This window comes from Schistocerca serialis, chromosome 9, assembly GCF_023864345.2.
Source record: "Schistocerca serialis cubense isolate TAMUIC-IGC-003099 chromosome 9, iqSchSeri2.2, whole genome shotgun sequence".
NCBI lineage: Eukaryota > Metazoa > Arthropoda > Insecta > Orthoptera > Acrididae > Schistocerca > Schistocerca serialis.
In genome coordinates this window covers 431,541,730-431,613,818 of record NC_064646.1, presented here as the reverse complement: position 1 = coordinate 431,613,818, position 72,089 = coordinate 431,541,730, and the positions used below count along the sequence as shown (strand labels likewise).

Genomic DNA, 72,089 nt, shown 5'->3' with positions numbered 1-72,089 from the left:
TCCAGTTTCCGAAAGAGATGATCGTCACATGGAGCCAGGTCAGGACTGTAAGGCAGGTGTTTCATTGTTGTCCATCCGAGTTTTGTGATCGCTTCAATGGTTTTTTGACTGACATGCGGCCTTGCATTGTCGTGCGACGGCAAAACCTTCTGCTTTTGCCGATGTGATAGAACACGACTCAGTCGAGCTTGAAGTTTCTTCAGTGTCATCACATATGCATCAGAATTTATGGTTGTTCCACTTGGCACGATGTCCACAAGCAAGAGTCCTTGGGAACTGAAAAACACCGTAGCCATAACTTTTCCAGCAGAGGGTGTGGTTTTGAATTTTTTTTTTCTTGGGTGAATTTGCATGATGCCACTCCACTGATTGCCTCTTCATCTCTGGCGAAAAATGATGGAGCCATGTTTCATCACCTGTCACAATTCTCCACTATTTTCGTACTGTTCCAAAAGTTCGCTGCATACCGTTTTTCTTGTTTCTTTGTGAGCCACTGTAAACATTCTGGGAACCCACCTGGAACAAACCTTTTTTATCGCCAATGCTTTCAGTATTCTTCAAACACTTCGTTCCCCTATCCCAACGCAGCGTGACAATTTGTTCACTGTGATGCGTCTGTCAGCAGTCACCAATTCGTTAACTCTCTGCACATCGTCTGGAATGTGCGCAATATGAGGCCTGCCCCTGTAAGGACAATCATCAATATTACCGTGCCCGCTTTCATGACGTAACCTGATTGCCCACCAACTAACTGTACTGCGATCGACAGCAGCATCTCCATACACCTTTTTCAACTTCTTTTGGATGTTTTTCACAGTCTCGTTTTCACAGCACAGGAATTCTATGACAGCACGTTACTTCTGACGAACATCAAGTCTAGAAGCCATCTTGAAGACATGCTGTGACGGCTCCACTTGCGGGAACAGGTTGAAATGAGTTTGAAAACAAGCGGGAAGGGTGTATCTACACACTGTAAAACTTTCACGCATGCAGAATGAAAACTGTATTTTTATAAAAATAGTGTGCATTTCTTTTGGAGTGACCCTCGTAATTTAGTGAATGAAACAAACTGAATCTTTGAAGGCGCAATTCTATTTAAGAAGGAAAAAAGAACAATGTACATAGGCTTTTGTAGCTATAAAGAATAGATAATTTACAAGTGCAGGTCAGTGGTACTACAATTGTTAAAAACTGAAAAGACCATTCCGTAAAGCATTAGAGAGAAAGATTTTTCTATGCTGAATCCTTCTGAATTCTGCGTATTCTGAACCTTTCTGGACGATCACTTCCGAGAATCTGTAGTGTCTTTGATCTGCAAGTGACACTGCTAGTCACTCGTAGCACCCGCCCTGCCCAGCGCAGATAACCCAACGCACGGAATCCAACGCTGTACTTAAGTAGCTGCACAAGAGCATTGTGTTGTTACACACGTTTTGGTCGAAATGCGTGAACCTGCGGTTTGGCGGTGACATAGACAATGATATCTAGCAGTGTATGAAAATCCTGTAATGAATAAAAATATCCAGATAAGGAAGAAAGGAGTTGGAACAAGTGCTCCCTCTTGCCTCTTCTGCCCCCGTCGCCACCCTCTTGTGGACACTCTTTTAGGACATCAGTACTTCACTCACAGGCACACGTACCTCTCTCCCTCCACGCCTAATGCTGCTAATGTTGTTCATTAACGAGTGTACTCAGCAATTACTCCTCAATTACCGCTTCTTGTTCCGCACGGTGTCTGCCTTCGAGTGCTCTTCACGTTTCATTTACAAACCAGTCGGGTGCTAACTCAAATTATCACTCACATTGCTCCCGTGATCTCCTCAATAATGACATTCTCCACTTGCGATCTCACAATGTCATAAGTGACTGGGTGTCACGCAAAGCTTTCTTTCTTCAGTCCACGTTGTCCCTCGTCTGGTGGTGACATAATTCTCTGGCAGTACTTGAAATTGCTAATTTTTTGTCTGTACAGATTTTTGTTGAAAATGTCTGATGGACTATCAGACCAGTTGTGTGATTGGATTGAAGAGTTCCTAGATAACAGAACGCAGCATGTCATTCTCAATGGAGAGAAGTCTTCCGAAGTAAGAGTGATTTCAGGTGTGCAGCAGGGGAGTGTCGTAGGACCGTTGTTATTCACAATATACATAAATGACCTTATGGATGACATCGGAAGTTCACTGAGGCTTTTTGCGGATGATGCTGTGGTATATCGAGAGGTTGTAACAATGGAAAATTGTACTGAAATGCGGGAGGATCTGCAGCGAATTGACGCATGCTGCAGGGAATGGCAATTGAATCTCAATGTAGACAAGTGTAATGTGCTGCGAATACATAGAAAGAAAGATCCCTTATCATTTAGCTACAATATAGCAGGTCAGCAACTGGAAGTAGTTAATTCCATAAATTATCTGGGAGTACGCATTAGGAACGACTTAAAATGGAATGATCATTTAAAGTTGATCGTCGGTAAAGCAGATGCCAGACTAAGATTCATTGGAAGAATCCTAAGGAAATGCAATCCGAAAACAAAGGAAGTAGGTTACAGTACACTTGTTCGCCCACTGCTAGAATACTGCTCTACAGTGTGGGATCCGTAGCAGATAGGGTTGATAGAAGAGAGAGAGAAGATCCAACGGAGAGCAGCGCGCTTCGTTACAGGATCATTTAGTAATCGCGAAAGCGTTACGGAGATGATAGATAAACTCCAGTGGAAGACACTGCAGGAGAGACATTCAGTAGTTCGGTACGGGCTTTTGTTGAAGTTTCGATAACATACTGTAACTAACCTGTTTCTACGGGTTATTACGTTTTTATTGGGAATGTAAATACTTATTGCTTGGGAAGTTAACGTGAGAAGATTAGGGTCGCCACCGACTCTAACCATACAACTAATCGAAGGTTTGGTCGAGTCGGAAAATAAATTAATTTGATCACAGACCAAAAACTCACAAAAGTGCATACGTTGTGATGTCGCTCATAGCGGACACAATGTAATTAATAGTATTGCCCGCGCACTGTTCACGACAATCAAACATTTAAAATAAAATAGAAAATGCATGAACACTGCATAAGATCAGCTCCCAGAACACACCTGAAAATAAGACTTAATCTAAAGCACTTGTTTTAAAATAAAAAAGGAAACTAATCACTGGAGCTGTGCGTAAGGAAACGCGTTGGATGTGCTAACGGGAAAGCTATGAGGTGAGTGGCTTGGGTGCAAAAACGTAACCTCGGAACACAAAAGAAAATTGTGGATAAAATCATTTATTCCTAAGACACTAAGGAAAAGCATCGGTACATTCACCGTTATAATCTACTCCTAAAATCATTGGCGTGAATCGTTCGTACCACTGCTGTTGCCTGATCGCAATAACTCGTAAAGCGGTACACGTTTCGCAGCACACCCGCGTGCCCATGTGGTTTGTGGAGACGCACTTCGTAGGTATCGTGTCCAAGTTGCAACAATATCGCATCACACAATCATGAACGGTTAAAGTTCTTTAAAACAAGCATGAGACCGGAAAGCTAGTGATGACGGTAGATCAACAAAACTTTAATGTTCAACCACGTGGTCGGCTCCCCACGGACGAAAGATACATTAAGCAAGGAAAATTTACGAGAAGGCAAAGCTATTAATATATAGAAACATGAAAGCTTATACAGGCACAGCTGAAGGCAAACAGACATTCATACAGAAGCGAGTGCTCACTTCTTATCGACACCTTTGTGTGGCGCTTTTCCGGTGGATCCAAGTCTGCTATAGAAATTTACTAAGTGAAACATCTGCCAAAGTTTTACATTCCTTGGTGCGACAAGGCAAAGCAATCTTTCAGAGTTGAAAAGCGAGACCAAAAGCTAACAGCTCTCCCCTCGCCAAGTAACAACGTGCCACGCGGTCAGTCTAACTCACCCTTCTTCGACTGGAGCACAGCTGTGGACGCTTCCCGTACCGGCGGCAAACTGCCTCCCGCTTCTTCTCCAGCCTTTTCCACGCTCCGCGTGACCCGGAAAACCCAAAGATGCTATTTCCGCCACCAAACTAACGCAGGTGGATTTCTCACAAGTAGCGAAAACCTCTTTGCCTACTTGACCACTACGAGAGTTGGCTATTCTGTACAACTGCTGCTGAATCTGTACGACTATCGCAGACTTTCTGCAGCAGACTACGCCACCGTCTAGCAACGTGACACACAACCACATTCATTCAATCACACCACTATGATAATTATGAGAAAAGAGAAACAAAGAAAAGAAAGAGAATTGGTAATGAAAATGGGCTACCGGACTAATGAAAGCTGGCTACAAGGAACCTTTCATCACCCCAAACATCCCGGAGAAGACTGTGCTGTTTATTTTCTCGCCATGCTAGGAGATACGTCAACAGTCTTCGAAACAAACATACCCTAACGAGCAACAATTGCAACAGGCAAACAACAGCACAAAAGAATTGATTGATATATCCGAATGAGTTTTATCTGACCTTAGTCAATAATTGTGACCTTATGTGGTCCGCAAGGCAAACAGAACAAAATAAATTAAGCGTGATATTGTACACTAACATCATGTCATCTGACCTACTACGACAACAAACGTGAGATATTATTTTAAAATTGCTTTAACCAATTATCAGAGTTAACATGGAGACATAGATGAACAGGTACACAAAATATGTACATATATAAACAAATACAATGATGCAGAATCATTACCAGGAGCCAAAGGAGTGTCAGCTGGTGCTGACATATATAAAAGCTTCTACGTGAAAGTGCAAAACTCAATGTGCATAACAAATACAGTGACACAAAATAATTAATGAAACCAATGTACCAATGGAATGACAGCTGGTAAATAACCAATTATGGAAAATAAGACATGAGTACAAAAACACATCCAGAAACCAGCTTGTTTACACGCTGTCGTTTTGCAGTTTCGTCACATGGTATTTTCACTGGGTATTCTCTCTAGGTGCTGGGGTGGGCGTCTCCTCTAAAGGCGACTTGGAGGATAAGCTACTAGGGGACCACAACACTGAACTGGGGAGTTCGCAGCGGCGTTGATTGTAACGTCCGTTGTAATCCAGATTGTTAATCCTAGACAGCACCCCGCGACGTTGCCTCGGTTTCCACCCTCTGCGTCCATACTGTGGGATGGTTCTGCGTTACAGATTTGCAGGACATCGCCACTTGTGGGCCCTGCCTCATCATCGAGAAGGCGGCTTGGCGGTCGTCGCCCGTGTGTTGCGGAGGAATGTGTTTTACGACACACGCCCCTGTCTCCTGTCGTGTCAATGGTCAGACACGTGCTCTTCTCCGTCGCATCGAGGTCGACGTAAACTCGTGCGGGTGTCGGGCTTGAGACCCGCTTATCGCCTCTTTGCACCGCCTCAGCTGATGCGTCAGTAGTGGGACCCGTGTCCCTCCGGGCAGTGGGCGTTACCTCAGCGCAGCGGCCGTCTGGACTAGCGGCGCTCAGAGATCGGCGGCCTCGCCTGGCGTGCATCGTACTTTCCCCTTCGCTTGTCAGATGACTAGCGCATGGAGTGGAACGCCGGCCATCAGCTGGCGCTGCCGTGGTGACACGCCTGCGGGCTCCGGTGTGAGCCTGCGCCTGGGGGAAGACCAGCATCCCCTCCCCTCTGATGGGGAAACAGCTGTGACCACTCGCCGCACCACTGCTTCGCCGTTGATACCAGGGTTCTGCAACGCCTGCCGGTGGACCAAGCCCTGTGCTTTCTGACGCGGAGGCTCCCTAGGCGGCCTCGGACCCACTTAAGAACTGCGCTCACAGAGATCGTTACAAAATATCATGTGTACCGATTACCACAAAATCAGCGGAGTTTCTTACTCTTGATCAATACGAGGAATATTGCCCAAAATTAACTTGGCAAGAAGGGCCTTGTTAACAATACTAATAAAAAAAGCAATGAGGAAAATTACATAACCAATATTCAAACAAACAAAAAACCCTTTTTATAAACTATAGTTCCAGCATTACATCTGCTGTCAATCATTCAGGGTAGATCTTGTACAAGGTTTGGTCAGGATTTGGATAGGATTTGGCGCCGCTGCTAACTACAGACACAAAACTATACCTACTCCTAACTACGCCCTCACACACAATCTACAGAGCTCGTACTACTCACCATCACCATATAGCCCGACTACAATTCCCATATATAAACAAAATATTCCTTTCAACACCAATACCCATATCGTTGTTCATTGGCTGCTGCTCCAAGGTTTGCAGCACACGTTTGCTGATCTGTGAAACATTTCTGAGACTTCTTATCTATGGACATTGCGTAATATAAGTTATGATTAATGAGACACAGAAGGTTCATTCATGTTGTGGTGTCACCGCCAGACACCACACTTGCTAGGTGGTAGCTTAAATCGGCCGCGGTCCATTTAGTACATGTCGGACCTGCGTGTCGCCACTGTGTGATCGCAGACCGAGCGCCACCACAAGGCAGGTCTCGAGATACGGGCTAGCACTCGCCCCAGTTGTACGACGACTTTGCTAGCGACTACATTGACGAAGCCTTTCTCTCATTTGCCGAGAGACAGTTGGAATAGCCCAGCTAAGTCCATGACTACGACCTAGCAAGGCGCCATTAGCCGTATCTGAAGATAGTCTTATTTGTATTATCAAGAGCGATGTACCACAAGGATCGAATAAAGTGAAGTATTCGAGGAGCTGCATACTTTTCTTATTAGCATTCACTAATTATCCTGTTCCAGAATACACGCCCGTCTGCGTTAGATAGCGTGCATTTTAGGCTTCCTCTATCTACAAGGTGTTGGCACATTTACCAACACATCACATGCCACATCTGGAATGGTAAATGTTTCAACATCTATTCATCAGACTAATGCAAAAGGTCAGTGGGCATAAAAATGGAAATAAAAATCATTCCATCCTATCAGCAAACACATAAACACTTCGTCCTATAAGTACATAAAAAAAGACTGTCAAAAGAAATCCATTGTCCAGGGCCATGAGTACCCAACTTACTGCTGTCATAAGATACTCATAATGATTACACAATTACTCACCACATGTCCCTAGGGGTCCTCATCTACCGTCATGTTATTTCAGCTTGGAGGTAGTCGCACTGATTCTCTATTAAATATCAAGTTGCTTGAGTTAATAAGCTGTTTCCATATACGTCTTCTGGGGTTTCACATTCTGGTGCCCTCAACCGTACCTAGTAGTATGTGGTAGCAAGTTACACTTTCCAAATATCTTATAAGATGGCAACTCTGAAAATCAAACACTATTGATCTCCCTTCATACACAAATGCTTCACCTACAAGTCACCACGTCGCTTCATCAACATCGCAGTACATTTGAAAAATCTCACTGAATCATGCTCACCTAAGGGGAATAAGAACATTACAACTGCAATTTATCATCAAGAATTACCTTACGTCCAATGACTCGCCACGCCAACACACCCGATACCTTCTTAGTCACCAAGAAACAGAAGCCCTCTTACTGTAATAGGGAACACTTCATCTGAGCCTCATAATCATTCACATTCATACGTTGGCTGCACAACACTACTCTTTTCTGCTCAGAAGAAGAAGTAACTACACACATATTGGGGGGAACCATTACAATTCGTAGAAAATATACAGTTTAATTGTAATGACACCAGAGTGAATCGCCTGATCGCAGTAACTCGTAAAGCGGTACACGTTTCGCAGCACACCCACGTGCCCATGTAGTTTGTGGAGACGCACTTCGTAGGTATCGTGTCCAAGTTGCAACAATATCACATCACACAATCATGAGCGGTTAAAGTTCTTTAAAACAAGCATGAGACTGGACAGTTAGTGATGACAGTAGCCCAACAAAACTTTAATGTTCAACCACGTGGTCGGCTCCCCACGGACGAAAGATTCATTAAGCAAGGAAAATTTACGAGAAGGCAAAGCTATTAATATATAGAAACATGAAAGCTTATACAGGCACAGCTGAAGGCAAACAGACATTCATACAGAAGCGAGTGCTCACTTCTTATCGACACCTTTGTGTGGCGCTTTTCCGGTGGATCCAAGTCTGCTATAGAAATTTACTAAGTGAAACATCTGCCAAAGTTTTACATTCCTTGGTGCGACAAGGCAAAGCAATCTTTCAGAGTTGGAAAGCGAAACCAAAAGCTAACAGCTCTCCCCTCGCCAAGTAACAACGCGCCACGCGGTCAGTCTAACTCACCCTTCTTCGACTGGAGTACAGCTGTGGACGCTTCCCGTACCGGCGGCAGACTGCCTCCCGCTTCTTCTCTAGCCTCTTCCACGCTCCGCGTGGCCCGGAAAACACAAAGATGCTATTTCCGCCACCAACCTAACGCAGGAGGATTTCTCACAAGTAGCGAAAACCTCTTTGCCTACTTGACTACTACGAGAGTTGGCTATTCTGTACAACTGCTGCTGAATCTGTACGACTATCGCAGACTTTCTGCAGCAGACTACGCCACTGTCTAGCAACGTGACACACAACCACATTCATTCAATCACACCACTATGATAATTATGAGAAAAGAGAAACAAAGAAAAGAAAGAGAATTGGTAATGAAAATGGGCTACCGGACTGATGAAAGCTGGCTACAGGTCCCTTTCATCACCTTCACCGAGGAGTCAAGCAGTATATTGCTCGCTCCTACGTATGTCTCGCGAAGAGACCATGAGGATAAAATCAGAGAGATTAGAGGCCACACAGAGGCATACCGACAATCCTTCTTTCCACGAACAATACAAGGCTGGAATAGAAGGGAGAACCGATAGAGGTACTCAAGGTACCCTCCGCCACACACCGTCAGGTGGCTTGCGAAGTATGGATGTAGATGTAGATGTAGACTTATATGAGCCTTTTCTAAGTCATTTTGACCTGCTGGATCCAGAGTACTGTTATGAATTGTTCTATGTACGTCGTAATGTTGTGAGTGAGTTGTTATGAGGAATCCGTGAATATCTCCATAAAATTTCAATCTTCTTTCTCTGATACCTGCCGCGAGATTTTCGGTTATTTTTCGAAATTCCGTTTGTATCCATCTTCTGTTGTTCTGGAGCCAAGTATCTTTCATAGAATTTTGCGTTCTTCTTTAAAGAAATCTTCAGGTCACCTATTTTTATACAAGCAAATTGTCACTCTACAGTAGACATAAGCACTAATGTGTCCATTCTTTATAGAGCCGAAAAAGCAAGTTACATGAACAACGTAGAGGAAATGGAAATCTATTCACATTTAGCAAAATAGGGTCCCAAGTTATATCCGATAGTGAAAAAGTTGTTTAGTCAACAATAGTAAATCGTTTCAAATGCCAAAGAAAATCCGCTGCGTGTCTGTATCGAATTGTATATGAACGGCAGAGAGATCGCGTAGTAATATTACGAGGGATATTCGGAAAGTAAGTTCCGATCGGTCAAGAAATGGAAACCACTGTGAAAACCTAATAAAGCTCTGCACATATGTGTTCGACGGTGTCTCTGGTATGCCTGTCGGTTACATCACTTCGCTGTTTTCAGTTCTCAGAGCATGGTGAACACATGAAGATGCGTAGAAAATAGTGTCTCCCGCCAAGTATGAGGTCCTTGTGAGATATTTCGCCTGATGTTACGCAGCCCACATTACAGAACTGTCATACGGCTTCTACTTTGTGACAATTCTCGGTCGCAATGTGCAGGGGCAAATAAAATGCTCCTGCAGCGTTTTCAATGGGAAGTGTTTGATCACCCTTACTACAGCCCGTAATTGGCTCCCTCTGTGTTTCATCTCTGCTCACATTAACTACTGCTTATGAAGACAACATCTGCGCACAGACAACGAGCTATAGATGAGCGTAGAGAATTGGCGGAAAGCACAGGCGGCTTCCTTCTATGACGAGGGCATTGGAAAGCTGCTACAACGCTACGACAAATGTCTAAGTCGGAGTGGTGACTATGTAGAGCAGTGGCGGTAAGCTGTAGGTAACTGTTGCAGATAAAATATTTCTAATTTTCAAAGTGATTTCCATTTCGCGATCAGTCGGAACTTACTTTACAAAAAGCTCTAATATATACACTGAAATGCCAAGAAGACTGGTATAGGCAGGCGTATTCAAATACAGAGATATGTAAACAGGTAGAATACGGTGTTGTGGTCGGCAACACCTATATAACACACACAAATGTCTGGCGCAGTTGTAAGGTCGGTTACTGCTGCTACAATGGCAGGTTATCAAGATGTGAGTTTGAACGTGGTGTTATTGTCGTCGCACAATCGATGGGAGTCAGCATCTCCGAGGTAGTGATGAAGTGGGAATTCTCCCGTACGACCATTTCACGAGTGCACCGTGAATATCAGGAATCCGATAAAACATCAAATCTCGGACGTAGCTGCGGCTGAAAAAAGATCCTGCTAGAACGAGACCAACGACGAGTGAGGAGAATTGTTCAACGTGACAGAAGTACAGCCCTTCCACAAAATTGTAGCAGATTTCAGTGTCAGCGTGCGAACCATTCAACGAAAAATCATCGATATGGACTTTCTGAGCCGAAGACCCACTCGTGTACCCTTGATGACTGCACGACACAAAGCCTTACGGCTCACCTGACCCCTATTGGACTGTTGATGACTGGAAACATGTTGCCCAGTCAAACGAGTCTCGTTTCAAATTGTATCGAGTGGATGGACGTGTACGGGTATGGAGACAACTTCATGAATTCATGTCAGCAGGGGACTGTTGAAGCTGGTGGAGTCTCTCCAATGGTGTGGAGCGTGTGCAGTTGGAGTAATATGGGACAACTGCTCTGACAGGTAACACATACGTAAGCATCCTGTCTGATCACCTGCATCCGTTCATGTCCATTGTGCTTTCCGACGGACTTGGGCAATTCCAGCTTGACAACTAGACATTCCACAGGTCCAGAGTTACTAAGACTGGCTCCAAGAACACTATTCTGAGTTTAAACACTTCCGCTGGCCACCAAACTCCCCTGTCATGAATATTAATTAACATATCTGGGATGCCTAGCAACGTACTGTTCAGAAGAGATCTGTACTCTTACGGATTTATGTACAGCGCTGCAGGATTCATGGTGTCAGTTCCCTCCAGCACTACTTTAGACATTAGTAGAGTCCATGCAATGTCGTGCTCCTTCACTTCTGCGTGTTCGCGGAGGCTCTATAGGGTATTAGGCGGGTGTACCAGTTTCTTTGGCTCTTCAGCGTATTTAGGCTTTATTCACTTAGTAAAGAGGTCATCATTTATTAGGGTAATTTTGGGTTGCTACTGCAAGCAACGAACTTTGTAGACAATTTACAAGCTCTGTTGTATTTAAATTACGACAGTATGAATTTGATATAATATGTTGAGATTGCAGAACGGCAAACACAAGAGAAATTTTCAGAAATGCTATTGTACTACTGGAGATTTATAATTTCAGAGCGTGATGGGAAATACTGTGACTATAGAAATCACTACATAACTCGGATTTGTTCGGTTGTCCCGCTGTTCAAGGAATATTACGCCATTTTTAGCGCTGTCCAGCAACCAAGGCAGATTCGAACCTCAAAAGCGGTCGTGGTAGAGTACTCAACGTTTACTCTGATATTTCAGTATCGGAATACAGCAAAAGGTTGATTCGGGACGCGGGTGCTGTAATAGTTTACCTTCCTAAGCAGGCACAAACAAGACCTGTGGAGACTTTCTGAAGTTACATTCAGTTTTACACGGTAGAGTTGACTCCGAAGAACATAGGCATCCTGTACTCTATATATGTGTGTTTCACTCATGGACTTAATGGTGTCAGTCGGAAAGATAAAATACTAATTTTTGGGCTGGAGAAGAGTAAAAAAATATTGACTATAGTCAAATCCGAAAAATAATCTCTCGAGAATTTGTCATTTCTCTATTTCTGCGACAAAGGACACATGTAGTCACAGACAAAGTTTCGAACTGCGGAAACAAGGACCAATGTGCTTCAGCCCTAGGCTACTCAAATTCAACTGAACCTACCAACTTGAGAGGCAGTTATAATAGTAATGTTATAAATGCTTCATATATGTGGATATAATCCGCCCTGCCTCGGTACCACTTTACACAAGCAATCCAAGTAATGGAACATTCAAAATACTTATGTTTGACTTTTATCATTTCAGTCAACATTCAAAATGGAAGACATAAAACTAATGCTACATAATCATTGAAATGATAAGAAATTAAATGGTCCTAGCAAACGAAGTTTGTTGTAAAAGTTGAGGAAGCGTTCTTTTTAAAGTTTATTTTATATTTCACAGAGTTTAAAGAGTATTACTGTAACGAAGTTTTTGCTGATTATTTTTGTTAATATGCATCATTATTCAGTCGTTCGCATTTTTGCTGTTTCCGATAGCAGTATTGGTATAAAAATAATATACGCGTACATTTTCGAATATATGTAACTTCATTTTCTAGTTCGTTCGCTATAGGATGTTCAGTCAGATATATAATTTTAGCACTTAACAAACACAAGAAAGGAGTTTCCTTACTCATACACTGCCTAGCAAAAAATGAATCACATTCTTAGATGTCAACGGAACCTTGTGTACAAACGCACTGTCGGAGGGTACGTAAATATTTATAGAGTTGCAATTCTCTGTGACAGGCAGAATGACCACCAGAGTGCACTAGTGTTGTTACCAGGCCTGGTTGGATGTACCAGAGGCGTGAACAGCGTCAGACCTTGCCTGATCATTGTGAAGCACATGGAGCTTCCATGTACTGATGTGAGACAGCGTCATCAGCATTTGACGACATTTGAGGGGCCTTCAGTTTTGACAGTGCCCCATGTTGGGCGCGTGGAAAGGTAAGGGCAGGGTTCCGGTCGACCACAACATGGGAGGTTTACTATATTGTAAGCGAAGCACATCGTAACCCCTTCAGATCTGCGGCTTCCATCCGATAACAAGTGATGGACTCGAAATTGGAACATTCTCTATCATCCCGCACTGTAGGTCGGAGATTAGCAGCAGTCGGACTTGGCAATTACTGTGCGATGTGTGGGCCGCCATTAGGACCACAACACAGAGTACTGCATTTGGAATGGTGCCTTGAATGGTAAACAAGGACTTCTGACGAATAGCGTTGCATTATGTTCGATGAATCACCGTTTTGCACTATCCCATAGGTAAGTATGGTTCAAATGGCTCTAAGCACTATGGGGCTTAACATCTGAGGTCATCAGTCCCCTAGACTTAGAACTACTTAAACCTAACTAACCTAAGGACATCACACACATCAATGCCAGAGGCAGGATTCGAACCTACGACCGTAGCAGCAGCGTGGTTCCGGACTGAAGCACCCAGAACCGCTCGGCCACGGCGGCCGGCTAAGTGAGTATGGCTACTATGTATTGTTGCCTGACGCTGAGGCACTCCTGAGGAAAGCGAGATCCCCAGGTAAGTCCCTGATAGAACATGTGTGGAACCAGCTTAAACATCAGCGCCATACCAGAGCCAGAACCCAGTGTATCAAAGACCAGTTACAACATTCTAGATGAGCTTTGACCGAGAGAGGATACAATGGCCTTACCTCATCCTTCCCAAAAGAATAAGCGTACACATCCAGGTCATAGGAGACACAGCGTCATACTAATAAGTGGGCTTATACTGCCAAATTATTTTTAAATTTCACTCTGTATTGTACTCACTGAAATAACGTCACATACCCTCTCTGCTTCATTTAGTTCCCTCCTTCCTTTGTGGGTGTTCCAGTTATTTCGTCGGGTAGTGCACTAAAGAAGTTCGCTTACCTTTTAAATATTAAAGTAATCGCTTCTGTCGAGATGCAACACGTTTTGTGCGCCGCCTGTCATACCTGATTCTTGTACTACGCAAGATCTTCAAATTCATAGAACCATTTATAAAAATAACTATCTTTTTAAAATCGTGTCATGTCTTTAATAAAATTCTGCTTAAGCATATGTGCAGTAGTCTCACAAGTTATATGTTGCTGTTGCATTTTCTGTGATCATTGACACATCATTCAAAAAATCTTTGTGCTGACGTTTTCTTATCTCTTCAAATATAGCAACAAACTTCCATAGACCATCTACCAAGCCATTTCGTTAGCTATCTATCCCCAATTCATTTACATTATACTCATAATTACGTTGGCCCCTCCGTTCTGTTCCTTGACCCAAGGGTTTCTTTTCCAGTTCTGGTAATTCCCAAAGTGCAACTCTCCATTGCTCACATTAAAAGTCAATGACCTACCGCCATATATCAAAACTGGTAATACACATTACCTCATAACAATGGACTCACACTAGCAAATTATACAACAGGAATATAATTAAAGGTTCAGTGCTTGGCATCCTCCTGTTCTTTGTCTAGATAAATGATTTACGCGGCACAGAGGAAGACTCTTCATTAAGTGCAGTGTTTGCTGACGACACAAATATTTTGATAAATGATGCAGACTCAACTATATTAGACGCAGTCAGGAGAATAATCGAACAGGCTTAACAACTGGTTCACAAGTAACAGCTTACAAAAATTCAAATTATGCAATTCCAGATAAATAAAAACAATTTACATGTATCAGAAATAGAGATCAAGTCATACATTGGATGGCGCTCGGAGTGTGAAGTTCTTGGGCATCCAGGTATACTCAGGTGGCACCAGTGTGTGGATGAGTCGACTGGAAAGCCCGGATTTGCCTTCTTCGGACTGAGAAATCTGTCACAGAAGAGTAACATACTACGCATAGTTTCACTCATTTCGATCCTATGGCATAATCCTCTGGGATGCTGCAGCTAACATGAAAAAAGTGTTCTATAGAGGTGCGCAATAAGAATATTATGTAAAATTGAAAACCAAACTTATTACAGAGGCCTCTTCAGAACTTCTTACATTTCCGTACCCGAACACAAATTTCCTAATTGTGTTTGTGATGAAGATAATTCAAAAAATCCAACATGGAAAACAGTCATATTGGTGGAAAATCCAAAATGGTTGACCTGGAGATACGAGCACTGCCTGGTGACATCACAATCGAGTTGGTAGTCAAAGATGGCTGACCTGTAACATGGCGTACACTACGTGCTTGCCAGATCACTTGTGCTAAGTATAGAATCCAAGATGGTGGACTTGTATGTTTGAGCATAGGCTACTGGTTGATAACTCACTTGTGATAAGTACAGGATTGAAAATGAATGTGGAGATACGAGCTCAGCTCTATGGTGTCAGAATCCAAGATGCGGATCCAAGATGGCTGACCTGAAGATATGAGCACAGACCTAAGATGTCACAATCCTAGATGACTGACTGGAGCATATGAGCCAATCCTGCAGGCCTGAAAGGGTTCATGTCTTCTAAGTACAGACTGCAATATAGCCATTGGATTATTATCTGATGTCACACGTCACTTGTGCTTTGTTTAGAAACGTGTCCCAAATTCAAAACGGTAGAAAATTAAGAAATCCCACTGGATTTTTTAATGCCAGACTGTCCTCAATTTGAAACTTTGTCGCCGACTTTTGCTGCTAAAAATTAGCCCCACCAAGTTTAGAATCAGAAGAACTGAATTGCTTTAAGTTTAAAACTGTTTGCTGTTTAAGCATTAACAGTTCATGTGTAGTAGGATAGGATGGGGACGTCTTCATCTATATTTGACATGCCAGAGAGGGTTCCACAATCCACATGTTACCTGCTGTGCGCAGTCTGCACTGACAGACTCCTCATCTCCCTTCCACAAAGCACCAATGTGACATGGGCATTTTGTTAGAATTTTTGCTGAAACGTAGGGCAATTTGTCAGTTTCACTGTAACAGGGGCATTTTGTTGCAATTTCGTCTGTAATTTGGGATAAATTTCTTACAGTTTCTTTGTAATGGGAGCATTTTGTTATAATTTTTGCTGTAACATGGAGGCAATTTGTTACAATGTCATTTCTTACGATTTTTGCTGCAACAGGGTGTTTTGTTAAATTTTGTATAAATGGACCACTTTGTTACAATTTCTGTTGTAACATGGAACCAGTGGTCAAAACCAAGAGAAGCTATACTAGAAAATCAGTCTCTTATGCATTTTGTTTCATGGATATACATTTTGTACTCTCAGTTTTGTAGAATAAGAGCACTATTTCCATTAAGTCAGGATATATCTAATACATTTATAAGAGCTACAAAAAACTTGAAGATCCAGTGATTATTCGCATCACTTCTTACTTTAACCAACCTATTCCATTTGCGTATTGAACGAGGAAAAAATTCCTGTACCATAATCACTCTCATGATTATTATGAGGTATACATGATATCCTGTAGAACTTCATGTGCTGAATACACAACTTGTGTGATTAGACAAGCATGCAGTACCTGTTGGGAATAAATAATATAAAAGAACGCCAGGTTTGCAGAATCTAATGTTTTCAAAAACTTTGAACTTTTCCAATCATTTGCCGAAATGTAAACTGCAATTTTATTACGACTAATTAGATAAGAAAATCAATGGACAAATTAAAAACTCAATGAGTAAGAAATACAGAGACATTATTAGAACAGAGATAGATGGTAAACATGACAGCAGCGTTATTGATATTTCGCAGAAAAAAAGGGACTGTTGCCCTCTGCAACGTGTATATTATGATGAATCCAATGAAATTTTAAGACAATTGAAACTGTTGAAAGTATTGACTGGTACAGGAAATGCTACTCATACATAAGTTATTTTAGAATTCAGAGAAAGACACATTATCGAATAATGGAGTTGGTTGTTCAAGAACTCCACAAAATGGCAAGCGAAACATTCCCATGAAGATATGTTATAAAACAGGGTTTATATGACTTACGACACGCAGATCTTGTAGAAATGAAGCAATATATAAAGAAAAATTTTAAATATATTTAATTGGTCATTGATATATATTCCAAATTTTCTTGGGCATTACCTCTGACAATAAAGATGAGAACAGCACTTGCACAGGTGAAGGACCATTTGCTGTACATAGGCATGAATTTCTACCCACTAAACCCGCAATAGATCATGATGGTGAGTTTGTAATAGATGTTTAAGGCAGTACTAAAGTGATATGGAATACACCACTATTCAATATTCCTGCAGATGAAACAAAATATTTTGGAACTTTTGATCAGAACAATAAAAATCCATACGCGAATGTGTTTTAATGTTTGCAGATCACACAAATGGATAGATGATCTTTCATAAATGATTGAACAGTATAACCAAAATGAACATCAAATAATAAACATGAAACAAAATGAAATTCATGATAAATAGCTCATAAATGCAGTACAGTCATGTTACAATGGTGGGTCCACGCAAACAGAAATTTAATATAGGTGATTTACTACTTATTTCAAAATACAGCAATGTCTTCAAGAAATGATACCGACCAAATCGGTCAGAAAATGTATGTACAGTGTACAAGGTGCAAAGGACAAATCCAAGAAATTATGTTTTTAAGAAGAGCAGAGGAAACGAAGTAACAGGAAACTTTTACGCTGAAGAATTGCAGGGGAACATTGAACCCAATGTGCTTTGCATAGATAACAACAAAAGATGTCGAGGGAACAATGTGCTGGTTTATTGGGTTGACTCCCCTTCGTCGCACATTAGCTGAGGTGGGATCTCAAAGATCTCAAAGACGTGGATAAAACGAGACACTCAAACACTGAAACACACAGTGGCATAGTATGCATGGTAGGAAGCACATCAAATATTGTTTACTTGATGGTTAGCATCTGGCAATAAAAGAGTTACTCTGTTGGACGAAGCTTGTGAAAGCCATGATATCACATGCGCTGCTTATAAAGATTATCACGCTGCAGATCGAATATTAGCTGATAAATGTGAGTACGTTCAGAATGAGATATTGGTGTAGGACAACATTATGCTGCATATACAGTTGAAAAAAGCCATGCATGAAAAACTTAAATTGGATGTCAGGTTAAATTTTCTTCCAACTATAAATGGTCTACATTGTTCACTGAAGAAAACCAGAGTGTTTAAAAAACATATTCAGGCATCGTTGTCAGCGGATAAAGGTGTACTGAAGCAGAAAAGCAGAAGACTGATTAAAATGCCTTGGGTTCTGCGATTACCTCTGACATCATCATCATCACTGGATGGAGTTCTTCCATTCTTTTCAGCACTGACAGAATTTTCAGTTTCGGAATCAGCAGCTGGAAGAGTGTCAGCCATAGCCCGAGGTGTGAAAAATGCAGAAAACGCCACGGAACAGCTGTATGAAGTGAAAAGGCGCAATAATTGATGTAATCTATTACTATTGTGAAAGGAATATGTTTAAAACCATATCGACATGTAGAGGAGTTGACCATAGAAAAGCTATTAGTGTAATGCTCAACAGGCTGCTTGCAAATAATGAACCGATTAAATTACTCAAAAATGTCAACATTCCAATATTTCAGGGTGTGTTTATGTGAAATACATTACCGAAGATTATGTGAAAATTTACAGAATTGCAAATTTAGATGCTGTTGGAGGATCCAAGACTCACTGGATGGCATATGGTTAAGAAATCGAAATAACGTCTACCAGTTTCATTTGTTCAAAGACGTACATCTGCCTGAAGAATTACTCACTATTTTCCAAACAACCATATGTTCTACAATTTTTAATGCTGTCAAAATTTCAATACGTACATTTGTAGAAAATTATGTCTAATGTTCCTACTGGTGGTTGCAAAGAAACTTGCAAATAAAAACAATCGTTACATGTCTATTCGTCAGGTGTGATGTGTACACTCTTGACTTTAAAAACGCGATACTCAGTTCTAGAAACCGATTACTTTCCATCTGTTGATTTAAACAATGGATATTGGAGTATCACTTTCTTAATGTCACAGTGTCAAATTTCAAACTATATCTACAATTTGGTAGAGTCGTGCAGATACCATGTGGTGCATATTATATTCATGATTTAAACACATATTTAATGCATTTTGTACCAGCGTTTGAGTTACATGCAAACATCAGTAAACTTAACGATGAAATATGAACAACAAAAGGGGCAATAGACTTTGGACAGAAATGTTCTGTAGGATTCCTGTTAGGTTTCAGAAACTGTCATGGTGCAGAAATCATAGTACAATATGTTTAAACTTGTGGCTGCAACTTGGCGATACGGTACAAAACATATGCAGCTATCATCTACCAGTGGTGTTATTTTGGTGTAATATGAGGGGGAATGTGCTCAGCACAACACTTTCGCAGCGAACCTTGCAGCACTTGATTTTTATGTCTGAAATCGAATCTTGATTCAGATCAAGCAGCCGAGATACTGTAAAAGTCGACAGCTTTGTGACTAATTTATTACTTTGTGGCAACAGTGAGCTCCAGCTTTTTATTCTTAGAAGTTGCAGTTCGGGTCATCATTCAGCATATAGGTCTCCTGCAGTGTGTTCTTGCAAAGTACTGTGATTGGTGATGTAAGCTACTAGTACGTCCATTACACCTCAACTGTCGTAAAGCCACTTTGTTGTAAGGGGAAAAACATGTTCGTAGATTTCTTGGAACTTTCTGCTGCTGTTGATGACTTTTAAGAGCTGTTCAACTGAAGGTAAGCTGATAAAAATGAGCTATACTAGTATGTGCAGATCATTCTGGACAGTAGTTAAAGGTTACAAAAAATTCCTTCAGTCATTGGAAAAGGAAAAGCGTTATTTCCATAGATTATTGGGATAAATTTGACAGAACACTTACCTGTAGAACCAAGAGAGGCAACTGAAATCGTAAATAAAAGACAAGTCTGATTAATGAAATTAGGGTCATTTATAAATGGTTTATTGAAAAAGACAAAGTTTTATTTCTCATTATAAGGCTGTTTCTAAATAAGAGATTGGGTTGACCAGAACATTGTTTTGAGTTTGTAATGATTTTGTCTTTTATCATATCACTGAACTTGTGAGTAAGTGTTTGACAGTTTCAAGTAGTTGCATTGCTTAGAGGCTTTCGTGTTAAACGTGTTATGACCTGCTTTTTTCTCATGCTGTTCTGCTGAACAAATGTTTAAATAACGGTATGAAATTTTTGTTTTATAACCTTGCTTAGTGCAACATACTTTTTACCATTCTTATTCTGTTTCAACGAATATTTTTAGGATTTTAAGAAATATAAGTATTACTAAGTTGGCAAATTTTGTGAAAAATGTTTTTCTATATATGGCTAAAACAAAAAGGAAACACAAGCTCAGCCCTTTGTTATCACAGACGAATTTAATTCTACTTTCCCTGTCCTACATTTCATGTCTCCTGAGGTGAAGGTAAGTTTGTGACATTTAATATTCCATATTCTGGATATCTCATTGGATATAAAAACTTTATTTCTGTCAAAATTAAAGGATAAAGGTTATAAAATTCCGTATATGTGGGGATTACGTGTCACAGTAAATGTTTTTATAAGGTATGATAGAAAAAGTGCAAACAGTGTCTCAAAATTGTCCAGTTTTACTGTATTGACGATTAACGAAATTAATATCGAGTACAGTATTGAAACGAAAGTATATCTCAATGACATATTGGTTCACGCAGTCTACGGATTGTTCCCCATGGTTGGTCCAGGATATAAAAGTGATGAGCCTCCAGCCAACGCCATTTCCCTTCCAGTGACTGTCCAGACATTAGACCATTATGAGTGAAATATTGTGGACCAAGAGGGACATATCGTCGACTTTCGTGGTGTAGAAATCATAAAGTGTTTGGAAGTGAGACAGGAGCATGGCGGTATGGTATAAAAACAACACATGCAGTGATCCTCTTCTAGTGGAGTCATTCTGGTGCAGTATGAAGTGTAATATACTCACCACAACAGTTTCGCAGCTGATGTCTACGTTCTGAACATTGGAGCGTCTACTTTCCGTCAGGCAGGATCTCACTCACCTCGTGAGGCTGACTGCAATCTGTCTTATGGCAACGCAGCTAGAACAAGCTCCTAGTAGTACCGGGAATCGAAAGTTGATCGTCGGTAGAGCAGATGCCAGACTGAGATTCATTGGAAGAATCCTAAGGAAATACAATCCGAAAACAAAGGAAGTAGGTTACAGTACGCTTGTTCGCCCACTGCTTGGATACTGCTCAGCAGTGTGGGATCCGTACCAGATAGGGTTGATAGAAGAGAGAGAGAAGATCCAACGGAGAGCAGCGCGCTTCGTTACGGGATCATTTAGTAATCGCGAAAGCGTACGGAGATAATAGATAAACTCCAGTGGAAGACTGCAGGAGAGACGCTCAGTAGCTCGGTACGGGCTTTTGTTGAAGTTTCGAGAACATAACTTCACCGAGGAGTCAATCAGTATATTGCTCCCTCCTACGTATAACTCGCGAAGAGACCATGAGGATAAAATCAGAGAGATTAGAGCCCACACAGAGGCATACCGACAATCTTTCTTTCCACGAACAATACGAGACTGGAATAGAAGGGAGAACAGATAGAGGTACTCAGGGTACCCTCCGCCACACACCGTCAGGTGGCTTGCGGAGTATGGATGTAGATGTATATGTAGATATGCAAATGATTAGCTTTTCAGAGCATTCACACAAGGTTGGCGCCGGTGGCGACACTTACAACGTGCTGACATGAGGAAAGTTTCCAATCGATTTCTCATACACAAACAGCAGTTGACCGGCGTTGCCTGGTGAAAAGTTGTTATGATGCCTCGTGTAAGGAGGAGAAATGTGTACCATCACGTTTCCGACTTTGATAAAGATCGGATTGTAGCCTATCGCGATTGCGGTTTATCGTATCGAGACATTGCTGCTCGCGTTGGTCGAGATCCAGTTGTTAGCGGAATATGGAATCGGTGGGTTCACGAGGGTGATACGGAACGCCGTACTGCATCCCAGCGGCCTCGTATCACTAGCAGTCGAGATGACAGGCATCTTATCCGCATGGCTGTAACGGCCACGTCTCGATCCCTAAGTCAACAGATGGGGACGTTTGCAAGACAACAACCATCTGCACGAACAGTCCGACGACGTTTGCAGCAGCATGGACTATCACCTCGGAGAACATGGGTGCGGTTACCCTTGACGCTGCATCACAGACAGGAGCGCCTGCGATGGTGTACTCGACGACGAACCTGGGTGTACGATTCATCATCGCCATACTGGCGTATCACACGGCGTGATGGTACTGGGTGCCATTGGTTAAACCTCTCGGTCACTTCTTGTTCGCATTGACGACACTTTGAACAATGGACGTTACATTTCAGATGTGTTACGACCCGTGGCTCTACCCTTCATTCGATCCCTGCGAAAACCTACATTTCAGCAGGATAATGCACGACCGCATGTTGCAGGTCCTGTACGGGCGTTTCTGGATACAGAAAATGTTCGACTGCTGGCCTGGCCAGCACATTCTCCAGATCTCTCACCAACTGAAAACGTCTGGTCAATGGTGGCCGAGCAACTGGCTCGTCACAATACGCCAGTCACTACTCTTGATGAACTGTGGTATGGTGTTGAAGCTGCAGGGGCAGCTGTACCTGTACACGCCATCCAAGCTCTGTTTGACTCAATGCTCAGGCGTATCAAGGCCGTTATTACGGCCAGAGGCGGTTGTTCTGGATACTGATGTCTCAGAATTTATGCACCCAAATTGCGTGAAAGTGTAATCACATGTCAGTTCTAGTATAATATGTTTGTCCAATGAATACCCGTTTATCATCTGCATTTCTTCTTGGTGTAGCAATTTTAATGGCCAGTGGTGTATTTGAGTATACTGTGGGAATTCTGTAGCACCATGGCTGGATGGAGTCATGAACTGTCGTCGTTCCAGATGGGTGTCAGTGTCTCGACCACAGTGCAACACCTCGTTAGCTGAAAATGGGTCAGCAAGTAGCTAATATTAGCAAAAACTATCCCTGACATCCATTGTACAGAGGCTTTCGAAGTGTGCTCGTAGACATAGTAGATTCGGAAAATACGAGACTAACGAAAAACTAATTCGTCAAAATAGTTCAAAGTAGTAACAATACCGTCTGATGCATTTAAAACAGCAAAACCACGTCTTCATTCCTACTGAGTGGTCACAAAAAACTTTAAAAAGATGTTACTGCAACCATATCTGTATTATGCAGCTAACTACACAGCGTATATGACTCTGAATTTCTGCACTTTCGGCGTGGGTGCTAGAAACTATGAATATTCTCGATACGTAATACCTTAATATACACTGAAGAACCAAAGAAACACAGGCCTAATATTGTGTGAGGCCCCAGAGAGCACGCACAAGTGGCGCAACACCACGTGGCATGAACTCGATTAATCTCTGAAGTACTGCTGGCGGGACCTGACACCATGAATCCTGCAGGGCTGTCCATAAATCCATAAGAGTACGAGGGGATGGAGATCTCTTTTGAACAGCACGTTGCAAGACATGCCAGATATGCGCAATAATGTTCGTGTCAGGGGACTTTGGTGGCCAGTGGAAGTGTTTAAACTCAGAAGAGTGCTCCTGGAGCCACTCTATAGAAATTCTGGACGTGTGGGATGTCGCATTGTCCTGCTGGAATTGCCCAAGTCCGTCTGAAAGCGCAATGGACATGAATAGATGCAGGTGATCAGAGAGGGTGCTTACGTACGTATCACCTGTCAGAGTTGTATCTAGACGTGTGAATGGCGTTCACCAGTTGAACAGTCCCCTGCTGAAATGCAGGGTCCATGGACTCATGAGGTTGCCTCCATGTCCGTACACGTCTATTCACTTGATACAATTTGAATCGAGACTCGGCCAAGCAGGCAACATGTTTCCAGCCATCAACAGTCCAATGTAGGTGTTGACAGGTCCAGGCGAGGCGTAAAGCTTTCTGTCGTGCAGTCATAAAAAGTACGCAGGTGGGTCTTCAGCTCCGAAAGCCCATATAGATGATGTTTCGTTGAATGGTTCGCACTCTGACACTTCTTGGTTGCCCACACTGATATCTGCAGCAGTTTGCGGAAGGGTTGCACTTACGTCACATTGAATGCTTTTCTTGAGTCGTCGTTGGGCCCGTTCTTGCACGATCTTTCTCCTGTCCCAGCGATGTTGGAGACTTGATGTTTCATCGGATTCGTGATATTCACGTTACATTCGTGAAATGGTCGTACGGGAAAATCCCCACTTCATCGCTACCTCGGATATGCTGTGTCCCATCGCTCGTGAACCGACTGTAACACAAAGTTGAAGCTCACTTATATCTGATAAGGTGCCATTGTAGCAATAGTAACCTATCTAACAACTGCGCCAGATACTTCTTGTCTTCCATAGGCGTTGTCGACCACAGCGCCGTATTCTGCCTGTTTACATACCTCTGTATTTGAATACGCATGTCTACGCCAATTTCTTAGACGCTTCACGGTATACTAGTTTCGAACTACGCAGATTGCCTTCCGAGGCAACCAAAAAGGAGCACACAGTAGGCAGTGAACAGTGAATACAAAAGAGGTATTACAACAAAAAGTTCAGATTTGATAGAAATTAATTATTTCAATACAAACAAATCTGCAATAGCAATACCTGATCTTAATAATAAATATGCAAGTGGAAACATATTGTAAATGTTTGCAGAATGAATGCCACAATCCACATATGGCCTTACCAAGTCAGAATCAAACTGGAGGTCAACACAGCCAACAACACCAGGAAACAAGCGATCGTCCACACAATGGGAATGTCATGTTTTAAAATGGGGATACGTCTAAGCACCTTTATTTCACCCCACACCATTACAGTGAATGACAACAGAAAATGTACAGGTATTACACCAATACAAATACTAGTGTTGCATGTACTCGTTACCCATTGGAACATAAGATAAGCATTTCTGGTTTAAGTGGGCGTCCTCGGCCAGTGGAAGAATCCAATTAAAATGATGGGCATCACAGCTCCTTTATCAACCAGTCACATACCATATAAAGTACAATGAAACAAATCACATTCATTGCTCCATTACAAATTTTGAGTTTGGCATACAGATGGCTCTGTTCCAAAAGTCTACATAGGGGAAGGTTGGGCGAAGTGGTCATGTTAAGAAATATTTTTTTGTTGTTGAAGAAAATAAATAAGAAATAAACTATACATTAACATACGATATCCTACATATTTAGCTACATAAGGCAATTTTTATTTTAACTTTATCTCGGTAAATTTTTTATATATGTATTTTTTACTCTATCCCTACCAAATGGCCACCTCGGACTGGGGCAAAGTGGCCATGAGGTGGCCACTTTGCCCGATATAAAATACAAAATTTAAACTGAATTCGTATACTAAATGAAAGCGTATTTTCGAAATAAAAACATTATTACCATCGTAGAGAAAGAAAGTTTCACACTGAGTTTATTTACAAGCGTCACAAATAAAGTCATTGTCTTCTTCTTCACACCCGGCATAAGTCTCATGTGCCCATCGTAAACAGCCCGAACACCCTACCCATCCTTCATTTTCCCTTGACTTGGAATATAAGCCCCCGCAGAAAAAGCAATCAGTATCACTCAAGTCACTTTCCGAGTCATTAAACAAAGCACGCTTCGCTGATTTCGATTTCTGCTTCCCTTTAACTTTTACTTTACTTCCTTCATTCCTTTTCTTACTCTGTTTTCCTTTTTTCAGTTCCAACTTCATTTTCTTAAGTCTTTCCTTTTCTTCTGTTTCTGCTTTTGCGGCTACTAGTTTCATCTTGAAAGGGCTTGACGTTAAAACTGCAGCTGTTCCTTTTCTTCGTTTATTTTCTCGTTTGATAATATTTGCTTTAGGGATTGGAACAGTATCCTGTGGGCTTACAGCAAAAGTATAGGGCCTATTGGTCTTGGAGATGCTGATTAAATAACATGAAGTACTGCAATGAGGCAGTGGGCTGCGTTGGCTGTTTGAAACCCTCAATAGTTTTGTAAACAACATACAATACTATTATTTTTCAATTGAAATATATTTTACTCTATGTCCGGCAAAGTGGCCACGGTCGGGCATAGTGGCCACAGACGTGGCTACTTTGCCCTCTTCGCCGTCATTACATAAATGCCACACTACCGGCTAAACGAATCGAGCAACGCGTTGCACAGACACATCATTGTGTAGCCTAAATACACCCCTTTTAAGATGTTACTATCAGTTGCCTGTATTATGAATGAAAGGTTGGTTATAGTAGTTAATTAAATACACTTACCTTACATCAGGACATTGAAAAACACGAAAATATTCAATATCTTTTAAACACATCTGAGATGGCGTACCAATGGAATAGTTGACGCGTCCGCCTCTGTGTAGCAGCACCGTACAGTGCAGTAACGGGGCAGGTAAGAATAAGGGGAGATGGCGCTACGTATCCCAGCCGTACTACGTTTTGAAGCCATGGAGGCGTGGCTCGCTGCCATGACACTCTGACCAAAACATTGCCAGTGTGCTATAGCGCTGCATCTATTAAAGTCGCTAATTGCACCATATACGCATGTAACGTCATCAGATTGGTTATTTCAAAGTTTTTGTTTAAAATAAAATCTCGTAAAGGCGAAATTCCGCGTTTCTTCTGATTAAAAATAGTTTTTAATGTAATGTTACGAATAGCTAGCCTTCAATGTAAACGATACAATTTTGATAATTCAGTAATAAACGTGTATCACAAACTAAACAACAGAAACTGAAAACTAAGTTAGCTACACCCTCCCTCCAAAGCCCTATAAATACATCTTGTTTGTAATACGTACTGGGACATTTCAGTTACGTTACACTACTGGGAAACACTGTTCATTACCACCAATATTTACTGAAATACGGTACATAGAATGGCAAATCTACACAGTGTCCTGTTTAGGCCTATACTTTACGCCAGTTAATGTAGTGTTAGCTTTTAATTTGGTACATGATGAAGACAAAGTGAGTTACTCAACACTTCGATTATCGACGATACGTACGTATTATACTGAAACGTGAACTTGAAAACTAAGAATTTAATTCTTTGAATTAACATACCTTTTGCAAATGTTTTGGGTGCGTAGGGAAAACTGATGGTACAGCATTTTCTCGGAGCCTTACTGTTGAAAGGGAAGTTCGGTCTATGTCCTCTTCTCGGAAGTGCTGAGAACATATAGTGCTCCATTTAGACGCACGCCAATTCTTCCTCCTCACGCCATTCTCCCACAGAGCTTTCCGACTTTCATTTTTAGGAAATCAAAAATCATACAGGAGAAAAACTCGCTACAGTACAAGTACCGATGTAGCACACGTTCATTCACAATGAAGTTGTAAAATCACACTTAACGAGACAACTTACACATGAAATGTTATTCCCTTCGATTTCGCATCACAATCAGAACGATTCCTACATCCGAACACCACACAAGTCACCATAATAGCGCAAAATCCTTCCAAAAGCGAGCGACAAGCCTAGGCACACACGCTTACAGCAGCAATGTTTTGGTCGGATTGAGATGGCTACCCTCGGCTTCACATAGCTTCACAGCTGTGACGTCACGGCGTCTCCCTCTATTCTTACCTCCATGGCAGTAACAGCCAGTGGCCACTATGCCCGCAGTGGCTATGACGGTACTCACGACTCTAGAGAGTACTGCACTACGATCGATAAGCTGTGCTCGGAACTCTCATAGCACAGCTTATGAATGGGTCGGCGATATGAAGTATACCGAGGTCTGCCAGGGGCCGCAGCTGCCTACCCATACACATGTGTGTGGGTAGCGACTGGTCGATGCTTCGTTAAATACCAGCGGACTATTTTCTTCAGTGTACCGCGTCGTGTATGCAGTGTCCAGTTATCGCCGGGTCTACAGGCTGCAGTGTTCGTCTTCGAGACTTTGGCTCTGTAGGCATCGTAGGCCAGCTCTCGACTCTGCTTGGCCATCACTCAGCGACACAGCAAGAGGACCTTAATATTTTAGGGGACCTGTAACAGTTTCAGAGTTTAATTGTGCTGGACATTTCGTAAGAAGAAGCATAATTGAAGTTGAGTATTTCTTCATATTTAATAAACATCAGTTTATTACTGCTCGTTGGGAATCTTTCTGATTGAAGATAACTTACGCCGTTTTCTTGCGTTTCCAACATAAACCATTTAAAAACAATATATATCGTTTCTTTAGAGAATACATTTTGTACATAGTGCTAATGAAATAGCGTCTCATGGCACAGAATCATTACAACTTCTCGTCATGCGGAATCAGCTTGAAATCGCCTTGTCCTGTACTCAAAAGTACGTATCCGTTCAAGAGAATCCAGTTGTGAATTACAGAGGACGAATACTGAAATACGGATACTCAAGCATTTTACGTAATTCCAAATAATTCTTCGTTACTGTTCATGCATGCTACATGAACAACCTTTTTCATATAGTGGCTCTATGATTACGCCACCAGTCAGATACAGACGTCATGACCTGACATAATTTACTAACTAGACACGTTAATGCAGATGCACTTAAATGCCCTCCCACGAAACATAATTTACATTTATGACAAGTCAGCACATACGTCTAACATAAATTCTGTAACTGTTGTCAGAATCGTTAATAAACACCTTAAAGAATTTAAAACAGTCGCTGGTTGCCTGTTGACAAAATGTTGAAACTGAAGAACAGATTTAAGCTGATCATAATGTAAAGCAGTCTCTCATGAAAAACATTGCACACAGCCGGTCTCGTCTGAATTCCGTTGTGGGCGTGCTCACGCTATCTTCTCTCATATGGTGTGCTGTGGTGTCTACCTAGGGGCCATTTCCTATTACATTCTCCTGTGGGTGTTTTAGGCTCACGTTCTTACTTGTCACCTTGATTGCAGTATTTTTACTTCACACAGTTATTTTCTTCATACAGCTTCACAATAGCTGTAGCAGGGACACGAGCCGTTAGTGGCGGCCTGTCCTCACAAAGGGTGCCTATGCTCCAACGAGTGGTTTCTCAGACTGCTCTGCTTTCTAATATAATGTTCTGGTCATTTTCATAAAACGATCTACGCCTTCTGATTCTTCTGCCGCTTTGTGCAAATACGAGTGCTTGTCGCAAAAGTTTATTAGGCGTTATACACTCTTCAGAGAGTGTGTCTTCTCTGCAGGTAGTCCCCCACACCGAAATTCTGTGGTCAGAAATTGTTCATAAGGAAAACCTGTACTTAACGGGTTCATTCTGAGCGAAGAGTTAGGAATATTCTCTTATTGTGAACTATAATGCACCCAATCTTTGATTTATCTTCTGGCGGACTTCTGCTGATTTCCTCTGGCACGTTAATTTGCTGTCCATGACGACTCCCAAACACTTGGCGGACGTTGTCTAAGTGATATGACCAAACAGCTGTATCTGCGGGCCGTGCGTTGTTCTTCTCCTAGCCAATATTACAGCTTGTCTTTTGGACACATTTAAGCCTATTCTCCATTTGTAAGACGTTGTTCCCGAGACTTGACAGTCATCCTTGAGTCGTCTGTGCATTGTTTGTGGCCATCTTCTTCCAGTCAGTGTGGTGACATCTTCAGCAAATACGACTGTTTCTAGTATTATTGACGATTTGTGGCAGGTGTGAAGCGCCGGTGGAACAGAGAGTCGGGCCGAGAGTGGATCCCTGCGGCACTGTGTGTGTCGACCCGTACACATGCCTTCTTCGATACAGAACTGATTGAGAAGTTCTGTCCGCCAGGTATCATGCCAGCAGCTTCACTTCCATAGCAGACGAGCGCGGAGGCTTAAGCCGCTTTGCGTAGCGTCACGTGGCCTCCCCCTCCCAGCCTCCAGCCATGCCTACGCCCACGCCATCTCTACATACACCACGGGAACTACGAACGCCAAGGACATTAGTCTGTAAGCGTGTGTACTCCTGAACATCGGTTGTCGCAGTTTTCACGCGTTTCCAGCGAAGTTTTAGCGTCATGTCGGTGGACGAATTTGTTGGCCGCAAATACAAGCTCGACAAGAGCGAGAATTTTGATGAATTTTTGAAAGCGCTTGGTAAGTGATTCTTTGGTCTTTGTAACTCCTGCTTTTTGACTAGACCCACGTACTTACCGTAGAGTGTTAGGTTTCAGATCTGCGTGTGTAACATGTTACGTAGAAATTCTGATACATTCTTTCCAGTAATTCCTGAGTGGTTAATTTTACCAACAAAAAAAAAACCCAATGGATTAATACGTGACTCTTAGTTGTCCTATTTTCATTCACGTAAGAGAGTCCGGCTTGTATGCGTTTGTGCGATCTGTTATTAAATGTAATTCTCTCTCTGCGGGCGTCACACTTAGTGAGCTGAATAAATCTCCGAACTCTCTTCTAGAAAAAAGAAAAAAGGTTGTTGTTCGTGAGTTATGGGGCAGTCTTTCTTCTAATAACTGCTTGTTAATCTTGTCATTCCACATTCTGAATAGTGCAATAAGCGTATAGTGCAATAAGCCTATCATTATTTGTGTACGTTAGAGGTACCCTGTTATTATAGTCTTCGAATCGGAAAATATTGTGGCATAGGCTGCGTAAAGGTGTCTGTTGTAGGCGTACTGGTGTTTTCCGATGAATGTATACAAGCATCCAGTTTCAGGAAAAAGTGTGTGTGTGTGTGTGTGTGTGTGTGTGTCTGTGTGTGTGCTTGTTTTTCCGTAACACACTTACTTATACACGTGATTCTCGCAAGCTATCATGTGTTTAATAGTGTGCTCATAAGATAATCCATAATTACCTGTCAGTCGGAAAGCTGTGAAACTTGTCTTTGGAATTGAGTTGCTGGTAATCTAACTCTCCTAACTTTTCATTTTAATCGCGAGGTTTCGGTGGAGTGATGAGGGTGGTACAGATCAGTAACCTACATCTACATCTACGTGATTACTCTGCCACTCACAATAAAGCGCTTGACAAAGGGTTCAATGAACCACCTTCAAGCTGTCTCTCTACCATTCCACTCTCGAACGGCACGCGGGAAAAACGAGCACTTAAATTTTTTTGTGCGAGCCCTGATTTCTCTTATTTTATCGTGATGATCATTTCTCCCTATGTAGGTGGGTGCCAACAGAATGTTTTCGCAATCGGAGGAGAAAACTGGTGATTTAAATTTCATGAGAAGATCCCGTCGCAACGAAAAACGTGTTTTAATGATTGCCACTCCAATTCATGTATCATGTCTGTGACACTCTCCCCTATTTCGCGATAATACAAAACAAGCTTCCTTCTTTGTACTTTTACGATGTCATCCGTCAGTCCCACCTGATACGGATCCACACCACACAGCAATACTCCAGAATAGGGCGGACAAGCGAGGTGTAAGAAGTCTCTTTAGTAGAACTGTTGCACCTTCCAAGTGTTCTGCCAATGAATCGCAGTCTTTGGTTTGCTCTACCCACAATATTATATATGTGATCGTTCCAATTTAGGTTATTTGTAATTGTAATCCCTAAATATTTAGCTGAATTTACAGCCTTCAGATTTCGCGTAATCGAAATTTAGCTGATTTCCTTTACTACTCAAGTGAGTAACTTCACACTTTTCTTTATTCAAGGTCAATTGCCACTTTTCGCACCATACAGATATTTAAATTATTTTTCAAGTCGTTAATCTGATGTAGTTTCCTGTAATTGCTTGCTATATTGTGCGGTCATGGCCAGTTTGCGGTCATTTATTTAGCTGCGAGGTTTCTGTTCTCCAGCGGTGTCACTTTAGAATAGGTGATGTTTACTAGTGAGTCGAGCTTGATAACAACGGGTAGTGGTGCTTTTATAGTAGCACGAGCGTCACTCCATTGTTTCCCCTTAAAGAGCTTACCGAAATTACTCTCATTTTTCGTGGTGGAGGAACATACTTAGTAGATGATCTTATTCCTCCTAAACACAAAAGTGATGAGTATAAGCAAAAAGGCAGCTCCGATTAATATACGAAAAAAAAGATAGAGCAAGGAAAATTCTTTCTGTACCTGAGAAATTTAGTGATGTAGAATGAATGCCGTACAGAAGAATTAAGAAGGAGGAATCTACGGGAAAGAGAGCATGTACAAAATGGTGAAGAATATCTAGAAGAATTCCAATGGAGCTGAGGAAAAAACCTGCTACATTTTATGCCTGGAGTGTAGTGTTATACAGCAAAGAATCATGGACAGTTAAAAAGAAAGAACAAAAATATCTAGAAAGTTTTGAAATGTGGCTGTGGAGAAGAATGCTGAAGATGAAGTGGACGGACAGACATAAAAATGAAGAAGTAATGAAGAAAATAATAGATGAAAAAATATTATTGGAAGTGACCTGAGAGAGGAAAAACTTCGGCTGGGACACATACTGCTTAGGAATCGTCTGCAACAAAGAGTTATATAGCGAAAAAGTGGAAGGAATGAGAAGAAAAAGTATGAAGAGAATTGCAATGTGGGATGACATTAGACGAGAACGGACACATAAAGAGATGAAGGAAGATGCTCAGGAAAGGGCGCGATGGAGAGCCTCCTGCGATAAGGCAGATACACTAAAGAAAGAATTCCTGATAACGGGAAGGGCAACTTGCCAATTGGAATCTTATTCACACAGACATGAATTCGTTTTTTCCGAAATGTGCTGCTGGTTGGAATCAATTTTAAGTGTCCCAACGTGTGACATTAGAAAACTGTTAAGTAAATGCCAGCTTATAGGCACGTAAATTGTCCAGGATTTTACTATTAAGACTAGCATTGTTTACAAATTTTTGTGTCAGGTAGTTTCGCACTGAATAAACTTGTCAATCAGTGACTGGATTCCAGAATAATGGCAAACAGTTCCATACTTTATTACCGCCGATAAATGGTTCTAGTTACAAGGTTTGTTGCCGCAACCATGATCAGAGCGTCTACACATTGAAAAACAAACACCTATTCTCACCTTCCTAAAGGTCCAACCGGTTATCGTTAACCTCACCAATAATCGCCATTAAATTCTGGTTTAGTTAATACATTATGCTGTTACTGTTAATAAGTTCAGTAAGCATTATCTAACACTACAGAGATTCCATGCTTCAGAAGTGAACAGGCAGTTTTTCAGTTGATATCGAACAGGTTTTACTAGTGCAGTTTTATTTTAATTCCGTTTGGAAATGCTGTAAACACTAACAAAACAACCTTTAAAATATCATGTCTTCGCATAGAAAATTAAGCTAGGTTCTCATGTCATGCAAACGTTATATGATTTACAGTAATTTCGCGTGGATCCATCTCCAGGATTGCGATTAAGAAGGCAGTATCCCCAGATTGTCAATTCTCCTGGTTAACAAACCAGTAATGGATTCAGTGCATTGTATGAATGGATTCGTGTGTCAGTATTCACCAGGTGCCAGCGGCCTCTGTGTTAAGCAGATACGCGGCTGAAGCTCTAGGGCATTCCCTTCTCCCTGAAGTAAGAAGTTAATGAGTCAGTAGCCGGTCAACAGCAGGGAATGGAGAAGGCCAGGGGTAAGCAATCCATTAAACGTCATAATGACTATTCTTAGCATTAGCGTCATGGTGAAGCACAAAGTTAGAGATATTTTAATAAAATCTTTTAATATTTACGAACGCTAGTAAGTAGCATTAAGTGATGACTAATTTCAGCTGATTATGCAGCTATTTTCAGATTTTGAATAATATTCGAAAATTGCACTAAGGACGAGTAGCAGAAAAGATTACATAAACCTTCATAATACAAGCAAAAGCTCAACTACACACCATTTATAAAAACATACCTAGTGTCGGTTCGTAAAATGAGGCTAAGACACAACGTCTGTGCCAATTGGCGTTGTCAATGTTATCATTTACTGCTGTACTTCAAACGTACTTTCAACGTAAATTTAAGTACGGTAGTGCAGCCAGTTTAATCTTGAGAGCTGTCAGCCAACTTTAAATACAATCTTCAGTGCTTTCAGCCAAACTGGAAATTCTGAGGGCGTTATTTTTCATCTGAAAAGCGAAACGAAAAATAAAAAATACGAAGTGCGACTTGTAGCTGTTTTCAAGAACTTAGCTTATGTAAGACATGAATTTCAGTAAAATACACCACTGAGATAAAATATTAGGTATGAAACTTCCTGGCAGATTAAAACTGTGTGCCGGACCGAGACTCGAACTCAGGACCTTTGCCTTTCGCGGGCAAGTGCTCTACCATCTGAGCTACCCAAGCACGACTCACCCCCTGTCCTCACAGCTTTATGTCTGGCAGTACCTCGTCTCCTACCTTCCAAACTTCACAGAAGCTCTCCTGCAAGACCCAAGAAATCAACAGAGACGTCACTACAAAATACACTCCTGGAAATGGAAAAAAGAACACATTGACACCGGTGTGTCAGACCCACCATACTTGCTCCGGACACTGCGAGAGGGCTGTACAAGCAATGATCACACGCACGGCACAGCGGACACACCAGGAACCGCGGTGTTGGCCGTCGAATGGCGCTAGCTGCGCAGCATTTGTGCACCGCCGCCATCAGTCTCAGCCAGTTTGCCGTGGCATACGGAGCTCCATCGCAGTCTTTAACACTAGTAGCATGCCGCGACAGCGTGGACGTGAACCGTATGTGCAGTTGACGGACTTTGAGCGAGGGCGTATAGTGGGCATGCGGGAGGCCGGGTGGACGTACCGCCGAATTGCTCAACACGTGGGGCGTGAGGTCTCCACAGTACATCGATGTTGTCGCCAGTGGTCGGCGGAAGGTGCACGTGCCCGTCGACCTGGGACCGGACCGCAGCGACGCACGGATGCACGCCAAGACCGTAGGATCCTACGCAGTGCCATAGGGGACCGCACCGCCACTTCCCAGCAAATTACGGACACTGTTGCTCCTGGGGTATCGGCGAGGACCATTCGCAACCGTCTCCATGAAGCTGGGCTACGGTCCCGCACACCGTTAGGCCGTCTTCCGCTCATGCCCCAACATCGTGCAGCCCGCCTCCAGTGGTGTCGCGACAGGCGTGAATGGAGGGACGAATGGAGACGTGTCGTCTTCAGCGATGAGAGTCGCTTCTGCCTTGGTGCCAATGATGGTCGTATGCGTGTTTGGCGCCGTGCAGGTGAGCGCCACAATCAGGACTGCATACGACCGAGGCACACAGGGCCAACACCCGGCATCATGGTGTGGGGAGCGATCTCCTACACTGGCCGTACACCACTGGTGATCGTCGAGGGGACACTGAATAGTGCACGGTACATCCAAACCGTCATCGAACCCATCGTTCTACCATTCCTAGACCGGCAAGGGAACTTGCTGTTCCAACAGGACAATGCACGTCCGCATGTATCCCGTGCCACCCAACGTGCTCTAGAAGGTGTAAGTCAACTACCCTGGCCAGCAAGATCTCCGGATCTGTCCCCCATTGAGCATGTTTGGGACTGGATGAAGCGTCGTCTCACGCGGTCTGCACGTCCAGCACGAACGCTGGTCCAACTGAGGCGCCAGGTGGAAATGGCATGGCAAGCCGTTCCACAGGACTACATCCAGCATCTCTACGACCGTCTCCATGAGAGAATAGCAGCCTGCATTGCTGCGAAAGGTGGATATACACTGTACTAGTACCGACATTGTGCATGCTCTGTTGCCTGTGTCTATGTGCCTGTGGTTCTGTCAGTGTGATCATGTGATGTATCTGACCCCAGGAATGTGTCAATAAAGTTTCCCCTTCCTGGGACAATGAATTCACGGTGTTCTTATTTCAATTTCCAGGAGTGTATTAAACAAAATGCAATAAATCAACCACAAATACGCAGAGTACAAACCAGTCTTACAAGTGTGCAGTCATATACAATATTTTGCATACCGTATAGTTACACCAGTAACTTTTCAACAAAACCATGTTATATACGGAAATGCTAGTGGATCGAAAAGTACGTGGCGTGTATGCAGACTAATCGGTTATGTGTTTTCACGCAGACCCACGAGAAAGGCAACATACCGATAGTGGCGGAGTAGAACAAATTGTTACAAAAATTGTAGCATGTACTATATCAATTAAAATACCACAAGAAAACAGTGGATAAAAGGCTTGTTTGATAATGCGCAAGAACACATAGCCGATTAGTCTGCTTACAACTCTGAATGGGCCACATACCACTAGACCATCTACCATTTCCGCACATAATGTGGTTTTGTTGAAAAGTTACTGTTGTAACGATACTCTATGCAAAACATTGTATATCAGTGCCGACCGTAAGACAGTTCGTATTCTGCGTACTTGTGCTTGGTTTACTGCATTTTGTGTTCTATTTTGTGTTGACGTCTCTGTTTGTTTCTTAGGCCTTAAGTACCTGATATTTTTTCTCAGCGCTATAAGTGGAGTTATTTTATTGAGATACGACTCTTATATGACCTGACACCAATCATTTTTTTATGATGGGTATGTAATTGGCCTTTCGCTTGCATTATGAAAATGTATGTAATCTTTTTTGGTACTTTTCCTTAGTGCAATTTTCTGTTTTTACTCCAAATCTGAAGACGGCTGTACAATCAACTGAAAATAGTCATCACTTAATGTTACATACTTACGTTATAGATAGTTGAAAAATTTTATTTAATTTTGTAACTTTATATAAAACTCTTCGGTCGCTTATCTCCATCTTGCCTATCTCAAGAATTAACATCATGGTTGTGAATGCGCTTAAAGCAAAACATTTTCTATATAGTCCTGTGCTAGGTGTCTATGTGCAGGAATGACCGATGGAAACGGAAACATTTCGAATCACATCAAGAATATATTACTCAGATTGAACAACAATGGTGTTAATGGTAATACAATAGGTAACAAAATATATATAAAGTACAGATAATTTAAATTAAATTCATTCTTAATTAGGGGGGTCTTAGATTAAGTCCATAAGACAATATTATCCATACAAACAGAATAAATTTGAAAAACATTTGAATGAAGTGCACATAAAAAAAGTAAACGTTATTTTTATAAGCGGAATATATATTCTAAGATTGTAACTGATAGGAAAGGCCATTAAACATTTGCAGCCAATTGGTTGCAGTGGATATCTGAAGTTTCCATCCAGGAGGCTTCATCCTCATAGACCTCATGTATACTGGACTTAGTTACAGCATACATCCACAGAGGATATTCTGTGACTATGTGGCATCTTCCGTGTTCGATGCCTATACACTACTGGCCATTAAAATTGATACACCAAGAAGAAATGCAGATGATAAACGGGTATTCATTGGACAAATGTATTATACTAGAACTCGCATGTGATTACATTTTCACGCAATTTGGATGCATAGATCCTGAGAAATCAGTACCCAGAACAACCACCTAAGGCTGTAATAACGGCCTTGATACGCCTGGGCATTGGGTCAGACAGAGCTTGGATGGCGTGTACAGGTACAGCTGCCCACGCAGCTTCAACACGATATCACACTTCATCAAGAGTAGTGACTGGCGTATTGTGACGAGCCAGTTGCTCGGCCACCATTGACCAGACGTTTTCAATTGGTGAGAGATCTGGAGAATGTTCTGCCCAGGGCAGCAGTCGAACATTTTCTTTATCCAGAAAGGCCCGTACAGGACCTCCAAAATGCGGTCGTGCATTATCCTACTGAAATGTAGGGTTTCGACGGGATCGAATGAAGGGTAGAGCCACGGATCGTAACACATCTGAAATGTAACGTCCACTGTTCAAAGTGGCGTCAATGCGAACAAGAGGTGACCGAGACGTGTAACCAATGGCACCCCATACCATCACGCCGGGTGATACCCAGTATGGCGATGACGAATATACGCTTCCAATGTGCGTTCACCGCGATGTGGCCAAACACGGATGCGACCATCATGATGCTGTAAACAGAACCTGGATTCGTCCGAAAAAATGACGTTTTACGCATTCGTGCACCCAGGTTCGTCGTTGAGTACACAATCGCAGGCGCTCCTGTCTGTGATGCGGCGTCAAGGGTAACCGCAGCCATGGCCTCCGAGCTGATAGTCCATGCTGCTGCAAACGTCGTCGAACTGTTCGTGCAAATGGTTGTTGTCTTGTAAACGTCCCCGTCTGTTGACTCAGGGATCGTGACGTGCTGCACGATCCGTTAGAGCCATGCGGATAAGATGCCTGTCATCTCGACTGCTAGTGATACGAGGCCTTTGGGATCCAGCACTGCGTTCCGTATTACTCTCCTGAACCCATCGATTCCATATTCTGCTGACAGTCATTGGACGTCGACCAACGCGAGCGGAAATGTCGCGATACGATAAACCGCAATCGCGACAGGCTACAATCCGACCTTTATCAAAGTCTGAAACGTGATGGTACGCGTTTCGCCTCCTTACACGAGGCATCACAACAACGTTTCATCAGGCAACGCCGGTCAACTGCTGTTTGTGTATGAGAAATCGGTTGGAAACTTTCCTCATGTCAGCATGTTGTAGGTGTCGCCACCGGCGCCAACCTTGTGTGAATCCTGAAAAGCTAATCATTTGCATATCACAGCAACATCTCCCTGTCGGTTAAATTTCGTGTCTGTAGCACGTCATCTTGGTGGTGCAGCAATTTTAATGGCCAGTAGTGTACTATTTACGATAGTCCACAGTCTCCTAGGTAGGTGAAAGCCAGGAGCGGCTTTTGTAGGATCGATAATGACACATTCAGAGTCAGGACTGCCTGAGAACCACTCATCCCGCCATGTTGTTTCTGGCTGGAATGCTTCAGAAGTGAGCCTTTTGCCAAGTCTCCAAGAGAATAATCTAGACAATAGTACACTAGTAAACTAGCCTGCAGCTGTGTACCCCGGGCAAAGTAACTAAGTTGCGGTTAAACAGTCAACAGATACGAGCTGATGGACCTCTGGTGATCCATAATCACCTCAGGATATCCCAGCTGTTAGAAAGTACATAGGAATCTAGACAGTAGGATTTCGCAATGAATGCACAGTCAATGCCAGAAAGTTGGAAAAATACGCAGTGGCAACCAAGAAATTAAAAGGATGAAGAACATTTCGATAAGTGAGATGAGATGCTTGGCTCCAACTGTTGTGACTTTGCTGAACACAGACTTTGCTACTCGGGAACGCTCGAGGGATAATTTCGTCATAGAGTAGGAGCGATAGGGGATAAATCGGTGTAAAAATGCGTCACTAATTTCGAACCAGTGTCAGAGAGGATGTTGTTCCTTGAAGTAAGTCTACTTATTGGCAATGAAGCATTTTGCGACCTTCAGGTTAATCTAGGGGTGTGAAATCACGTTGTTAGGCGTAGATACAGTAAAAAAGGGGGGATGGGAGTAGTTTGAGGCAAAGTGCCACGCTTTGTAGTCATCTCCACAACTATCAATAACTGTGAGTTTATGTAAGAAGTAATGTGGTGAGCAAACATCCGTTCTTTTATGCCAGCATACGGCATTAAAATAAAAAGTGTAAGGAAATATCGTCCTATCGTCATTAGGCAGATAAAAGCATAAGCTACCCGAATCAGAAATAAAATGCCAAAGAATAACTACTATATTTACTGAAAAGAGCAACTATGGCCAACAAAGAGAAATACTTAAATGAGGTTACATAACACGGAGTCAACCGCTTTCCGGCGCACACAGCATGGAGCGCTGTGTACAGCGGGTGAAATGTAAATATAATGCGGTCGAGAACACGAGATACGTCAGACCGCGCGACCGACCACACAAACGTCGGGCCGTAAAGGCAAGATTACACAACTGTTGTGACAGACATTAAGAAAACTGGTTGCACAACTAAATTACATGCGCGGAAAACAATAAATGAGGACAACAATAACATTATGAAAATTAAATTAGTGGAGTCATAGTGATAAAATGAGTTCAAAATGGTTCAAATGGCTCTGAGCACTGTGGGGCTTAACTTCTGAGGCCATCAGTCCCCTAGAACTGAGAACTACTTATACCTAACGAACCTAAGGACACCACACACATCCATGCCACAGGCAGGATTCGAACCTGCGACCGTAGCAGCAGCGCGGTTTCGGACTGAAGCGCCTAGAACCGCTCGGCTACAGCGGCCGGCGATAAAATGAGTGCAAACATAAAAGCTGTGTAGGAGTATAATGGCCTCTATAAAGTATGAAATTGTTAAAACTTGCCTAACAACTAAAGTTAAAACGAGAGAGATTCAGTAATCTACTTTTCACTGCACCAGAGTGCTTAAAAATTTCTATAGCCTGTAAAAGATTTATCTTCTTACCTTTTGTGGGTGCTACAGAATACATGTAAATTCTTCAGTGTCGGGGGGCCGGTGGCTACTAGATTTTAGGTAGTTGTTTAATCTGTTCTTTGTTGTTAAGTAAATGCTCACTAAATCGTGTTCGGAATTTCCCACCTGTGTGGTCCACATGTGAAGCTTTACAGTCGACGCTCTCAATTGTATAAACCCCGAAGGTACCATATTTGTCTTTGGTCGTTGATCATTGCGGATGTACCGGTACTGGTCTTTATTTGTCGTTGAAAAGGCGATGTCCACCACATATTTTCTAAATAGCTTTGCGAGACCACAGGACAGGCTGCCTACAAAAGGGATTTTGACAAATCTAGTATTAGCAGGTGACAGGCCTAGAGGAAATTTAGATTCTTCAAGTTTCTTTTTTGTTGATATAGATCATCTATAATATTGGGCTTGTATTCGTTGCTGATTGCAATTCATCTTAGTTATGCTAATTCTTTCTAAAAACAAAAATGGTTCAAATGGCTCTGAGCACTATGGGACTCAACTGCTGTGGTCATAAGTTCCCTAGAACTTAGAACTACTTAAACCTAACTAACCTAAGGACATCACACACATCCATGCCCGAGGCAGGATTCGAACCTGCGACCGTAGCGGTCGTGCGGTTCCAGACTGTAGCGCCTTTAACCGTTCGGCCACTGCGGCCGGCCAATTCTTTCTCGACGAAAGACTGACGTAGGGGAAATTCTGTGTTATGATGAATCATTCATTTGAAAAAACTCGTCTTGTGAAAATATGAATGGCCGGAAGAGGAAAGAATGATTGAATCTCTTGTTGGTTTGCCAAAATGTCAAATCTGTCACTGCCTCCCACTGGTCGTAATTGCTGATGAAAATAATTTATTGAGAACCTTGTTGCTATCCATTAACTTATGAGTGAAGGCCATCTGAGGGTGTAGCGAATTAAAATTTTCAACTAGCCCCTACAGCTCTTCCACAGTACCATCAAAGATAATACAAATGACGTTGCAGTAACGCCTACAGAAAAGATTCTGCTTGGATTCATCTGTGCCGTTCTTAAAATAACCTCATTCTAAATTATTAACAAAAGCACAACCAATGAAAGCAATGAAACCCGCCACACGGCTACCCATGACTAGGCCCTTGCGTTGCTTATAAATCTGATTATTGAATGAAAAATAATTGTATGAAGTTAGTAATTTATGAAGTCAACTGGTGTCAGCTGCCCCGTCTGCAGTGAGCCGCCGACCGGGGTGACTGAGCGGTTCTAGGCGCTTCAGTCTGGAACCGCGCGACTGCTACGATCGCAGGTTCGAATCCTGCCTCCGGCAAGGATGTATGTGATGTCCTTAGGTTAGTTAGGTTTAAGTAGTTCTAAGTTCTGGGGGACTGATGACCTCAGATGTTAAGTCTCATAGTGCTCAGAGCCATTTGAACCATTCTTCAAAAAGGAGAAGATTTTAGCTGTGTAGTCTTCTTCGTAAAGAACAACTGGAGTATTACGCTTGTCAGCAAGATTTATCATTGCACCATGCGATCTTAGCTTGTCATTGATGGTATTAAGTGTGAGACATTCTTTATTTTCGAGACTAGCCTCTTTGATTAATTCGCTTGCTCTATACTCTATTTTTACTATGTTGGCCGTACTGCATGTGTTGGCATCATGTGAGATTTTCAAATTAGCATCTGTGGCTGTAGTGATCTTTTAATTAAGAGTCGGTTGAATGCAACATTTTAAACCTTTATTCAATAGATGCATTTATTGTGTACTGAACTCTATCTTAGTTACCTTTACCACCCGCTCGGCAAAGGGAAAGTGATTTTCTGTACAGTCATATTGCTTCGTTGTGGGGCGGTACCCAACTTCTTATAGTTTAGGCAATTTCTAAGCATGTGTTTGAGTGATCGATTGGCTAGTTTCCCAAAAAACATAATTAACGACTTAATGTAAATTATCTAAAAGTTCACAGGACCAGGCGCCCAGCTTGGTATGAAACCGATTTTATGTAAGGATATTGTTATTTCAAATAAATGCTAAAACAGCCCAGGTAAAAATTGTAGAAGCGTATGTCTCTCCTTCTCAACATAGTAACGAAGAAAAAGAAAAATTAAATTATCAGATTACAGATGTCATACCCAAATTACCAAAATAATACCTTTTTATAATATTGGAAGATTATAAAGCAAAAGTGGGGAAAGGCAGTTTGGGTAACCATCTTGGTGAAAGAAATGAGCATTGTAGGAGGCTAAGTATCTTTGCTGTTGAACATGAAATAGTAGTACTTAATAATCATTTCTAACTCCCACCAGGAAAACTGCACACCTAGTAATCACAAATTATAACACTGATAAAATAAGCCGATACCAGATTAATCACATCATAGTAAATGAAAGATATAGGCACAGTTTCGAGTCAGACCAAAACGTTTTCTAGAGCTGAGCTACAGTCAGACCACAATCCTTTGATTGGAGTTTTCAGGGTAAAATTAAAAAGTGTCCAGAAGAAAATGACAGTAAAATATGGTATAAGAAAATTGAAAGAACTGTCGGTCAGAGACGACGTAAAAGCCAATCTGAACAAAAATGTCAGAACACCATCCAATGTTGCAAAGGTAGAAGAAATAGGAATTTCATTAAACACAATGTGTACATACTACATTTGAGTTATACTTTTACCAGTATTTTGTTAATGTTCTTAGTGGTTGAGCTCTCCTTTCGCACTTCAAAATTCCGCATGTATCTGAATTTATCGCTTGTTTCCATGATTTACTTCGGTACCTCCTTGGCATCGTATTGTATCCCCTGTATGCTTGCGTCTCTGGAAGATAGAACCATTGTCTAACGTCTTCTACGAAGAAAGATTCCTGCGGTATTTTGTAGATGTAGCTATTTCTTCGGAATTTTGAGACTGACAATACTCGTTTTAGGAATCTGTAGTTAATATTCTCCAATTTTTTGAGATTTTTTACCTTTAGATAGTCCCGTATTAGTTGAATTTCGTATGTGGCAACTGGCATAACTTTGAGCATTAACAGTGGTATCGCAGATGACATGTACAAATTTTGTAGCTTGGGGATGTCGTAAATGGCTTTTGTAGGGGCTGCCGTTCGGTCTTGTTTGCAGAAAGAAAGTGATTCTAGTTATTTGCAGTGTTACTCCCAAGTACAGCGTGACTCAAAAATCTCTTAACATAGCGAAATGCACTAATTCACGGAATAATGTAGGTAGGGAGGTAAAACTTGACATACTTGCCTGAAATTAGAAGGGGTTTCACTGAAAACGAAAACGAGCGGAAAAGCCGACAAGAAGATGTCAGTGACGCAGTATGGGAATCGTGTGTACAATGAACTGTAGTTAGAGAGGGAGTGAGATCTTTCCTAGTCAGCCCGCCTGATAAACGCCTGCTGGAACGTACGACTTTTATGCAGGATGGTGCTCCACCCCATATCACTACAGTGTGAAAGATATCCTGCGCACGTCGTTTGATGAGGATCGCGTGCTGAGCCGCTACGTCTGTCATTTTTGATGTGACAGGTTCCCAGACCTCAATCCGTGTGATCATTGGTTGTGGGGTTACCTGAAGTCGCAAGTCTACCGCGATCGTCCGATCTCACTAGGGATGCCAAAATACAACATAGCCAGGGCAAAAGCACCACAGGCGCAGAGATGAGAGCTCGTGCCAATGCCATAGAGATTTGCCACTTGCGCAAGTTCCACTAGCACCACGGGCAGCGCTGAGGATGAAGATATCGTCTTCGTCTTGGCCAACTGCCAGCCGAGTACAATCCGCCAATGACTGGACGACAACGGACAGAAGCCTGCTCGGAAGATAGAAGAGCAGATCTCGCCCACTTGGCTATAGATCATCGTCCAGGGTTGGCTCAGACAGGAAGCATCGTTTAGTGAACTCTTAGAAGTAACCAGACAGTAGTATATTCCATCTGCTATGTACTGTGAAGTTTACCTACGATTGCTTGCACTTAGCCATTGAGGGCAGTTTTTGTGTTATACTACAAGCAGTGTTGCAGACTTCTCTATTAGACTGTCACAAAGATAAGAAAACCTTTTTTGACTCATTTGTGTGACTTCGTTACTAATTTGTTGGAGTGTCGTAGAACCTTCGTTCTCCAATCCTGTTATCTGACCCTGGGGCATAGCTGTGTAGTAGTGGTAGGGAGAAATTGTCTTAGCGGTGTACTGTACCAGAAGCCGTTTCACGAACTCACAAACTCGGCCTATTGTAACAACAGTGGCAACTCGGCCCCCCTTGCGGTAGCGACGAGGCTTTCACAAAACTGGCGACGAGAGTTTATAAAAAATATGCTGTACAGTGCTGTTCAAGACACTGTCACTCTACTGAAGGTATTGCTGACATGCTGAGCATCTCTTGTAAAGATCATTGTCTTTGCTAAAGATCAATTGTTGTGCTAGTTATTGCTTTTGTATCACATAAAGCACCATATGCCTTCCATTTTGTGGCATTTTTTGGTTTAATGAAGCTCCATCTTATTTAAAGCAGCTGTACCAGTGTTTAGCTCTCTACCTGTGAGTCGTGCTTGGGTAGCTCAGTTGGTAGAGCACTTGCCCGCGAAAGGCAAAGGTCCCGAATTCGAGTCTCGGTCTGGCACGCAGTTTGAAGCTGCCAGGAAGTTTCATATCAGCGCACACTCCGCTGCAGAGTGAAAATCTCATTCTAGAATCCCTCTTGTTTGGATGATGTTCTTCGACATTGATACGCTATCGTATAATCTTATGTGGCTTGCTTCTATAATGGACTTATTTATTTATAGTTCACAGCATAACTTACCTCGTATATTCTCCACTTTCTGGGTGGGAAACTTCCAGTTGATACTGATTTTAGAGTAGTCTATAAAGATCGCGTAGAGTGGGGCACCGAGCTGTACTAGTGCCGTTGTTATTTCTTGAATGACTTCTAGAACAGCGTGCAGCGTTTATCTGCATGGAGTGAAGCCATATTAACTCGTTGTGACACTGGAAAGTAGTCTTTGTTGATTGCGCCCCAACAGGAATCTAGAGAAGACTTTAAACATAATGCTGTGCAGAGCAGTTCTTCTTTAGCAATATGGTCTCCTTTCTTGTCATTGTTGAGCTCAATTATGTCTTTCTCCGTTGTTGTGGGACTGTGTTGTTCTTGAGGTATTTCTTGAAGAGTTATGCCATAGTTCCTGCTAGATCTAGGATTGTATCCGTTAGGTGTTCCATGCATATCCGAACAGGCACAACCGTCTTGCTATTCCTTCAGTTCCTTATGAGGTGGGTGACTCCTCTGCCTGTTAGTAGGTCCACGACCTGTGCAATTTGAATCACTTTGACATTTCGTCTTCTTCTGTGGGGAGGTTACTGAAGTGTATTTCCTTGAGGGCCTTAGGTTCTTGTAAGGTTTCGTTTCTGTCTCATCAATTAATTTCTGCTCTTTGAATAGACGATATGTTATATTTTTTTCTTTCAGTGGGCGTTTGTACTTCCGACGTCTTTCAGCGTACTTCGCAAGCGTGCATTTCCGGCGGCATGGAGAAGCTGTAAGGCTCTTCGCCTCATGAGGTAACATTCTTCGTCAATCCACGACTTCTCGGTGTGTTTAAGCTGGTTATTTTGGTGGTGGTGTGTGTGATCATGTCGTTCAGAGATGCTGTTGCCTCGTCTAAGTTTCCCTGCCTCATATCGTGGTTATTGTTGATAGATCTGCTTTGTTCGCTATCCATCTTTCTTCATCTGTGTGCCTCGAAACTTGTGGTTTAATGTTTTTACCTGCGTGATTCTGTGTTCCTGTGGTCAATTGGACTTTAGGTATTACTGGAATGTGTTTCTTAACTGTGACTTTTTCTACTTGCTCGTGGGCGTGAAGACCAGGTCGACTATGATCCTCCCGTTTGGTGGCAGTTGGTTGTATTCCTGCTCCTGATTTAACGGGTTCAACCGATAATCCGTGCTAAAATCTTTGACCATTTTTAATTTTGAGTTCCATTTGTCTATGCGCCAATTTAGGTGCTGTACCAGAATGCTTTGCTTGCCAGCTTCTATGTTCTCCAGTGCCTTTCCTATGTCGTCGATGATGCTCTCGCTTTCAACATTGGACGGAAGTACGCGCTTGCTGTGCACATTTTACTGGTAAGTACGTTAGGGTATTATTTGTATGGTCGATTAAGCTGAGGAGTTGCAGGTGCTGGTTTAAGAAACAGCTTAGTCCCTTTGAGGGCCGTACTTCGCCGCCTTTATTGGCTGAGTCCCTGATCCTTTTGACTTCTGTACTGAACGCTTCTGATAATAGTACTACGTTGTTCTCTTCCAAGTTGAGCAGGCGCTCATGGAAAATATGGATTTCAGGCCCTCTACGGACGTAGTCTTTGTTATTACGTTGCTGTGGTAGTTGCGTTCTTGTTGTAAAAGAAATGATTACTAATTTATCTGAAATAATAAAAACCATTAAAAGAGAAATGTTACAGCCTGAAACAAGGAAAAGGAAGTCATGGATGCTAACGAGATATTATAACTGATGGATCTAAGAAGAAGCTACAGAGGAAAAAAATGGCTCTGAGCATTATGGGACTTAACATCTGAGATCATCAGTCCCCTAGAACTTAGAACTACTGAAACCTAAATAACCTAAGGACATCACACACATCGATGCCCGACGCAGGATTCGAACCTGCGACCGTAGCAGTCGCGTGGTTCCGGACTGAAGCGCCTAGAGCCGCACGGCCACAACTACAAAGGAAACCCAGATGAATATAGGAGATTGAACAAGATTATCATGGGGAAAATCGGAGAAGCAAAAGAAGAAGAACTAAAACAAAAATGTCAAAATATTGGAAGTTTTGAAAGTAAACATGAGAATTCAGTATTTATAACATACCAAAAGAAATGTCTGGGAACTTCCATACGCGACATTCAACTACATAGCGGGAAGCCGGATCCACCTGAGGTCGCTGGAAAAACATGATCAGGCATTATAGCACAAGAAGTGAGATGAGCGGTTGTTGTTGTTGTGGTCTTCAGTCCTGAGACTGGTTTGATGCAGCTCTCCATGCTACTCTATACTGTGCAAGCTTCTTCATCTCCCAGTACCTACTGCAGACTACATCCTTCTGAATCTGCTTAGTGTATTCATCTCTTGGTCTCCCTCTATGATTTTTACCCTCCACGCTGCCCTCCAACACTAAATTGGTGATCCCTCGATGTCTCAGAACATGTCCTACCAACCGATCCCTTCTTCTAGTCAAGTTGTGCCACAAGCTCCTCTTCTCCCCAATTCTATTCAATACCTCCTCATTAGTTATGTGATCAACCCATCTAATATTCAGCATTCTTCTGTAGCACCACATTTCGAAAGCTTCTATTCTCTTCTTGTCTAAGCTATTTATCGTCCACGTTTCACTTCCATACATTGCTACACTGCATACAAATACTTTCAGAAATGACTTCCTTACATTTAAATCTATGCTCGATGTTAACAAATTTTTCTTCTTCAGAAACGATTTCCTTGCCATTGCCAGTCTACATTTTATATCCTCTCTACTTCGACCATCATCAGTTATTTTGCTCCCCAAATAGCAGAACTCCTTAACGACTTTAAGATTCTCATTTCCTAATCTAATTCATTCAGCATCACCCGATTTAATTCGACTACATTCCATTATCCTCGTTTTGATTTTGTTGATGTTCATCTTATACCCTCCTTTCAAGACACTGTCCATTCCGTTCAACTGCACTTCCAAGTCCTTTACTGTCTCTGACAGAATTACAATGTCATCGGCGAACCTCAAAGTTTTTATTTCTTCTCCATGGATTTTAATACCTACTCCGAACTTTTCTTTTGTTTCCTTTATTGCTTGCTCAATATACAGATTGAATAACATCGGGGATAGGCTACAACCCTGTCTCACTCCCTTCCCAACCACTGCTTCCCTTTCATACCCCTCGACTCCTATAACTGCCATCTGGTTTCTGTACAAATTGTAAATAGCCTTTCGCTATCTGTATTTTACCCCTGCCACCTTTAGAATTTGAAAGAGAGTATTCCAATCAACATTGTCAAAAGCTTTCTATAAGTCTACAAATGCTAGAAACGTAGGTTTGCCTTTCCTTAATCTTTCTTCTACGATAAGTCGTAGGGTCAGTACTGCCTCACGTGTTCCAACATTTCTACGGAATCCAAACTGATCTTCCCCGAGGTCGGCTTCTATCAGTTTTTCCATTCGTCTGTAAAGAATTCGCGTTAGTATTTTGCAGCTGTGACTTATTAAACTGATAGTTCGGTAATTTTCACATCTGTCAACACCTGCTTACTTTGGGATTGGTATTATTATATTCTTCTTGAAGTCTGAGGGTATTTCGCCTGTCTCATATATCTTGCTTACCAGATGGTAGATTTTATCAGGACTGGCTCTCCCAAGGCCGTCAATAGTTCTAATGGAATGTTGTCCACTCCCAGGGCCTTGTTTCGACTTCACGCAGTATCGTATCTCCCATTTCATCTTCATCTACATCCTCTTCCATTTCCATAATATTGTCCTCAACTACATCGCCCTGGTATAGACCCTCCATATACTCCTTCCACCTTTCTGCTCTCCCTTCTTTGCTTAGAACTGGGTTTCCATCTGAGCTCTTGATATTCATGCAAGTGGTTCTCCTTTCTCCAAAGGTCTCTTTAATTTTCCTGTAGGCAGTATCTACCTTACCCCTAGTGAGATAAGCCTCTACATCCTTACATTTGTCCTCTAGCCATCCCTGCTTAGCCATTTTGCACTTCCTGTCGATATCATTTTTGAGACGTTTGTATTCCTTTTTGCCTGCTTCGTTTACTGCATTTTTATACTTTCTCCTTTCATCAATTAAATTCAATATTTCTTATGTTACCCAAGGGTTTCTACTAGCCCTCGTCTTTTTACCTATTTGATCCTCCGTTGCCTTCACTATTTCATCCCTCAATGCTACTCATTCTTCTTCTACTGTATTTCTTTCCCCCACTCCTGTCAATTGTTCCCTTATGCTGCCCCTGAAACTCAGTACAATCTCTGGTTCTTTCAGTTTATCCACGTCCCATCTCCTTAAATTCCCACCTTTTTGCAGTTTCTTCAGTTTTAATCTACAGTTCATAACCAATAGATTGTGGCCAGAGTCCACATCTGCCCCTGGAAATTTCTTACTATTTAAAACCTGCTTCCTAAATCTCTGTCTTACCATTATATAATCTACACTCCTGGAAATGGAAAAAAGAACACATTGACACCGGTGTGTCAGACCCACCATACTTGATCCGGACACTGCGAGAGGGCTGTACAAGCAATGATCACACGCACGGCACAGCGGACACACCAGGAACCGCGGTGTTGGCCGTCGAATGGCGCTAGCTGCGCAGCATTTGTGCACCGCCGCCGTCAGTGTCAGCCAGTTTGCCGTGGCATACGGAGCTCCATCGCAGTCTTTAACACTGGTAGCATGCCGCGACAGCGTGGACGTGAACCGTATGTGCAGTTGACGGACTTTGAGCGAGGGCGTATAGTGGGCATGCGGGAGGCCGGGTGGACGTACCGCCGAATTGCTCAACACGTGGGGCGTGAGGTCTCCACAGCACATCGATGTTGTCGCCAGTGGTCGGCGGAAGGTGCACGTGCCCGTCGACCTGGGACCGGACCGCAGCGACGCACGGATGCACGCCAAGACCGTAGGATCCTACGCAGTGCCGTAGGGGACTGCACCGCCACTTCCCAGCAAATTAGGGACACTGTTGCTCCTGGGGTATCGCCGAGGACCATTCGCAACCGTCTCCATGAAGCTGGGCTACGGTCCCGCACACCGTTAGGCCGTCTTCCGCTCACGCCCCAACATCGTGCAGCCCGCCTCCAGCGGTGTCGCGACAGGCGTGAATGGAGGGACGAATGGAGACGTGTCGTCTTCAGCGATGAGAGTCGCTACTGCCTTGGTGCCAATGATGGTCGTATGCGTGTTTGGCGCCGTGCAGGTGAGCGCCACAATCAGGACTGCATACGACCGAGGCACACAGGGCCAACACCCGGCATCATGGTGTGGGGAGCGATCTCCTACACTGGCCGTACACCACTGGTGATCGTCGAGGGGACACTGAATAGTGCACGGTACATCCAAACCGTCATCGAACCCATCGTTCTACCATTCCTAGACCGGCAAGGGAACTTGCTGTTCCAACGGGACAATGCACGTCCGCATGTATCCCGTGCCACCCAACGTGCTCTAGAAGGTGTAAGTCAACTACCCTGGCCAGCAAGATCTCCGGATCTGTCCTCCATTGAGCATGTTTGGGACTGGATGAAGCGTCGTCTCACGCGGTCTGTACGTTCAGCACGAACGCTGGTCCAACTGAGGCACCAGGTGGAAATGGCATGGCAAGCCGTTCCACAGGACTACATCCAGCATCTCTACGATCGTCTCCATGGGAGAATAGCAGCCTGCATTGCTGCGAAAGGTGGATATACACTGTACTAGTGCCGGCATTGTGCATGCTCTGTTGCCTGTGTCTATGTGCCTGTGGTTCTGTCAGTGTGATCATGTGATGTATCTGACCCCAGGAATGTGTCAATAAAGTTTCCCCTCCCTGGGACAATGAATTCACGGTGTTCTTATTTCAATTTCCAGGAGTGTATTTGATACTTTTTAGTATCTCGAGGGTTCTTCCATGTATACAACCTTCTTTCATGATTCTTAAACTACGTATTAGCTATGATTAAGTTATGCTCTGTGCAAAATTCTACCAGGCGGTTTCCTCTTTCATTTCTTAGCCCCAATCCATATTCACCTACTATGTTTCCTTCTCTCCCTTTTCCTACTGACGAATTCCAGTCACCCATGACTATTAAATTTTCGTCTCCCTTCACTACCTGAATAATTTCTTTTATCTCATCATACATTTCATCAATTTCTTCGTCATCTGCAGAGCTAGTTGGCATACAAACTTGTACTACTGTGGTAGGCATGGGCTTCGTGTCTATCTTGGCCACAATAATGCGTTCACTATGCTGTTTGTAGTAGCTTACCCGTACACCTATTTTTTTATTCATTATTAAACCTACTCCTGCATTACCCCTATTTGATTTTGTATTTATAACCCTGTATTCGCCTAACCAGAAGTCTCTTTCCTCCTGCTACCGAACTTCACTAATTCCCACTATATCTAACTTTAACCTATCCATTTCCCTTTTTAAATTTTCTAACCTACCTGCCCGATTAAGGAATCTGACATTCCACGCTCCGATCCGTAAAACGCCAGTTTTCTTTCTCCTGATAACAACGTCCTCTTGAGTAGTCCCCGCCCGTAGATCTGAATGGGGGACTATTTAACCTCCGGAATAATTTACCCAAGAGGACGCCATCATCATTTAATCATACAGATGAGCGGTAAGGGCCATAAAACATGGGATAGCAGCAGTACCACCGAATGGAATGCATTCTGAAGTTGTTTGACGAAGAACAAATAATATGGATGACCAAACTGTTCAGTTAAATTTATAATTCGATCATGATTCTTCAGAAATGACTTCGGTCATAGTTTTCAATCTTCCCAAAGCTGCTAAGAACTAAAAAAGTAATTGCTTCCATGCAACACGCTGGATGAATCGCCTTCTGAAAATACAACATAGGAACAAAGAGATACACCACAAGGAATTACCCGATTAAGACGGTAGTCGGTAGATGTCTTGTACATGTACAGATAAATGAGTACAATCGCAGAAAAATTTGGGGATTTATTTAAGACAAAGAGCTTCTCAAATTGAGCGAGTCAGTAACAAGTTGCTCCACTCTGCCCCTTACGCAAGCTGTTGCTTAGCTTGGTACTGACTGACAGATTTTTTGGACGTACTCCTGAGGGATATCGCACCAAATTCTGTCGACCCGGAGCGTTAGATAGTCAAAATAGAGAACTGGTTGGGAGATCCTGTCCATAATGCTCCAAACGTTCTCAGTTGGGCAGAGATCCGGCGACGTCACTGGCTAAGGTAGGGTTTAGTAAGCACGAAGAGAAGCAATAGAAACTCTCGCCGTGTGCGGGCGGACATTATCTTGCTGAAATGTAAGCCCAGGAGGGCTCGCCATAAAGGGCAACAAAACAGGGCGTAGAATATCGTCGCGTACCGCTGTGCTGTAAGGGTGACGACAAAAGTGGTCCTGCTATGAAATGAAAAGGCACCCCAGACCAGTACTCCTGGTTGTGGGGTGTGTCAAGGCTGACAGCCTGGTTCGTATCCCACCACTGTTTGGTGCATCTCCAGACACTTTTTCGCCGGTCGTCATTGATTAATTTGAAGTGCGACTCATCACTGAAGACACTTCTCAGTCAATGAGATTTCAGCCGAATGTGCCCGTCACGAATGAAGACAGGCTTGCTCTTGTGCAGCGGTCAATGGTAATCGGCGTAAGGGGCGCCGTGGGCTCAAACCCCTTTCGGTGAGCCGTCTGTTGATGGTTATTGCGGTTACTGAAGTACATGTTGCACGTCGGATCGATGATAATGATGAATCCGAGGCTCCGAATGCCCCTCTGGCTGTTGTTCGGTCCTCAGGTTCTGTCGTCACTAAAATAATAATTGGCTCCTTCTATCGCCCCCCGACTCAGATGATATATTACCTGAAAGGTTCAAAGAAAACTTGAATCTCATTACAAATAAGTACCCCACTCATACATTTATAATTGGTGGAGACTTCAAATTACCCTTCATATGCTGGCGAAAATCCATGTTCAAAGCCGGTGGTAGAAAACATCTTCCGAAATTGTACTAAATGCTTTCTCTGAGAATTATTTTGAACAATTAGTTCATGAGCCTACACAAACTGTAAATGTTTGCGAAAACACACTTGACCTCCTACGCACAAATAATCCTGATCTAATAGAGAGCGTCATGACGGATACAGGGAGTGGTGATCACAAGGTCATTGTAGCGAGGCTCAAAACCATATCAACCAAACTACTAAAAATAAACGCAAAATATATCTATTTAAAACAGCAGATAAAAATTGGCTTGATGCCTTTCTAACAGAGAGTCTCCATTCCTTCCAAGCTAATTGTGTAAGTAGAGACCAGATATGGCTCAAATTCAAAGATACAGTATCGACAGCAATAGATAGATTCATACCGCATAAGTTAATAAGAGACGGGACTGGTCCACCACGGTACACGAAGCAGAAGCAACGAAAAAAAATCCCAAATTCAGCAGTAAGCAAAATCCCCAAGACTGGCTAAGTTTCAGGGAAGCTCGAAATTTAGTGCAGACGTCAATGCGAGATGCTTTTAATAGTTTCCACAATGAAACATTGTCTCAAAATATGGCAGAAAACTCAAAGAGATTATGGTCGTATGTAAAGTACACCAGTGGCAAAAAGACAGTCAATATTGTCACTGCGCGATAGCGACTGAAATGTTACCGATGGTGCCACTAAAGCGGAGTTACTAAATACAGTTTTCCGTAATTCCTTCACGAAAGAAGACGATGTAAATATTCCAGAATTCGAAACCAGAACAGCTGTTAGCACGAGTGACATAAAAGTAGATATCTTAGATGTTGCGAAACAACTCAAATCACTTAAGAAAGGCAAGTCTTCCTGTCCAGATGGTATACCAATCAGGTTCCTTTCAGAGTATGCAGACACAATAGCGCCTTTCTTAGCAATCATATACAACCGCTCACTTGACGGGAGGTCTCTTCCTAAAGACTGGAAAGTAGCACATGTCACACCAATATTCAAGAAAGGAAATAGGAGTAACCCATTGAATTGCAGACCCATATCACTGACCTCAATTTGCAGTAGGATTTTGGAGCATATACTGTACTCGAACATTATGAATCATCTTGAAGGAAATGACTTATTCATACATAACCAACACGGATTCAGAAAATATCGTTTATTCCCATGAAGTAATGAGTGCTGTCGACAAGGATCTCAGATCGATTCCATATTCTTAGATTTCCAGAAGGTTTTTGATACCGTTCCTCAGAAGCGACTATTAATCAAATTGCGTGCATATGGTCTATCGTCTCAGCTGTGTGACTGGATTCGTGATTTCCTCTCAGAGAGGTCACAGTTCGTAGTGACAGACGGTAAATCATCGAGCAGAACAGAAGTGATATCTGGCGTTCCGCAAGGTAGTGTCATAGGCCCTCTTCTGTTCCTGATTTATATAAATGATCTAGGTGATCACCTGAGCAGCCCCCTTATATTATTTTCAGATGACGCTTTAATTTACCGTCTAGTAAAATCATCAGTCGATCAATTCCAATTACAAAATGATCTAGAGAGAATTTCTGTACGGTGCGAAAAGTGGCAATTGGCACTAAACAATGAAAAGTGCGAGGTCACCCACATGGGTACTAAAAAAATCCGATAAATTTTGGGTGTACGATAAATCGCACAAATCTAAGGGCTATCAATTCGAATAAATACCTAGGAATTACAATTACGAGCAACTTAAATTGGAAAGACCACATAGATAAAATTGTGGGGATAGCGAAACAAAGACTGCGCTTTGTTGGCAGAACACTTTTAAGACGAGACAAATCCACTAAAGAGACAGCCTACATTACATTCGTCCGTCTTCTGCTGGAATATTGCTGCGTGGTGTGAGATCCTTACCAGGCAGGATTGATGGATGACATCGAAAAAGTGCAAAGAAGGGCAGCTCGTTTCGTGTTATCGGGCAGTAGGGGTGAGAGTGTCACTGATATGATACGCGAATTGCGGTGGCAATCACTGAAACAAATGCGCTTTTCTCTGCGGCGAGATCTATTTACGAAATTTCTGTCCCCGACTTTCTCTTCCGAATGCGACAATATTTGATTGACACCCACCTAAGAAGGGAGAAATGATCATCATAATAAAATAAGAGAAATCAGAGCTCGAACGGAAAGATTTAGGTGTTCCTTTTTCCCACGCGCCATTCGAGAGTGGCGTGTGGTAGTGTAGTAGTATGAAAATGGTTCCATAAACACTCTGCCAGGCACTTAAGTGTGAATTGCAGAGTAACCATGTAGATGTAGATGTAGGTCGACCACTCTTTTCTTGACGCTGTGTTCGACCATAGTTGAAGCATTCCTACCAACGTCGTCGAATAGTGGCATGGCTGCTATTTAAATGTCGAGCGATTCGCGTATTATTCCAACCGGCCTCTTTGAGCCCAACTAGACGTTTCCTACCTGCGTATATTGTTCAAGGGCCTGTCTGCGAGGCATAGTTACTGTCCAACTGAGTACACGGAATGAAATTCGCAAAGACTTTATGCCCTGGCATCGACATCCCAACCATTTTACCATCCTTGCCAGCTGCGTGATGAAATTGCCCTGCAGCGTCACACAGTCAACAATCCGCAGCCAAAGTTTACAATTCTGCATTTTCTGTCGATACCTGTATGAATATCAATTTTTTCTTTTCTTTTTTGTCTTTGAGTGACTTGTCAAAAATTATTCACTAATCAATCTGCAAAGTTTGTGAAGCAGAAATAGCATCTACAGAGTTTTCCTTTAGAAATGATATCGATACTCGAGAGTCTCTGTTCTGCATTCAGATCTTACTCCAGAGGTGAAGAGACATGAACTGAGACTCTGTGCCTGTTATATTGATTTTTTGTTAGAGGCATTTGAGTTATGGCTGTATAGGAGAATGCTAAGAGTGGCATGGACAGACGAAATTACTAACATCGACATTATCCACAAAACGAAGGGGGAGAAAGAACTCCCAAACGCATTAAAGTTCAGAAAAATATATCTCAGCCATGTAACGAGCAGTCGAAATAGGTACAAACTGCTGCTGATCATTCTCCAAGGAGAAGTACCTGCTTGATAAAAGAGGACGAGCTACAGGAGGAACATCTTGTATCGGAAACTTACAGACATGGACTTCACATACGAACGAACAGTTTTTTCGAACAAGTAAAATTGATGTAGCTATGATTTTCACCAACATCCAGAACGTATAAGCGCTAGCAGAAGAAGAACAATTTACTGTTGATTTGATTTCGTAAACTGAGCTTCAAGCTCTTGATTCTTGTGATGAAAGCGTTAGCGTAAACACTAATGAGAGCTAAGCAAGTATGCTGCACATTAAACCACAAATAAGTGTATTTACAACGATGTGCAGAACTCAAGGACGAAACTAAATTTGACGCTGTGTGTCACTGCCAAGCAACAAAGCTCGATTAAACTTAGACAATACGTAGACGTTACACAGCTTGTACTGCACATGTTGTTTTTGCTTGTTGAGCACTACAGCCCCCAAGGTTCTTAATTTCAGTCCTCCTTTCGTTAAAGTTTTTGTTTTTAATTTCAGTGGCTTCCTGTACGTGCTGACATGGTAATGATTAGACCTTTATAAAACTAGAGCATCAGAGAATCGAATTTGGTGGTTTCCTGGACCCAATACACGATCTGCTACTGACGATTATCCGTGCTGCCCAGACAACTGCCATTGGATACTTTAAGGCGAGTGTTGATGTCTTTTAGTAGTTCCTCTGTGTACTCGACCGCATTCGTAAGGGATTTTGTATTATGTGTCACAGAGATGCCCATGTATGACGTGAATACCGACCGTGACTGCCATAGTTAGGTGGCTGCTTGTAACCTACGCTGAAATCTGGCGCTGCAGCACTGAACGCTTGATAGTAAAGCATCGCACATCTATTACAGGGGCGGGCATGTTGGCTCGCAAGATGGCCGGCGCAGTTAGCCCCGTCGTGGAGCTGACAAAGGAGGGAGACACCTACACGTTCAAGTCTGCGTCGGCGTTCAGGACCATGCTCATCACCTTCAAACTCGATGAGGAGTTCGTGGAGGAGACTCCGGACGGCCGCAAAGTGAATTCTACCATCACCCAGGAAGGCAACAAGCTGCACCACATCCAGAAGGGCGATAAGACCACCACCACCGTGCGGGAGTTCTCAGACGAAGAGCTGAAGATGGTGAGTAGGGTCGGCGCGAAAACATTGTGTAGGACTGCTTCCAGTCCGGATCCAAAGCCTCAACTCTTTTGACCGCTCTTTACGTGTGGTGTAAGATCTCAGCAGTCTCAAAGATACCTACAACCTTCGCCTGTAATGGTGCAAAATCCTGGCACCTTGCGATATCACCAAAAACGGCAAGTTGTCGACACTTGCGGAAGAAAGGCCAGATCTCAGAAGTTCATGTGAGGTCTAGAGCGGGTTAATGATGTCACATTAGCACCAAACGTCACTGCTATTCCGCTCAATGCCGCCGGGGACGTTTGACACAATGGGAAGGTATTCACAGCCCCTGCCACCCATATTTGACTCATTCTTTTGATGTCTCTGCGATGGAGATCAGAAATGTGACGCCCAGCGTTTAAATTATTCCGTTTTCCAATGGGTTGCAGAGAAAAAGATTCCGACACACCGCCTATCAGAATCGACAAGAAAAGGTCACAGAAGATGGCATAAATGGTGTCAATGAACTACCCCTTTACTTGGGAAGTTGATTTCTACACGTTTCGTGAACGTAAACGACAATTCACAGCGAGATGAGCTACGGGAAAGAGACCTCATGGGCCTTTAACCCCAATTAACGTAATCCGCTCTCCTTTGTAGTGTATCACGGCCGCAGTGTTTGCTCCGGTATGCTAGAGATCGTTCAAAACCATTTGATGGAAATCAAACGTGATCCGAAGCAGAAATGGGTGCTTATGCTTTTTCAGCCCTAATGTTTCGCGCACTCCTCTGGCGTGATCTCAGGATGTCGCGACGTCGAAACATGCGCGAATAAAACGTCAAAGGATCCCGCTAAAATCCCTGAGTGACACCCACGGTTGTTCGCTGGGCACTTCAACAAAAATGCCGCTGTATACAGGCAACCATTTACTGATTCCTTGGCACTAGTATGACAACTACCTCTTTAAATTACTCTTAGATTTCGCACGTTACCAGCAGGCGCTAGTTCAGTGACGCAGGGCTTAGCTGTGATCACGCCATAGGAGGGCGCAAAATGGGAGGGCTCAAGAATCATAAACACGTTTTGCTGCTTCGGATCACGTCAAATTTTCGTAGTATGGGTTTGAACGGCCCCTTGTGGTTCCGCCCTGTACACTAGACAAAAATTGCGGTCGTGCTGCACTCCACAGGGGTGCGATCACTCAATTTGATTTCAGACACGCGATGCCCTCAGAGATGGGCTGATTCGTTTGGGGGACGTCAACAGCGTAGAAGTTTGTCAAGAACGTCGCCCTGTTACTCATCGCACTGAGAGCTGTTGTTTTCCATAGCGAGATGTCTAGGCATCAACGCCCCAAGTAAAGGGGTGGTTTCATTGACGCCCTCTATGCCACACACTGAGGCCTTCTGGTGTCGATTCTGAGCGGTAGCTTGTTGGAAACATTTTCCTTGGTCACCCATAAGAAAACCGCTGAGCGTCGCGGTTCTGACCTCCATGGTAGGTGCACCAAGAGATGGGGTGAAATGCAGGTAAGAGCGGCTGTGAGGACTTTCCAATCGTCGGATACTTCGGGCAGAATTGTGCTGTAGTTTGGTGTCAATGTAATATCATTAATCCACTTCACACGAATTTCTGAGCTTTGGTCTTTTTTCCGCATGTGTAGACACCTTGCTTTTTGAAGCATTGCCGAGCCCAAGGGTGAAGTCACTGGATGCCTCGATTTTGCACCTTTACTGAGAGGGATTGTAGGTACCTTTGAGCCAAATTTCCAACTTCTGGTCTTAATGGGAGACAATTATGGGAATCTTAAATGTAACCCTTTAATTATGTTACGTAGTGAAGGAAAAGAAATATCTTAGGGACCGACCCTCCTCTTCTTTATTTGTAGTTTCTTACTTATAGTGCCTAAACATAGATTTCCTAAAGCAGTGCGAAGCCATTAAAAATAAAATAAAAAATTTCAAAGAAGTCAACTTTGAGAATTAAATTTCTGCCCACTATTAACTACAAAAATTTTTGTGTACTAACATTTTCGACAGCTGCTGAGTTCGTGGAGCGGAAGTGTGGTAATCCTAATCTCCTAGGACAACAATCTAGAACAAGGAAATTGAAAGCAATTGTCAGGAGTCAAATCGAAATACCTCTTTTGTTAATCACTAATTCGCACTTTTATTTTTCTTATATTATTCATTTTGCACCATTGCTGCATCAACAGTCAAAACATTTCCGTTGCATCAGTTTTAAATCTTTAATTAACTACATGAAGTTCATAAGATAACAGTGAAAGTAACTTTAAAGAATTTTAATCCCCTTGGTATAAACTTTTATACTTACTCAAATTTCATATTGATCAATAAATGGCTATGTTTATTACCAAATATAGAATAATAGCTTTTTAATAAATGAGTGTCTTATTTTTTTATTATTAGTCAGATGAAAATGCGAGTATTCTCAGTAATTTAAAATTTGGTACAAAAATGTTAAACATCGAACTGAAAATAAAATGCTTTGTTTCTAGAGGCTAAGCAGTGTTACTGTTGGATGTAACTTTATCATTTTACAGCAAGGCACTTCGCATATGTACCACATTTTGTTTTCGTGTGCCATAATTACAAATAGAAAAATACACTCCTGGAAATGGAAAAAAGAACACATTGACACCGGTGTGTCAGACCCACCATACTTGCTCCGGACACTGCGAGAGGGCTGTACAAGCAATGATCACACGCACGGCACAGCGGACACACCAGGAACCGCGGTGTTGGCCGTCGAATGGCGCTAGCTGCGCAGCATTTGTGCACCGCCGCCGTCAGTGTCAGCCAGTTTGCCGTGGCATACGGAGCTCCATCGCAGTCTTTTAACACTGGTAGCATGCCGCGACAGCGTGGACGTGAACCGTATGTGCAGTTGACGGACTTTGAGCGAGGGCGTATAGTGGGCATGCGGGAGGCCGGGTGGACGTACCGCCGAATTGCTCAACACGTGGGGCGTGAGGCCTCCACAGTACATCGATGTTGTCGCCAGTGGTCGGCGGAAGGTGCACGTGCCCGTCGACCTGGGACCGGACCGCCGCGACGCACGGATGCACGCCAAGACCGTAGGATCCTACGCAGTGCCGTAGGGGACCGCACCGCCACTTCCCAGCAAATTAGGGACACTGTTGCTCCTGGGGTATCGGCGAGGACCATTCGCAACCGTCTCCATGAAGCTGGGCTACGGTCCCGCACACCGTTAGGCCGTCTTCCGCTCACGCCCCAACATCGTGCAGCCCGTCTCCAGTGGTGTCGCGACAGGCGTGAATGGAGGGACGAATGGAGACGTGTCGTCTTCAGCGATGAGAGTCGCTTCTGCCTTGGTGCCAATGACGGTCGTATGCGTGTTTGGCGCCGTGCAGGTGAGCGCCACAATCAGGACTGCATACGACCGAGGCACACAGGGCCAACACCCGGCATCATGGTGTGGGGAGCGATCTCCTACACTGGCCGTACACCACTGGTGATCGTCGAGGGGACACTGAATAGTGCACGGTACATCCAAACCGTCATCGAACCCATCGTTCTACCATTCCTAGACCGGCAAGGGAACTTGCTGTTCCAACAGGACAATGCACGTCCGCATGTATCCCGTGCCACCCAACGTGCTCTACAAGGTGTAAGTCAACTACCCTGGCCAGCAAGATCTCCGGATCTGTCCCCCATTGAGCATGTTTGGGACTGGATGAAGCGTCGTCTCACGCGGTCTGCACGTCCAGCACGAACGCTGGTCCAACTGAGGCGCCAGGTGGAAATGGCATGGCAAGCCGTTCCACAGGACTACATCCAGCATCTCTACGATCGTCTCCATGGGAGAATAGCAGCCTGCATTGCTGCGAAAGGTGGATATACACTGTACTAGTGCCGACATTGTGCATGCTCTGTTGCCTGTGTCTATGTGCCTGTGGTTCTGTCAGTGTGATCATGTGATGTATCTGACCCCAGGAATGTGTCAATAAAGTTTCCCCTTCCTGGGACAATGAATTCACGGTGTTCTTATTTCAATTTCCAGGAGTGTGTTATTTTTCCTAAAGTATTAGAATTCATCACTTATCAGTGAACATTTCAGTTCTTTAAATAGACTGTAAATAAAAGTAAAATAATGTTGCCACCTAGGTAACAACCGAAGACTACATAATTACTAGAGTTTAGACATTATGAATTTTTTACTGACGATTGCGTTAATCAGTCTGGAATGTTTCTTTAATAGCAGTCAAATTCTACAACTGCAAAAGGCAATTTTTCAGAGTTCTTCTAAGGGCTGTGTTGTACTGCATTAAATAACTGGTGCTCAGTCACTGACCTGTAAACCCTATAATAAAGCAAAACGAAGAGGGACAGCCCGTAAGGTCCCCTTGTAAGATAAAACGCACAACATTTATGCATGTCATTAGTGCACACTAAACTTAAATCCACACTCAGATAATGAATATTAGCACTGAGACCCTCCCTCCTCTCTTCCACCAGTTTAGACAGCTGTAACTTTCTTAAAGTGAAGCTCAAATTCAAGATTTTAGAATTACTACCGCACAGAAAATATTAGTGTCAGTCCTTTGACAACTACATTACTATTTCTTAGAGCGATTACCTCACACAATTGATATTATGGGTGAAAACAGTGGAAAATGCTTATAGTCAGCACTAATCATATGTTACTGAGCACCCTCAACACTGAGGGCCTCATATTTACTTTGAGATTAATTTTGATCGTAATTGGCATCTTTTATTACGAATAAGTACTTTTTTCTCAAACCATGAAATCAGAAATTTGACATCCAATGTTTGAAAAGCCTTCTTTAAAGTATTTCTATGCATAATGGCTTGAGACATTAGCATCCATGTTCTTCACACGTAAGTTTCCTATGGCCCATTCAGGTTTTCTTAAGTCGTTCATTGACCACTAACTTTCACATGTTCTATTCAGCTCAATATTATGTTCGTGATAATTAAGACTTCTACACAAGTTCATTACTTTTTCCTATAGTTTCGCCCACTACATAAGTTAGAAACTGAAAGGTGTCTCATCTGACTCTAAAATGTAGGTTACGAACTGAGCTCCTGAGGACGGGCGGTCGTCTTAAATCCCCTCCCCTCGCGAGGCGTTCTCTCCGCGGTCCGCGCCCGCGCGTCGGCAGTCGGTGAGACGCTGACGTCGCGTCTGTGGTGGTGTTGGCGTAATTGCCTCGTCCGCCCTAGTCGCCCGTTCGTTTCCTTTTGTGAACGTCTTTTTAATTAGACTCAATTCTGGTTCCCTTGCTCTGCTGAGGTTGTAGCCGCAATCTCGGTTGTTGAATCCGTCCCTGGTACGAATTTCGATAGCCTCTCTAACGACGCTGTCCCAGTATTTATGTGTCTGTGCCAAGACCCTGGTATGTTGGTAGTCCATTTCGTGATTTTCGGACGAACTGTGCTCTGCGACCGCCGACTTGCTAGGGTACCCAAGTCGAGTGTGCCTCTGATGTTCTCGACAACGATCTTCGATGGTGCGCACTATCTGCCCAATACAGGGTGTTACAAAAAGGTACGGCCAAACCTTCAGGAAACATTCCTCACACACAAATAAAGAAAAGATATTATGTGGACATGTGTCCGGAAACGCTTGATTTCCATGTTAGAGCTCATTTTAGTTTCGTCAGTATGTGCTGTACTTCCTCGATTCACCGCCAGTTGGTCCAATTGAAGGAAGATAATGTTGACTTCGGTGCTTGTGTTGACATGCGACTCATTGCTCTACAGTACTAGCATCAAGCACATCAGTACGTAGCATCAACAGGTTAGTGTTCATCACGAACGTGGTTTTGCAGTCAGTGCAATGTTTACAAATGCGGAGTTGGCAGATGCCCATTTGATGTATGGGTTAGCACGGGGCAATAGCCGTGGCGCGGTACGTTTGTATCGAGACAGATTTCCAGAACGACGGTGTCCCGACAGGAAGACGTTCGAAGCAATTGATCGGCGTCTTATGGAGCACGGAACATTCCAGCCTATGACTCGCGACTGGGGAAGACCTAGAACGAGGACACCTGCAATGGACGAGGATTCTTCGTGCAGTTGACGATAACCCTAATGTCAGCGTCAGAGAAGTTGCTGCTGTACAAGGTAACGTTGACCACGTCACTGTATGGAGAGTGCTACGGGAGAACCAGTTGTTTCCGTACCATGTACAGCGTGTGCAGGCCCTATCAGCAGCTGATTGGCCTCCACGGGTACACTTCTGCGAATGGTTCATCCAACAATGTGTCAATCCTCATTCCAGTGCAAATGTTCTCATTGCGGATGAGGCTTCATTCCAACGTGATCAAATTGTAAATTTTCACAGTCAACATGTGTGGGCTGACGAGAATCCGCACGCAATTGTGCAATCACGTCATCAACATAGATTTTCTGTGAACGTTTAGGCAGGCATTGTTGGTGATCTCTTGATTGGACCCCATGTTCTTCCACCTACGCTCAATGGAGCACGTTATCATGATTTCATACGGGATACTCTACCTGTGCTGCTAGAACATGTGCCTTTACAAGTACGACACAACATGTGGTTCATGCACGGTGGAGCTCCTGCACATTTCAGTCGAAGCGTTCGTACGCTTCTCAACAACAGGTTCGGTGACCGATGGATTGGTAGAGGCGGACCAATTCATGGCCTCCACGCTCTCCTGGCCTCAACCCTCTTGACTTTCATTTATGGGGGCATTTGAAAGCTCTTGTCTGTGCAACCCCGGTACCAAATGTAGAGACTCTTCGTGCTCGTATTGTGGACAGCTGTGATACAATACGCCATTCTACAGGGCTGCATCAGCGCATCAGGGATTCCATGCGACGGAGGGTGGATGCATGTATCCTCGCCAACGGAGGACATTTTGAACATTTTCTGTAACAAAGTGTTTGAAGTCACGCTGGTACGTTCTGTTGCTGTATGTTTCCATTCCATGATTAATGTGATTTGAAGAGAAGTAATAAAATGAGCTCTAACATGGAAAGTAAGCGTTTCCGGACACATGTCCACATAACATATTTTCCTTCTTCGTGTGTGAGGAACGTTTCCTGAAAGTTTGGCCGTACCTTTTTGTAACACCCTGTATGCCGGCCATCCGCAAACCGAGATCGTCTTTGACACTTCCCAATAATGCTCGCGTTTTATTTAGTGAGAAAAAGACAGTTCCTACTCTGTGTTTCCTCAATATTCGTCCTATTTTCCCCGATAGTGCGCCAGTATATGGCATATAGGCAGTGGCTATTTCTTTCTCCGTGACTTCTTCCGTCTCCACACGCTGTACCGTAGAGCTAGGGCGGAGAGCGCGTCTGATCTGCCATTACGAGTACCCGTTTTTCCGGAATACAGTTTTGAGATGTTCCAGCTCTTGGGTCAGACTCTCTGCGTCAGAGATGGTGGGCGCGCTGTGCACCAGTGTTTTTAGCAGCCCATTCCTCTGCGCAGGGTGGTGGCAGCTATGCGCTTGCATCCGCGTGCATTTTCTTCCTGTATACCCCGTGGCCCAGGGTGCCATCCGCTCTTCATTTGACCATGACGTCCAGGAATGGTAATATTCCTTCTGCTTCAGTTTCCATAGTGAATTTGATGTTCGGATGTATGGAGTTCAGGTGTGTAAAGAAGTCTAGAAGCTTGTCCCTTCCATGGGGCCAAATCACAAATGTGTTATCCACATAACGTAGAAAACAAGTAGGTTTCCATTTGGAGGACGCCAAAGCTTCCTCCTCGAAGCACACCATATAGACACGCCTGTGGTCGCGAAATTCTACATGGACTACTTCGAGGAGGAAGCTCCATTTTAAGAGGTCTATCAGAGGCAACTGGAGTTGTGTATGTGACTTTCTTCTAACAAAGGACCTGATAAAGCACTAAGAAGTGTCCTTTGTTTTAGAGTAATACTGAAGTAGCTTAATAATTGAAAAAATGTTTGGAAATTCGTGGTAAGGTCTGATGGACCAAATTGGCGGCCGAACTGCCCCGAATGGGGCCCCCGGCCAACAATGCCATACGATCATTTCATTTCATCGGTTCCTAAGTTGACGCACTACTTAATCGAACTGAAACTAACGATAAGGACAACGGCTACCCCGCGCGGCAATTGAAATTACTCAGAAAATGAGTAGGCTAACATTTTTTGGGGTCATAATTACCCAGTCATCCCATCAATGGAATACTTTTCAGTGAGGCATGAAAAGCCGCCCCAAATAATTATAAACGTTTGAAAGTTGGTTATAGATCCCTTCACTCCTAAATCGTGAAATAAGAACTGAGATCTTTTTGAAATTGTTTGTTTTTGACATAGGCTTATAATGTTATCGCCAGGTTTTCTAAGTGGTTACCATCCTCGGTGGCATCAAACTGCGTACCTGTGGCGAGTTGTGAGAGGCTTGGAAGGGCATTGTACCAGTGTAAACACCAGCTGCAGCAAATTGTAAAACCTATGGCAAGCTATGGAGCATTTTGATCACATTTTCCCATTCATATATTAACCCTTCCGCGGCTGCTAGAACCGAGCGTCCAGTGCGCCCGACCGGCTAAAGGTGGTGGAGGTACCTGTACCCCTCGCTGGAGAGCGACAAACAACCCTACGACAGCTGCAGGCTGTGTCCACTGTCGGATAACCGCACGTTCCATAGCACATAAAACTACTCTTCGGTAATACTCATCATAAAACGAGTATCACAATGTACAGTCACAGTGGCTGCAGTGATAACTACGACAGAGAATCTCAAAACTAATCCCTGCTTTCTGTTATTAGTTTTTCTTGAGGTGCAGAAAAGTGAGCTCAGAAAAATGATAAGAATTTTTGTTTTTGAGAACTTTTAACGTAAGATTTACACTAGCAACACAAGTGCCTGCAATATATAAAATCTCATTAATATCGGACCAATATGTTTCTAGACATAGTTTTAAAGTGAAAAGTTCCTAGCGAGGACACCCAAAATTCGGATGGTCTTCTGTTCCTCGCGGCAGCGAGGGTCACCGAGAAACTGCAAGTATTATGCTACACTGTGCGGCTTTTGAAACATCTGACATGTGAGGACAATTCATGCCTTTCACATCACATGTGTTTGTATCATGTGTACTTCGTAGATTAGGAAGTCAAATTATAGCTACTTGACCGTGCATGCCGATTTATATTCTTCGCTGCTGAGAATGTTGCTGAGATACTACAAGTATTTTGGTGCACTGTTGGACTTTGTAACATCTGGTACATCAGTTCATTGGGATAGTTCATGCTCTTCAGATTATAAAAATTTGTGTCATCTGTCTTGTGTACGTTAGGAAATCAAATTATTAGTATTCAATCGACTCGTAAGCAGAAAGGAGCAGGTGAAAGCTGTAGCGCTTTACGACATTACAAAGAAGAGTAGTTAACGAAGATGCTGGCAAGTGTCTTGAAATTCGCACAATAGCCAGTCGCTAATTTTAGGGCGCACGTTTACCTGCTCCCACGTCCAGCCGTCATGACTTCCTGCTTGCCGGGCATAAGTAAATACCCCTTGCCGCTTATATTGATGCCCAGAGCCGTCTGGCCGCTCTACTTGTCAAGTATACATGTACGCCCATAGCCACGAAACGGACACCATATTCATTAAGAGGTTACCACCTGGGGTCGTAATCACTTTGTGTATGTATGGTAAAACTCTCTGCTTCTATATTAAGTCACCAGTGAAGGTAGCCATGCGTTATCTTTGTGGATTGTTAGAAGATTACAAGCACATTAAACCAGTGTAAAACTCAATTGTGGTGCCTTGTAAAATATGTGGCGAGATATGGAGTATTTGGAACACAGTTTCACAGGTCACATATCTAATTACAGCTTCGCTAAGAGCTGCATGCTAACATTTTGGCAAAAACAAGAAATCAAATGCCAGGTTGTGAATTGATCTCTAGCTTGGCAGTGAAACAGACTCCAAAGCACTTAATGTTAACTTTGAGGCGAAATTTTCAGTTGTCAGTCTGACAGTTGTAAGTAGTTGCAAAGAAAACTCATCATAGACTATAACTGCGTTCCAAAACAGTACGTTTAATTTGATTCTTCGAAACTGTGCCAGAAAGTCGATTAATTTCAGTTGTATTTTTCAGACCATGACAGTGGACGACATTGTGTGTACGAGGATTTACAAAGCAATATAAGACTGCAGCTTTCATCACTGAAGACAATTATTTCAATTTTTAAAACGAATTGTTAAGAAATTGTAAGAATTTAGATTCTGTACTCTGTGATACAGTTTCATAACGGCTTATTTGATAATTGCTGTTTAGAATGAACTTGTCAGCCCATTTATTAGCATGTACATGTATTCCAGTTTTTTATATTTTTATATTGCAAGTTGCAGGTTTTATTCTGAACAGATTTTGATATCCCTAAAGTGTTTTGTATTTTGCATTTGGTATAATTGTTACATGTATTTAAGTCAATGTTTTCTTAAAATTCGAACATAATGCTGAATTTACTGTGTATTAATAAAATTATTTCACATTAAACGTTTGATCTGATGATTCACGTAATTTTGAGAAACATTTAAAACTGCAGTTGGTTTCCTTGATATGACTAATAGCTACAGAAAGAATTAACTATTAAAATTTGCTGTCAAGAACATACTTTGTTCTATGAGGAATGACTGACATCTTCTTAAGTTAAAAAGGAAATGAGGAAAGGTAAAGCAATAAAGTCTTCTCGACGTATTATGTCTGCTATGTGAATCTTCCATTGGACATACGCTATTCCTCGAATTTTTTGTTGAGCAACATAGAATTGACAGAATATTACAATGTCAAATTACAGCTTATACCTTCCTTGACCAGACTTACAACTAACTGACTTACAGTGTTATTGCTAATACACTGCAAAACGAGGTGCAAATATATAGCTGTCATGCAGCTCATGTGTTTATGTGATAAGACAGCTGTGCCTTGTGAGTGCTTGAACTATGTCCTAGAAGTCGATTACTTAATCTTTCTCTCCCTGGAAGATTAATATCAAATCAAAGATTAAGTTATGGGGCAATTTTTATTTGCAATGTATTCCAATCTATCAGATTTAGTGATAGGGATAGCGAGGGATGGAGGGAGTAACAAGCACAGACAACAGGGTTCTGTCTGCATCAGTGTCACAAGGTCAGGGCACCCCTATCTGTCTCCCACACACCTATCCTTCCCCATTAACCTCCTCCCCTCCCCCCTCCACCTCCCATCACCTACTCGATCGAGATCAATCTCCTCCTCCACCTACATCTTCCTCTTAGAGTTTACCATCACCCCTCCACTTCCTCCTCCACATTCCCACCATATCTTGCCTTCTTTTCCGCTTTTCATAACCACAATTCAAGATGGTGGATCTAGCTAGTTCATGTTAATTTAAAATATAAATCTATGGTAAATTATAACTGCAGATATAGCCCACCTATACAAAATTAAAATAGTATAATAGTCCACTTGTCTTGGAATTTTGTTGTTTACTTGGACAACTATGCTGTAGCACAGATGGAGGCATTTTATTATCTTTTAGTGGCCTCTTTTGTTCATTTAAACAACTATTCTGTGGTGTTGTTTTATTATTTATTGAAACAATTATGCTATGGTGGCATTTTATTATACACAATTACAGTGTAGCTGAGAGCATCTGTGGGTTGGCGACATGATCGAGCAGGCAGCATCCACTTTAACTGGTTTATTACTCTTGAATGCTGCTGTGCCTGCTCATAGTTGCATTGTCTGAGAGTACCGTGACTTCACCCAACCTGCCTCCACCCATGTCCCGTGTTCACGGGGATGATATAAACCTGTATCACACACCTGGCCTACTGTCATTTCTGGCACAGACAACGGAAAGTGGAAGATGATATATAGGTGTCTCATACACTTGTGTCTTGAGGCTGAGCTTCCATTATTACGTGTGCATGTTTAACTCAATATTGTTGTTGTTGAAAGTGATGTCATAAAGTATCCTCTGATGAAATAACAGGGTGAACTTCGAGTACCATAAGTATTGCTCTTCAATGCAGTGTACCGTTTCAATGTCAGTGACAGCAAACGAGTTCTTGTAGGGATGTCATCCCAATGCCTGTTCAGTGCAATGGTGGTTTTGGAAAATCCTCGATATCGAGATAGTAAATGACATTATTCAGCAATGAGTGATTTTATCTACCCAGTAATTCGATGATAACTGGAGCCATATTCAGCAGAAATACTCAAACACCCTCACTGGCATCGTATGACTATGCTGCATTCAGTGGTGTCTTCCCATGAACAATAAGGAAATATAATGACAAAGAATGCAAGTGTTTACAAGAACATGTTTCATGTATATGAGCTGTACAGTCCAGCATGCTGTTGATGAATGTATCATCTGGTAGACATACGAAAATAGCTTCTGTGAGAAATTGTGGAAGAATTTGATGGACCTTGCACATCAAAGTATACATTGTGGAAGGAGCTATCTTCCAGCATTTTCATACACATGTGAATAAGTACATAATTATATACATGAATTCAACAAACTAGATGTGGGCAAAGAACTGTGATACCACTGAAGGATGTTAATATATACAGTTATACATATAAGTGTATAGTGCATCAAAATTAAAAAAGTGTAAGTCATGATTTTTTTCCTCTCCTTACAAAAATCTATACATACTAATACAATCGCATAGTTAATGTATTAACTAGACGAAAGACACTCCCTCTTCACAAGGACTTCATTGTAACTGGATGGCCTGAAAACAATATGGAAAAAATAATAATGCTCCAATTCTGCCCAACAATATACAGCCAATAACTGTGGACCAGTCAGCTTGAGACAAGATGAATGTTATGTCATTACTTAACGGTCAAGATGGAGTTCATTTTGAACATATACATATATTTTTCAAAAGCCTTATTTCAGGCCAAGTGTTACCTATTAGAGCCATTACATCAAGTGTAGGTGGTGTAACATACACAATATTCTGTGAGAGTTACGGTTTTCCATCACCAGAAATTGTAAAGCCAAATATTGTGTTTATATTTCATGACGTTACTGTATAAAACCAGCAAAAAATACGAAAATATTTCCGTTTCCGATATTTCTTTGGAGTAGATGTTCTACATATGAGGACGATTTACACAAGGATTCCAAAATGCCGGCCGAGGTGGCCGATCGCTTCTATGCGCTACAGTTTGGAACCGCGTGACCGCTACTGTCGCAGGTTCGAATCCTGCCTCGGGCATGGGTGTGTGTGATGTCCTTAGGTTTAAGTAGTTCTAAGTTCTACGGGACTGATGACCTCAGGAGTTAAGTCCCATAGTGCTCAGAGCCATTTTTTTTATTTCAAAATAGCTGGCAAGGAATACAGCTAATCTTATTATCACTTTCAAACAAGACAATAAGGTGTAAGACACATTTATTAAGTAGATACATGAACTGAAACGATGTTCAGTGAATTTATAGCCATATGTGTAGCCTGCTGGAATCACACTCAGTATCAGTGTTTGCCTACTGATAGAACATGAGAGCCAAATACACAGCACACCATTCACAAATAGAGTCAAACCACAGATTATCACAAGGAAATGTACAGAACTTCAGAGATGAATTAACGAATAATCTTATAAATGTATATGGAAGTATTAAAGATGTTGATACAAAAAATAAAACCAGCATCAGATAGCTATGGAACACCTTGGAAGAATTTAATATATTAACTGGCTGGGTGATGGACCTTAAAACTTAACTAACATACAGGCTGGGAATGGAATATATGTGATGAAAATAGAGATAATTACATCATTATACATTATATTACGAATTCACACATATTACACATGCAGTCTAGAGGGTGCACAAACAGAATGTATATCCGTGTGTTGACACAAAAATAAAATAATTAACAAAAATCTCAAAAAACCGTATTACCAAAATTGAAATAGTCAATGAAAGCCTCAAGGATATATATTCCCTAGCAGAAAACTTTATTACAATTATTAATACAAGATTAGATACAACGATCAACAGATTAATGCATAACACTAGAAATTCTGGAAGTCAATCGATATGTTAACTGCGGTACTTGATCTCACGCTGGAAGATGTGAAAAAAAAAAAACCTTGCAGCTGGTTTGAGAGAATGTAAGTTATATACATTCTCAAAATCTGGTTAGTGTGTCACAACATGTCAACAAAGTCAAAAGGTATTGAGACATATGCGGCGATTTGACAGAAATTACAACTGATAAGAGCAGGACAATTCGAGAGAGGCCATTCTCTTAGAGAAATATTGAAGCCTCTAGGATTGTTACCCCCCACTCTGCCTTCCAATACTAAATTGGTGATCGCTTGATGCCTCAGAACATGTTCAAGCAAGCGATGCCTTCTTCTAGTCAAGTTGTGCCCCAAATTTCTCATCCCCCCAATTCTATTCAGTACCTCCTCATTAGTTATGTAGTCTACCCATCTAATCTTCAGTATTCTTCTGTAGCACCACATTTCGAAAGCTTCTATTCTCTTCTTGTCTAAACCATCTATCGTCCATGTTTCACTTCCATACATGGCTAAACTCCACACAACTACTTTCAGAAACGACTTCCTGACACTTAAATCTATACTCGACGTTAAAAAATTTCTACTCAGAATGAGATTTTCACTCTGCAGCGGAGTGTGCGCTGACATGAAACTTCTGGCAGATTAAAACTGTGTGCCCGACCGAGACTCGAACTCGGGACATTTGCCTTTCGCGGGCAAGTGCTCTACCATCTGAGCTACGGAAGCACGACTCACGCCCCAGGTGGCCGAGCGGTTCTAGGCGCTACAGTCTGGAACCGCGTGACCGCTACGGTCGCAGGTTCGAATCCTGCCTCGGGCATGGGTGTGTGTGATGTCCTTAGGTTTAAGTAGTTCTGAGTTCTAGGGGACTGATGACCTCACGAGTTAAGTCCCATAGTACTCAAAGCCATTTTTTTTATTTCAAAATAGCTGGCAAGGAATACAGCTAATCTTATTATCACTTTCAAACAACACTGGTAGAGCACTTGCCCGCGAAAGGCAAAGGTCCCGAGTTCGAGTCTCGGTCGGTCACACAGTTTTAATCTGCCA

The 72,089-nt window shown here is 42.6% G+C and overlaps 1 protein-coding gene across 1 annotated transcript; it reads left to right on the top strand.

Moving 5' to 3' along the window:
- Window positions 1-29,762: 29,762 nt before the first annotated feature.
- LOC126418702 (fatty acid-binding protein, muscle-like) lies at window positions 29,763-67,505 on the top strand. The gene is made up of 3 exons (XM_050085600.1): window positions 29,763-29,927; window positions 56,736-57,007; window positions 67,104-67,505. Exons 1-3 carry the CDS (start codon window positions 29,849-29,851, stop codon window positions 67,152-67,154), a joined length of 402 nt encoding a protein of 133 aa, XP_049941557.1. The 5' UTR covers window positions 29,763-29,848; the 3' UTR covers window positions 67,155-67,505.
- Window positions 67,506-72,089: the final 4,584 nt, after the last annotated feature.

Excerpts from the sequence above, each read along its gene's own strand:
- LOC126418702 (XM_050085600.1), top strand. The coding sequence starts at position 29,849 with ATGTCGGTGGACGAATTTGTTGGCCGCAAATACAAGCTCGACAAGAGC. Across the intron at positions 29,928-56,735 it reads TGAATTTTTGAAAGCGCTTG|GGGCGGGCATGTTGGCTCGC; the intron begins GTAAGTGATTCT and ends CATCTATTACAG. Across the intron at positions 57,008-67,103 it reads CAGACGAAGAGCTGAAGATG|ACCATGACAGTGGACGACAT; the intron begins GTGAGTAGGGTC and ends TGTATTTTTCAG.